Raw genomic sequence first — 72,089 nt, forward strand, 5'->3', positions numbered from 1 at the left:
CGACAGTCGTCGGAGTGTAACTTGTTGAATTCAAAAGGAACACTTATTATCCAAATACACGCCGGAATAACATCTAATCAAACCTCCGAAACATACATGCTGTTATCAACAGGTCGTCGGATCAGTTAATATCATTTCCACTGATCAATTTCCGATGGCAATGCCTGTTTATTGAGCGATTTACCTTTGCACTATGGTATTACAGAAGGCAGTCAATACCCTGTGCTTAAGTTAATGATGTCACCTATCTGCTTATGAATGAGCATACAATTCTCATTGTTGGTTGTGTGGCAAAAAGCACGATGGCTTTTATTTTACGGAATAACTTGCAAATTAATCAAGCTCTGAATTTGCAAATTCGGTAAAGTTATTTGTTTTAGTAATTATAGTGGAGAGTTTGTTTTTTCTGCTTTATAGCTGGATCTTCTGCAGCCGGGAACTAGTGAACGATTTGCTACATTGCTTTCTGAAAAAATATATTTTTGTCTTATTGGACATATCGGCAACGGCGACCATAATGGTCCGGTACTTTACTTTTTTTGTGATATACGGCAATGTTAGAGAAGTACGTAGTTATTCATCATTTTCAGCATATTGAAGCAAAACTGGGATTTATACGGAGATACCATGGTGGATGTAAATCTATTAACGATCAAACAAATTTTAGGAGTTATTATCCTGTGTATGGAACTGTGCTTATCTAAACAGCAAACGACTACATTGGAAATTGGTAAGTAAATTTTGGAATACTGAATAATAATGATAATCGTTCAAATGTCTTGTTTTTCATGAATGAAGGGCAGGTTTATTGTACATTGAAGGTATATAATGAACTCACGTTTAATATGATCTTTCACGATAATGACAGAATATTTATATTTTCACGGATGGAAAGAACAAGTGAAAATTCATATTGTCATACTAGTAACATAAATTTGACATAAAACAGGAAAATACAACATTTTCATTTAATTACATTTTAGAAAGAACAAACAAAGAACATATTCTAACATGTCTTGTTACTTGCTCATGATATTCGCTCTAAAATACCAAATTTGAGAAAAGCAGAGATAACCTATTACAGAAAAATCTGCATATGTCGATATTTTGACAAGAACAAGTCTCACAAATCGGTCATCATGTGTTATATCATCAATGGTGATATTAAAAAGATTCTTCGGCTATGATAACTTTTTACCAGTATTTTTTAACTAGCCAAAAATTATAATCAAAATGCATGCTAATAACTTTCAGCGTATGGTCAGTGTTCTATGGCTTTTAGATAAGGTTACCTTGTCCAGTGTATCTTATGTTAATGTCATTACAATGCAAGATACAATTAGGACAAAATAGACATGGTTATTCTTATTAAGTTTTTAGCCTATACATGGTTACGTTTGGTGTGTTTATTGCTTATTGTCGTGAACCAAGGTTTTTACAGTGGTCAGATCTACGATTAGACGCTAGACTGACAAGAACCCCCCCTCCCCACCCCCAGAAAAAAAACAAAGAAAAAAAAAACTGATATAAAAGTTAACATCACGCATATAATATCACAACCATGAAATGGAAATGCCTTATCAATTGAATTTTTTTCTTTGATATATTTATGTTCTGTTTACAGCTATATCTTGCTCATTAATCGCAAAATCAATGGATGAAGTGGTAATTCATTAAGATATCACCTCATTAAACTTGCATTCCACTTCATTCCCACACATTTTGCTCCAGGCTAGGAAACCAACCTTTAAAGCTGACGATGCACCATTATCATTAAGTACAGAATTGTTCTTTTTGTTTGTGTAGATCAGTGCAGAGTTTATATACTTTTCGGCATTTGACAAACTCTTGTGTCAATAGTCCACCCAGATCGGTAGTGGCAAGTACTTGGGTTTATTTCAACCCAGTGCCTAGCATTTTTTAACAGTAAATGTTTTATTTCAACACGTCCTGTTGGGTAGAGGAGAACGGGTTTTTTTTTTTTTTTAGACTCAATGATCCCCAATATGTGCCAGATTTAGAGATCATATGATACGTGGTACCAATTGAAACAAAACAACGATCTATTCCTTGTAAGTCTCGAGTCTACTTTATAATGGTGGCAGATATTGAACATTAGTTGACATCCGATATACAGCCAAAGTATATTTTAACAGTATGATGTTCTTTATTTGTGTGGCATTTACGAATAGTGAGTGTATAATAGGGTTTTGTCGATATTCGGAAGTACAGGACTATTCTACTCCATTGTGTTGTTCCTCTTCAGCAATATGCATGAGACACTAATACTGACACATTTCAAAAAAAGGAAATTGGAATTTTTTGTTTGACAGTGAGGGAGAAGGTATGCAGAAGCAAAGTTCGTACTCCGTTTTAGCAATATATTTTGTATACAAATATAGCATATTGTTTTCGATTTTAAAGCAAGCATTCGGTTTCGCAATACTGATGTTGTTCAGGCATTCTGTTTAAACAATAACCTGATATCATATACCATATCGTTTGTTTTACAGTACACAAATCATGTTTCAGGACAATGCCTCGGAATTCATCAGTCTAATAACACATTTCATACATTGCCTTGTTGTTTTAAACCCTTTACACTTTACTACTGTTAGATAGTTACTTATTAATTTGTTTCCGGTCCCTCGAGAACGATGGTGTTTGTTTATGGAAATCGAACGAAGGCAAACAAGCTAAAATGGAATCAATAGAAATTACCATAAGCATTTGTGTGGTTTTTTATGTGCAGTATCTGTAGGGTACTTGAAAGTATATTTATGCATCTTTTGATGGGTGTGGAGAAGGGTAATTTAGCAATAGCCAAGGTTATGTATCCATAAAAGTCCATAAGTGTCATATGATCCTCCTGTTTAGATACTATGGAAGAGACTACCGCAAATAATGTTTGCCCGCTTTTCGCAATCGCTGTTTTCGGGTATGAAGGACAGTTTTGCGGTCTGATGGATATATTATGGATACATGATTGTTTCGGGTTAGATGTAATGTATTTAACGGATGTAGCAGATCCCTACAGTAACTATGGCATGTTAAATGCATGTTCCATAACACATTGAACAACAGGCCTTCGGAGGTATAATTCGGTGTGGTAGCACTATAAAATTGGCATCACCTCCGCACTATCGGATAAACCAGGCATATCATGATTGATTGTTCCGACTATAACTTGCAAGATATCTTACACCTTATTCATGAAAAGTGTATTAATTTGATGTATTATCTATTTTTTCATAGGGGATTAATTACAAGATATTGAATCTTTTGCTCTGAACAGAAAATTGACTGGGCAATTGTTTAGTGTCTTGTCAATAAAAGCCAAAATGCTTAATCATATGAAATTAATTTTCAGACCACGGCCACAGCACTCCAATGCAAACGTAATCAAGAACACAATCGATTGCCGATGGTAATCTGAACACTATTGTTAATGTACGAAATTGATTGCTATTGATTATACATATGTACGTATGTTTTGTTAACATCTATCAGCGATATGTCGGATTTCAACTGACAACGGTAACGATAAAATAGTCACAAGAACACTGATACTGAAATCTAGTTATGCTAAGTAGGTTGTTTCTACAGCAGTATGTTTGTTTAGTGATTAACAATCTCGTTTCCGCTATGGGCGCCTCGATGACTTGTACAACTTCTGGTTTGTGCACTCTACCCCTAATGGAATACCACGGGATATTGCTCTATTTTAATTGACGGTTGTCGACCCGCACTAGCCCGACTGACTTTCGTTTTCGTTTTTCACATATGATATACGATAAAACATCCCACTAAGATAACTTTTCATCACAGCTGTAATGCATTATTAAGACATGTATGTAACATAGCCTATACATACCAAATCTCCAAATAAGAGAGTATTCTCCTGTAACCGAGATGCAAATCCCATCTTCCATTGTTGATAAATACCTCTAGAAGACGGTGAATAAAGTACCAGGATGGATTTAACACTACCGTCCTTTCTGTTTCACTAGTATACTATATCCTGAGATCTTTAGGATTCCTGTACAAGCAAACAATTATCTCGAATAGACTGGCTTGTTTTGACGATGGAACACATCACGTCATGTCAATAGAATAGTACGTTTCATTATTATACGCACCTAATATATTTTGACGGGACGTAATGAGATATGGCGTTTACCGTCTGTCCGTAGTAAACTATTATATATCATTGCAGATTTAATAGCAATTTTCCCGAAAAGTATTTTGACTTAAGCATCAAATACAAGAAATGGGGCATCATATAACATTTAAATGCCTTAGGTATGATTTAACATAGCTTGATTCATCAACAGCTAGGGACATCGTAAGAAGGCCTCCAAAGGTATGCCACGTAAATATATGTGTTGAGTACGTGTGATTTAGTACGTGCTCCTGAAACTGCGGAACCTATGACGACTTTATAGTGCTACCACAATGAAATGTACAATCGAAGACGTCAAGCCGGACAAAAAGACTTTGTAGTACGTAGAGTCAAAAGAATTGAAAATACTTCGAAGACGCTGGAACAACGTCTCCATTACCAATGTGAACATTTCAATTTTTTCAACCTGAACTCAAACCATATACAGTCCCAACTTAAGAACCGCCTTCATTCTGTAGTTAGAGCAAATCAAGTACACCACCTCGAATTATACTTGAGCGCAGTAACAAAATTAAACCAAGACAAGATAGACCGTGGATGAAATCACGCAAAATGCTCTAACTGACAATATCTTTGTTTAGAACAGTTGAAATATATTCCAGTACAGGACTGGCATACCCATGGGATCAAACTATGGCCCACTATTGATTGATTTGTCTTTGTTTCTATACGAGGCTTGAGTTAACGGCGAGCTCATAAATATCTTTTCCTAGTCCTCTTTCGCTCAGAAATTAATTGAGGTTGTCTTGCCATTTACAAATAAATTATTGACAACGTCAAACGTACATACATGTGTCTCTGAACACGTCGAACTCTTCAAAATAATTCCTCTCTTACTCGAATTTTTACAACAATGCAACTGTCAGGGGCAGTTTTGTTTTCTCCAAGTTATGTGATCAACGTAATACTCTTGATTTCCTTATCATAAAGACACAAATGAAGATGGAACTTTTATAGCTATTATATTGACCTAATTACAGAATATTTTATACTCCTGTGCAACATGACGTCACATGATCTTGCTATAGCTGGTGGCTTGATCCTCCTAAATTTTACCGTTTGAAACCTAGCATTACTTTCTTGAATTAACCAGGATTTACAGAGTGACTTTTCGTTGAAGCATGAGGTGCCTATTCCTCTGATGTACCTAGCTTGTCTATGCTTAAAGTGTGCTCTAATTATATCGATTTTGTGGTTAGATTAAACAAGATATAGAATATGTGCATATTCTTAGTTAGGTTCGTACCATTCAATGGAGCAATTGAGACAATGGAAGAGTCTTTGAGCGGCCCGATCATTAGTTGATACATGTCTTCCAGCGAATTGTCATTTTTGAGCACCTAGCCCCCTTCCCCACCACCTTAAAGACATCAGTAAAATTGCTCTAATTGCAAAGTGTGCCTTCAATGCATGCGCCAAGCATCCTGACAGGCCAGTTTGTTTTGTTATAAATTAATTTAGATTAGGTCTTCGATGTTACCACTTAGGCAGAAGTTTATAAGTTTCTTCAGGTTATGTTGCAAAGCAACCTTGTATTGCAGACCATTACCCAGACATAGACAAGGTAACAATGTATCTACCAAACCACATCACGGCAAAGTTGTTGCGGTTGCTCCGATTTGTGCTAAGTCACGGATGGTTCGCACATACCATATTCATTGTATACATTATTAATTCAGAAAAAAATGTTGCGGGGGATTTGATTCATTATTCCTTAATTACTGACAATAGAGCAAATTTATGTCTCCAAAGAATACTACTAATTATACAATGCATGAGTAACTAAATTGGTAGTATATATACTCAAACAAACTCTTAAAGTAATGAAATCAATATTAAATTGGTTCAGTAACATTCAAATAGAAATTATTCATTAAGCTATTAACATGAATCGCCAAACCATTCACTTGTGGTTTGACTAATTGATAAATAGTTAGAAAACACTTATGTTTTAATAATTATGTCTGTATAGAACGTCGTTTGAGGATAATAAAAAAGACAGCCTACTGGAAGCCTTTTTAACATTATTACCTTATGACCTTAGAAGTAAGTCAAGGTCATTTGCTTACACATATAGTCCTAGCATACGCCTGGTCTAATATCATGATCATAGGCCTTTCCGATATTAAAGAGAATTCGTTTGCAGTATTTCTTTATATTGGAATCTTGCCACCTTGAAAAACGGGTCATAGTTATTCACTTGAAAAAAATTGGGAATACTTATTATCGACATAAGATATAGAATATGGTACGTGATTTTATCTCAACGCTGATGTCAGGTTTCCACGTCCTTTCAAAAGGTTATAATGGAGATGGTTTCAATGGATAACGTTTCATCAAAGGTCACTTGATAGTGGAATCCCAAAGAAATTGACACCGGGATGATGTTATATTAATATATGTAATCATGTCGCTTCTACCAACAATAGCATCGCAGGGAGTACAATAAACTCATGTCCCATCCCAAACAGAACTGTATATAACTGTATCAAAATGAAAAACGTTCCCATCAAAATGCCACTGAAATATACTAACGGAAAAAAGAAACTGTGCACCGGAGAAACGTTTATAAAATCTATAATTCTTATAATATTAGGTTAAAAGTGTGCATGTTGCTTTATTGATTTCATTACAACAAAATCAATATGGATTTTCAAATTGATTTGAGTAACAATTCATTTCACAGGGGTTCAAATCCTTATGGGGTCAAAACCGAGTTCTCAATGTCAATATCGAGTGTGTCCACCGTTTGCGTCAATGCAAGCTTGGCAACGACGTCTCATGGAGCGAACTAATGTGCCGAAGACGTGCTTGGGAATATTGTTCCACACTCTGATCAAGTCTTGGCCGAGTTGATTTAACGTCATTGGCTGATTAGGCAGCTGACGTGGACGACGTTCCATCTCGTCCCACACATGCTCGATTGGTGCCAAATCTGGCGACACGGCTGGCCATGGAAGAACATTGATGTTCTGTCGGTTTAAGTAGTCGGTAACAACACGAGCAACATGCGGATGGCATTGTCTTCCTGTAACGTCACTTGACGTTGTTGGGCACGTATGAAGGGCACAACATGTTGTCGAATGATAGCATCTCTGTATTGAATCCCGGTCAAATTACCTTGGACTAACACAAGAGGAGTTCTGCGATGGGTAGTGATCCCTCCCCAGACCATAACACTGCCACTACCAAAAGAACGTCGTTCTACGACACAGGCATCTTGGAATCGTTCTCCAACACGGCGATACACTCTGTTACAGCCGTCACTGCTGTCTAAGTGAAATCTCGACTCGTCCGTGAATAAAATACCCGTCCATTCACGTTGGGTGTATCGGATATGCCTACGGCACCACGCTAATCTTGCTTGGCGATGACGTTGCTGCAATACAGGACGTATGGCGGGGCGTCGTGGCCGGATTCCGTGTTCTCTCAATCGGTTACGGACGGTTCTTGGGTGGATATTTCTTAGTCCAGGAATGTTCCTAGACGTTAAACTGGCCGTTTGGAAACGATTCCTTAGATGCGTTAACCGTATGTAATTGTCCTGTTGATGTGACGTCACACGCGGACGTCCTGAACGCGGTCTATCCCGAGTGATTCCATATTGCCGATAACGTCTTGCTAAAGACTGTATGGTATTTCTATGGGCATTGGAACGCTGTGCGATGTCATTTTGGGTCATTCCTGCCTCAAGCATGCCGATTATCCGCAAACGCTCATTTCCCGTCCACCGTGGCATTATCAGAAATCGCTTTTTCTTGAAATTAGGATGTTTTTTGGTTCATATGGTACCCACAGAGGGATATTGACACAAAAATAACGATAGGTATTCACTGACACGTGTACTGCCTTCCAATTAGGTGTTGATCATATTGCCCGGGTAGGTCGCAAAATGCACGTGCGGTAGGTGACCTAATCACGTGATAGCGTGTAGTATGACACGATAAATATGCCCATAAAATTTTATTGAGAAACGTTCGGTAGTTTCCGAGATAATTTTAGTGATGTACAGTTTCTCTTTTCCGTTAGTATAGCTCAGGGTATCCATTTACTAGTTTTCATTGCTATCGGTAATATGACATGTTTCAAATACCTGTCAAAGAGTAAACAATATATAATATTAAATGCAAAATCATTTAAATTTAGGTGTGATAGCTGACGGATGCCTCAAGAACGGGTATAAAGTAAACCAAACGCTGACATCTACCTCAGTCTGGGACGAGCATCTGGAAATCAGGCTGCATTGGTCATATCTGGACAGCAGAGATATATATCATCTCCTAAGAACAGGTGAGTATAACACAACATAACTTAAATGTTTTGTCAACTTATAGACGAAAACATAATCAAGTGTGAAAAATACTGCTGGATGTATAAGATACATATGTATACATTTCTTAAAGCGCCCTTGTTAAATTACGTTCAAGAACATCCCCGTGCTGTTCATTGGATATTTTAGACATAAAGTCTTTAGAATTGTTTATTGATTTTCTAATAAGCAACTGATGGCACCCTTAAATGGCCTTCCTGCGGTAAACGGATTCCGCTGCTTTTCACTATTATTTTGTTTGTTTTCTAGTAATGGAATTCCGAAGTAGCGGCATGGATGCAATTTTACTTGCGGACGACCTGCAATACCTCGGTGGTTTGTCAAACGAACTTATTAAAGGCGATGTTCCGGTTATAGCCTTAGGTAGTGTCAATACAATATCAGCCGCCAATGCGGATATTAACGAGAACTGCCAGTCTTTATTTTTAACTCCAGTAACATCAAAGCAACAAGGAGAATGTTTACCCCCATTCCCTAGTGAAGAACACATGTCGACAATCAATAATAACCACAGCCTGTCATACTTGGATTCAAATATTGTATCTGTGCTTCATCACCTCAAGTGGTCCGATCAAATTATCCTGTATGATAAAGGAATCGGTATGTTTCCATGATCGTATCTTGATAAGATATATGATATATAACCAATGATCTGTTTGAATTTTGTTAGATAAACATTTATCTTTAAATACCTTTCAATGTTCAACTTCATAAGCTGAACGTTCTTGAGAAATCTTGAATGTTTACAACATAAAGGACAGCTAAATATAGCAAAACATCTCTTAATGAGATCTTCACATCTATATCAACCGATAAAAAGATATATTTCATAAGTAAATTGTAGATGTAGTATCTTGAATGCATCGAATAATTTGTCCTGTTTTGAATGGTTTGTTTTTTGTAAATGAAGAACAAACGTTGATATTAAATTTATTTTATTTACTAGATTTATACGTCGATAGAATCATCCAGATATTATCATTCGAGGGTCGTTTTGTGATAACGTACGAGGTGAGCGACATGGATGTAGATCAAATCCATCGATTGCTGCAAACACTGGACGGACCAAACGGTGACGACAAAATTAACATAACCGTGATTGGTTATCAAAAATGTGTCGAAAAAGTCTTGTTCACTGTAAGTATTTGATATACTGATTTTGCCGTACTATACAATTTCGACAGATTTGTTTTATCTAAAAAATAATTATTATAATGACAAGGAAACAACTACCGACATTTCATCACATATTCAACTTGAAATTTATTGAAGAGGTTCTTGTTTCATACTAGTCAGCTATGATCAATGTATGCGAGGTGAGAGCGTGCGTTTGTGAAGGGCTGCAATTTCCGTGTTAGCCTCCGAACAGTATCACCACATTGTACAACTCGGAAAACACTGTTATGTGAACAGAATAATGAACACCAGGGCCACGGTTAACATAATTACCCGTTAGTTTGCCTACCTGTAATAATCCTCAAGACAGGCTGTTAACTAATTACGGTTGCAACTTGCGTTTGTACCATTTGTAAAAATTATTAACGCCAATATCACATTTATATTTATATAAATACTGAATGTCTATGTGCGGCAATGACGGTTATGAGGTTTTATTTCTCATCAAGGGAAAGCTATTGATCAATGACTGACATATACCCGTTGGAAGTGCGTTACTGCTCAAACTGTATTGATTTGAGATTCACTAAGATATAGGGCATCATATTTCACTGTATGATGACATTATCCCCTATTAGTGACACTTAGTAAAACAAACCTTCTTGGACAATAAGTTAACGACGATGTAAATCCAAGCTAAAATACTATCAACACTAATATATATGTCGTAGTATCAAATTAGGGAAAGGAATACTTGTCTTTATGTATATACTGAATATCATATCATGAATCTCAACGGGAAAGATGACCGTCACCTTTGGTCTAGCTTCAGAAATCATGAGAGATTATCGGGAATTAGACAATGAAAATTATCCAATAAAAGAAGCGTTACATGATCATTATTTTAGAAATTGCGATGATCCAAACAGCAGTTCATTAAATAATGATAATGTAATAATGTCAATGTATCACAATCTAAGGTGATATCTCCCTTTTTCCAATAAGGGTATCACGGGGTTTACAATATACACCCAACTAGTACAAAAAAAAAATCGCTATTCCGAAATGAAGAATTCTTCAAAAAGCCACCGAGATCACTTGAGGTATTCCTGTGACTGGTCTAAAGCCCCTGTTATTATCATAATGTACGATATAAGTTATCAACAACACGAGCTTTTAAATTCATTCATCATTTTGTGCTTGGGGCTAGAACATGAGAGAGAGCGACGAAGACTGAATACGGTTTAATAAATTTAGCAGCTATGGTTATTTAAAGACTAGTGAGTTACTTGATTAACAACGTGTTTAATATGTAAAACAATTAATTTCCATTTAAAGTTTCGAGATTATACGAGACTTCTTCTCCGCCTCTGATGACCGGTACTATTTGCTACTTTACTATAAAGTACCCTTCCTACTCATCCAATTGTTTATGATTTTTTCACACCTAAGAAAATGTTCGCTAAAAGAGGGGAAAATATATTATAAATGTGGTCTACTCTTACTAGTCAAAAAATGGGGGATATCATGTACAATTCCTGCGCTCAAAATGTATGGCAAAGTAGATGAAATGTAACTACTGAGGTAGAGAACATGGTAATGCAACCTTAACTCTGCTCATGCTATATACATTACCAAGATATTATGGCACACGTCTACAATTTGTTCTGCTCTTTGATTCTATATTTTGATTTTTATTGAATAAATTGCATGCGGACCTGTTTAAACGATCTGTAAATGTACGTCATTCTGGAAGTTTTCCCCTAGTCCAAATATCAGGCGTCAGACTATTCGGTAGACAGGCGACCTGTGAGTTGCCTGGATTAAACAAAGGCGGATTACCATGCATTACATATTTTGATTATACAGGCAGGTCAATACGTTGCGAACAACAAAAGAAAATCGTCACTAAGTCTACGTTCTCTGTGGATGGTTTTTCTTCTGAAGGACGACCCCAATATGGACAAGATACAAAAATATACAGAGAATATCGACAATGTTGCCGTTCTTCGTTTGCCAACGTTCTTCGTTGGCAATAATAATAATGGGGTAAAGTACACCACCACAAAACTCCTATCGAGAAATAGTGTTGTAGAATGTTGCTTCAAAGCATTAGAAAAACACGAGCAAGTCAATGTTTAACCTGGTAGACCTAGAACTAAATGTGTCCAAATTTAACTACTCTAGTTGTTTACTCTCATATATACATGCTAGCAAGATTCAAAGGCTTCGACGAAAATGTATATCAATAACGTACAAAATCACATCCTTTGTCTCTAATTTTAATACCATTGTGTCTTTTACAGACGACAGATGTACTCCAACTTGTCCGAAAAGCTCTTTTCAACATCGGCTCAAATGCTACTATGACAACAACGAATAAATCAGAGATGAATAACTTAATCATCGACTTTTTGCAGTCGGTAAGTGAACTTTCATTATAAATGCAAACAAAGTACCGGGCCATTCCCTTTGATCTACCATATAAAGTCGCTATTAAAGTGATGTAAACCCCGAACCAACCAATAAGCCACACATAAGTACCGGGCATTAGTCTTACATATAGACAGAGTAATTCAGTTTAAAAATTTAGCAATCTTAATGTATTTTAACTGCCATAATATTACAATTTCCGTTGTGATATGTTCCGAAGATCGAACAAAAAATATTTTGCCTTGTAAATTTCTCCTTAGCAGTCCATCAGTACTTTGTGTTACTTTCCAGTGGTTGTCAGGACTTATGCTGGATGACTTTTCTTATTTCATATTGATAAGAATGAGGCAGAGATCAACATATTAAGAAAACTAATTAATAACCTTTTACCGTTCGTATATGCATGTATATGATTACAATGGATTCTAATTAAATTGTATTTATGGAGTTTTAGAGCTTCCCAGTTATAACAATGGTCAGTAGTGGGTTTGATGATGTAATGATGATGCAGTGTGTAGACTTTCAGAACTTACCAGTTATGATATTGGTCAGTAGTGTGACTTTATGATGAATTTATATAAGTTTTTGGCCATGCGTTTTTGTTATATGTCACTGATCTTAGTGTACTTCATTACTGGCTTCGAATGCCCTTTATTAATTGGTAAATACTTTATATGCATTTCATCATGCAATTGCATTTACTAAAGAGCTTTCACTTAACAGGTGTCTAAATTACACGTAAGGAAATCAAATGAATTTAACAATGGTAATTTTTACATTGAACTTGAAAAAGACGGTTTTTACAGTCATTTTATTTATATCATTTCATTGTCACAAGCAGTGCTAGTCGAAGTCTTTTAGAACTCAAATGCAAGCTTCACAAGATGAAAAGTATTACGTGATGATCATGACTCCAATTCAAATCGATTCCTGATTGAAAAAATGAGGCCATTAAATTCTAGTTGAGTGGTGTGTTACTCATTTTCGACACATTGATATATATTATAGTAGTAAGGTCTGATTAAAATATCACTTGGAATAGTGGCACGGTACACAGTAAACATATACAGTGATTTAAAAATGTTAATGTAAAGTAAACTTCATACTGTTACTTCGTTTGAGTATGCTGCCAAATAAATATAACTAGTCCTCCTATACAGTCACATTATAATGACAACGGGTAAAGTAACACCATGCTGACAGTTAAGCATAGGGTAGTAATTACCATTTGTCTCGGCCAGTGGACAGAATCCAAAGCATTGTTCACAGAAGCAAACAATCTACTAAAGGCCAAAAGTAAGGAAGTTTCAAATGAGGAATTGGAAAAATAAAGTAGTTTTGATAGCAGAGAGAAGGTAGACTCGATCGTCCTACCTGCAATATACCTAAATTCGCTGATATTGCTTGGATATTTTTTTTTATTACTATTTGATATGTGTTCTTTAATCATTTATGACAGGAGTTGCAAAGGTGTCACTGGTCTCCCGTTCAGACTCTTATGTTTACATTGGGAGGGCGTGGCTGGAGTCACGTTGGGTACGTCGACACTATGGGACAAACTGCCTTTTATGCGGAGATATTTCCTAATACGAGGTTTGGATTCAATCGTCGCAAGTTTTCCGTGTCTACTTTAGAGGTACGTTGCGAGATACGAATTAATTGTGAATTGTCATTTATTAGTAACAAATTGCAATTGGATATGAAATCTGTAAACGATGTACAACCTATTCTCAAAGACAATTATTACATTACTTTATTCAATTTTATTAACTGCAGATTGAAGTATATATCATATTTTTAAGGTTAAGACATTTTACTCACCAACCCGAAGGGCTTATATAAAAGGACTAAGTACTAATATTGAGCCTGTTATATGGCGAAATGGAGGTTGTTTTTGAAAAGGTGACGTTAATAGATTTCCCAGGTCACGGGGGTCAAATGATTTACAAGGAACAAACGACTTCCTTTCAATCACCAAATTATCATGGTACAGATATTTGAAATGTAGCAAGCTGTGGTAAAGATTTATAAAGTTTTACTGTTTGTTTTTGTAATGAATGACCTTTAACAATGTCATTTTTACCGACTTTTTCGAAATACCACAGAGGTAAAGGATCATATTATTAGACCTGAATCAAGCTCTTATAATGTATTACTAAGGTGAAATGTGGAAAAAAATCTAACTTCCTCCCAAGAACCAACAGGCCGTTGCCCATGCTATTTGTTTGATAGGATGACAAATGAATGTGTTTTCAAGACTGGACAAGGAAGAGATACAGGCCCATTGGAAATCTTGGTAAAATCTTTGACATGGGGTCTAGTTGCTTTCACACTAAGAGGAATATCAAACGTCTTAATTGTAATTTTTACTTTCGGTACTATCGCATTTTTTTCTGATTTTCGATTAGTAAAGTTTTGGTAAAGGATGTATTTCTAACGTTATTACGTTTTCTTGGTCTGCTTTTTTTTCAAAAGCCCCATTTAATGAAGGCAAATCGAGCGAATTGACTCGGATGACAGTTGTTGTGATGTGGCGCTAATGTTAAAACTGTCAAATTTTATCGTATTGGTATACAGAACATTATCATTAGAAATTCATTTTACAATGTGATACACATTTAACAGCAGTACTCTGGAAAATATTTGAGTGTTTTATGATGGCTTGAAACAAATTTTACTGCAATATGTTGAATGCCTCATCAAAATAGCAGTACTAATGCAATTAACTTGATTATATATCACTTTAGGGAACACTATTGATTTCAGATAGCACAATGTGTTGTCATCAACATTAGCGAACGTAAGATGGCAATAATCAACGAATATTAATATGTATACATATACACATTTACTCGTAACAGTCCATTTACTGATATTTAGGTGCCAAACCACACAAATAAAATGCTTAGGCTCATACAGAAGATTAATTGCGTTACCCAATTCACGCGTGTATATGACTCCGGAAATCATAACCATTACTATAAAATGAGATTTATTGATCGGATCAAGTTACAAGATATCATGTACTGGCAATACCAACGGCTATCATAATCAATGTAAACATATGTTGGGATGTTTAATCAGCGTCGTTTTTACAATGTAATATGACCTTCGCTAGTAATTAATGTTTTATATAAATATTTACGGAATAAGTTAATAAATATTGATGTTTTGAGTCTGTTCTTTCTAAAACGTGTCTGGCAATTAAGAAACAAGTAGGAGCAAACAGCCTGCAGAGAGTCCGCAAAAGATGATAAAAAGCACACAGAGCTGTACCCCTGTATATCAACGATTAAAAAAAATGTCAGCTCAGTAGGTGTACAAGAAATGGTGTAGATATCAAAATTTGCGATGTATGGTAAACTTGTCATCTCCTTAGTAACAGTTCTAGTTGCTTTTGCATCCGTTCCCATAAGAAAAATTGACACCATCTTTAGCATGTGTTGTGTTCCCGTATGTAGGAGTTTTCAGGCACCTGAAATATAAACATAACAAGTATTGTGACTTTTAATTTTTTTCACAAGATTCAATCCCAATCATTCATGTTTATTTTGGCATAATTTGTAATAATTGATAATAAAATTAAGAAACTTGCACACACATATTCTGAAGTCAATTTTCAATTATAAAAAACACATGTAAGTAAATCTAACATACATGTGCATTCCCCTCTAAAGAAAGATTATTTTAATAATGAAGATTTTAAAGGTTGAAAGTTTAATATTCAATTTTGCTTTCTTACTATCTTATTTTAGTAATTGTAAATGGAAAATAACAAAACTTGAAATCTTGTCGGCAGTTCTTATGTGCTTTAAAGGCGAAATGGGAAAACTTAATATTCTTTGAAACAGTTCCATCGGTTTAAAACTTGTTAGTACTGACGCAAAAGTGACCGTATGTTGCGACATTGCTATAACAGTATACGCAGGCAAATTCGAAGGATTAATGCTAAGATGTGTCAACAGCTCCAATTGTGCAGTCATATCTGCGATGTTAGCATTTCATTTATTTTCTATCTGTTTGGCGAGCTAAATAAATTGATTCTAATACAGTGTTCAATATGATATGATAATTGTTTTCTTTATAGTGGGAGCCGTTTGTCATCGCCTCCGAAAACAACACCTACTCAGGACTGTGTTTTGACCTGCTGGATCATTTGGCAACAAGTCTGAATTTCACGTTTGTATCTACATTTTGCAATTTTCGGATCATATTATTAAAACGTGCATTAACACAAAGAAAACGACAATGTGTAAATTGAGCCATAGTTAAAGCATATGGAAATAGGACAAAGAAAAAATGCCCAGCCGTTAAAATGACACTTAAGATCACTTTTTAATATTTTCCATGTTGACACTGCCTCTAAATGTATCATGTTATACAAAATATGACCCCCCCCCCCTTCATCAGTGTACAATACAGACGTTATCTAAATCTAATTGTACGATGAATGAGATGAAAGGGAGATTAACGGCCGTCATATTGATCCCATTAAACAACATCATTTTTCTTTTTGTGATATGAAGTAATTGATACTCATTAGTTTGCTTATTGGTTCCCGTTGTTGTATACCCTGTTCCCATTTGAGAACGTGAAATTACTTACTTGGACTGGCCATGATTTACAAAGCGGGTGTAGGTGATGAAGCAAAAGACGCCTCTGGAACATCTGATCTTATTATCCTTGTTGTTTTTAAGAAGTTTCCATGTAAATTTCTTATTTGCAGTAGTTTTATTGGAGTTTGGAATATGATTGAGTTGATATTTTGGCATTTTTTTTTTTTTTTGTTTTGTTTTAGAAGATACATTTTTCAGTTTCCTTCATCAAATGATGCTTCAGAGCCAATTATTTACGGGTGAAATTTTGAACAAAACAGTTCATGGAAGGACGTCACATCATTACCTTGTGCTATGTTTGCTAATATAATATATTAATCGATTACCTACACCTTAGGTACTTTAGAATTTGTCTTGACGTTTGGCTCAATGACCTTGACTTGACCTTAATTTGATTTCAACCAATTGTTTTCTCTACACGCATATTAAGTGATATTTAACTTTATGAAATTGACACTCATTAAAAACTATATGCTGTAAATTTTGTGTGTCATTTGACGTTAATATTGGCCATGTCCATTTAACAAGTGACAATTTTCACACATCGTTTCAGATTTGAAGTTGATGGTCCACCTGATGGCCAATGGGGAGTTATCAATTCTAACGGAACATGGACAGGCATGGTGGGACAGTTGGCTAAAAGGGTAATGGCGCACGGGAATCACTGAGAAGGGCAAAGCAGTAGTCATTTAGATATTTCGTAAACAATACAAATGATCGAAACAACGATATATAAAATAAGAACCCTGACCCATACAACTCCGAAGAACAAACACTTTCTCACACCATTCCATTTAAGCTGAATTCCAAGCATTAATTACAATTACCATTACAAGGTCAATATCGGTATACCAACTTCATGACAGTTTCTGGTACTGGAAAGGATTGCTGTACAATGCATAAACTTATCATTGAGCATTCAAAATCTGTTCTGCTTAAAACTGATGTGCTTTTATACACTCAAAAAATAATGTTTAACGGCAATTCACAATTCCTTTTTCAACTTGATCGATCTTAAAACATTTACGAAATTTGTGTTTCCTAATGCATCATATTGATTAAACAATTGTTTTAAAGAGATGATGCCTTTTATATGTGTAGTGTGGTAATCGATGCTCTTACAACTTGTACATGCATTTTGCAACCGATTTCTCTTTCAAATTTGGCAGACCATTTTCAGAGCTATATTGATCAGACAATTATTTTTCCGTACTTTTATTCATTTTGATCAAAGGACATATTATTCTTGCGCACGAATGATGTAAGTGTGGCTTGGCATTAAATGGGAAGCTGAAGACATCTTAGCCCATTGTCAGTATAATGTAATAGTAAGAATGCCCAGGTCTTAACAATACATTGTAACAGCACTATAAAAGCTTACAACAGTGACCTTATTGTCCGTAGACATCGTTTACATATGACCCTAGCTATCGAAAGAACTTGAACATTAAATAAAAAAAATATCTACACAATATTGTTCACGTAATGACTGAAAATGGCAGTCTTCGGTATAACTTTATGCAGAATAATAAGACCTTTGTCGGATCTGGAACAGTTTATACTCTCGACTTAACTAACCAAGGTGTTCTTGTGCCTCTTCTTGTATGTCGTATATGTGGGTTTGTTGCATTACGAAAGTCTTCCTATATGGCATGCACTTGTCTTGCATTCGATATAGTTCTGTATCAATGCCAACTTTGGCGGCAAAGGGTTCGACCCCTTCCCCACGTTGTTCAGCCTGCTTCTAATATTAGGATCTTCAAAACAGTTTTACAATGTATGGCAAATTCTGTTTTCTTCAGATTTTTCAGACTATATTCTCTAAAATAAGGTTAATTTTTCGCTGAACTAGAAAAAAAATAATAAGATTAGAATGTATTTATTTCTAAACATATTAATACTTTAGCATCACAGTAGTTAGAAAAAAAGTTCGATTTTTATATATAATCTAGGTTGATAGAACCGTGTGTGCATAGAAAGGTATCCAAAATGTGTTGGGTTAGTCATTTATTGTTATGTGTTTCATAACCTCTAGTCCTGTTGTATCAGACATGGTATCTCCTTACTTACAGGAAATCGACATAGTAGCTGCTCCCCTTTCCACGCAGGCCAAGCGTGAGGAAGTGATGGATTTTACCTATTCATTTTACATAGACTATACCACTATTTTGATGAAGAAAAAGGATCCAAATATCACAAAATGGAGAACATTGATCGATCCATTCAGTGAAGAACTACTTTTATGTGTGTGTATATCACTTCCGGTCGTGTCTCTGCTACTCTTCCTGTTCGAGCGATTCAGCCCATATTACGTTGGGGACGACGAGGGAGAAGGAAAAAGTGGCTTACACACCTACCAGGACGCATTTTGGTATATGTATGGGGCTCTCCTAACACAAGGTGAGAACATGTTATGAGGACAAAACGACAATGGAGATTGAAAATGACAAAATGCGCCTAAAATATTTAACATATTGAAATTAGTTTTTGGTGTCTGGTATTCAGTTTTTAAAACACTTTGCATATCAATAGCAATTGTAAGAACATGGAGGCAAGATATAAATGCTTTAATGATGCTTCCCCTTAGTGATAGATCTGGAAACAAATGTAAACTCTCTTGTTGCAATTTCTAGCAAAGAGTTTTTTTTATAGGGGGAGAACACCTCCCGCGATCACAGACTGGGCGAACCCTGCTGAGTTCATGGTGGTTATTCTGTATAATCATGATGGCAACTTATAGTGGCAACCTTATTGCCTTTCTTACTGTCAGCAAGGACAAGCCCCCGTTTTCTACCGTTGCGGGCATGCTTCAGCAGGAAAATTACCGTTGGGGCACCATCGGGGGAAGTTCATGGATTACGGCTTTTAACGTAATTATAATTAGAAAACGAAAATGATCGATAACTGCCAGGTCATAATACTAACGTAACATAACAATATGCACAGAAAGGTAAATGAAAGAATAGTTGCAGAAGTTCAAGCTTCTTGTTCGATGATATGTGATATTCTTGGTAAGGTTTTCGAAATACTTTATGTAATAGTAACAAAGTGATTTTTAATTATCATAGTGAAATTAACAGGTTTTTCGAAATTACTTTCGTTTTTAAAAGGCTTTTTTGTTGATCATTAAACAAAAGGCAAATTTGTTTTGTGGTCTGATCTAGATTGAAGGCAAACGTCCCTAGGTTTTGCATATTATGGGCTCTACCGTTAGCCTTGTGCCATTCCCTACAAACCGAGTATAATACTACATATTTGATTTGCTATTAGAGTATCTATTTGATATGTAAGACGTGTTGATTAAGATCAACGACGCTCAATCAGATACTGGACCTGTCATTTGTAACAATGTTGACCGGAAGCGACATTTCCGATTTGCCATAAAGACACGATCCTTTGAAAATGTCGCATATTAATGGTCAAATATTGGCATTCTCAATCTTAGTTGCTGTGAAATCAAAAAGACGTAAACACTGGTTATGCATTGTCTATGTAATACCGTTTCTGCATCGTCCAAACAAGACAAGGCAAAGTGATGAAGGATTGACGGACGTAGCCCAAACCTTTAATTCTCCATGTTCCAGGTGGGGGACTAAATTCAGACAGCAGAAACCGGCTATCTACATTAGGAATAGCTGAGTTTAATGAATTAGTATTTCTGTCGATTTGTAAAACAACAGAATTTTTAGAAACGCATTCGATAACCAGTATTTGATCTAAAATAAAATTATTACGTATTCTTTTAAATGACATTGGTATCATTTTTCTAACAGTTACCACTTTTCTCATATCATTTGTATGCCCTATAGACATTTATGTTGTTGCTTGGTCGTTATGAATATGATAATAATAACCTTCTTTATTCACAGGAAACCCGTGCTCCCGATTTGATGAGGGTATGGGCGAAGATGCAGGAGTTCAACGCATCAGATAATAGTATTTTAAGTTCAAAATCCAGTGAACACTTCACGAAGGTGCTTGGCGGAGGATATTCCTACATTGGAGATAAAACACAAATGGAAATCAAAATGGCGGAAGAGTGTTCCCTTCTGATCTCAGATGACGAGTTTATGCCCTTGCAATATGCTTTTGGACTTCCAAACTTTTCACCGTATACAAAGATGTTTTCTGACGAGTAAGTAATTTTTCACGCACTTCTAAGATCATCGCATCGTATCATTACTGTAGAAGTTATTGAAAACCGACTCGTATATCATATATGTAGACGACAGATTGGTTTAATCATTTACCATACAACAAAGTGAATATGTAAAACTACATGATGTTAAGCTTATACTGGCTGTGCTTTGTACTTATATCTGACGTTCAGATTAAGTTCATTTGATCCAATATGCTAAATTAAAACAAAATTTTGCTTTCATCAAATCCTTAATTATTGCATTTTCATTAATCTGCAAATTGAAAAAAAAAAAAAAAAAGCAGTTATCTTTGTTCCATTTAAACATTGTCGTTCAAATTCGTGAGTGTTCTTTAAATGATTTCTATTAGATTGTCTACGGACAGCGTCTCCTATTTTGTTCTAAAATGATTGGTTTGATTTAGTCTGGGAACATATTTACAAAAAAAATGTGTGAATGTTTCTCCTATTTTACCTTGTATGGACGTTTGAAAGTCAACATTTATTATTGCATCATTCTTGTCAGATTACTACACATACACGAGAGCGGATTACTTCACATCTGGAAATCCCGTTTGTGGCCCCAGCGTAATTTCTGTAACGGCGAATTGGTGACCTCAGCAAAGACTATTGCGTTGATAGACGTACAGAGTGCGTTCTACTTGATCGGAATAGGGCTTGCTCTAGCTACTTTAATGATCATAGCAGAAAATGTGGCGTTTTGGTACAAACAAAGTAAGAAATCAAAAGGAGATATAGACAAAGAGTCGACAATAACAGGTGCCAGCGTTCATTGTATTCTTCCAAAACCCCAACATCCGATACCTTAAAGCGTATGTGTGCATGAACAGGTGTGATGATAATTTAAAAGATTGCGAGATTATCTATAAAAATAATGTTTTTAATATGTTTCATTACAATCAAACAATATTGTCTTCATTATTTGAGTGTTAACATTGCTGTTGTCGACTTGCATTTAACATTTTCTGTTTTATATTATCGCTTTATTCAAAATAGAATTCAAAGTATCTTTCGCGCAAATGCATGATGTTATAACACAGCTGAGCAGCAAAATCCAATTACCAGGATACATGGTAACATTGTAATTAATTGAAAATTAATAACGAAATACGTATTGTGACTAAATGAGAAACTATACAATAATCTATGTAGACCGGTGATCGCTAGATAATGATTTATTGGTTACCATGTAAATACCTAGTCTGTTTCTACATTAAATCGTTTGTTCTTATGTGTTTGTACATTATCATTTCTTCCGATAATATGAAAAGTTTTGTATATGTAGTGTTCGAAAACGTCAGACTGTTTATAATGATTATGATACAAGGAATCAAATTTATCCGACAGTGATAAAGACAACAGAAACATGCTGTTAACTTAATGTGTACGTTCTGATATGAAAAGACCAGATCAACATCACTATCAGAAATAATAATTATAAAAATCTTTGTATCATATTTATGTTTTGATAGTGTATGGTTGGACCGTACATCGAATCTTGTTTTTTCCATTTCTTTTCTAAATCCAAATACCTCAATCACAGTTTTCCGGCATACATATTTTGAACGACGCGTATAAATACTTTTTCGCCCCGTAACAGTATACTATGGTCTTATCCGCATAAAATATTTTCTTTTTGCCTAAAATACATATCAACAGGTATCAATGAAAGCTGATTTCAGACATGTGATCTTTATAGCCACCTACAGGTGAAAGGCATGTAGACTATAGTCCGTGCGTCCGTCTGTTCATGCGTATATGAAAGTTTGTCCGTACTCCAACTGTCTCATTCCTTGAGGAATTCCCATTAAACTTCACATACTTCCTAAACATCAAAATATTATCGATTAGCATGACTTTTAGTGCTTTTAGGTCAAGGTCAAGGTTTCTATTTTTAGAAAATCATTTGTCAGACCTCAAGCTGTTTCATTCCTCGAGGGATTCTTATCAAACCGTAGACTTATCCAGCATCAAAATATCTCAAAATCTTGAAGTTGATTTTTTTCTGTTCGCCTAATTCTAATATTACTGAAAGTATAATTGATACAGTGCAATGATAACCGTTTCATAAAACCTTAGTTATGACATACGGATAACTACTATTGGAGTTATGATTAGCTGGAGGTTTTCATTGTGACGTTATAAAGCCAAGGTGTTATAAGAAATGTGTTGAGATGAAAGAGGAATAGAGCGCGAATATTGCCAATCTGGATCCCAATGTAATAAGATCTTATTTTCCTGAATGTCACGAAAAAAGGCAAGTATTGTTATCAACATAATCTTACATTCGGTTTTTCAATTCATACGAGAGTTATGAAACTAGCGAAGTGTTTATTTCAGTCAGTCGGAACCTCGGTAAAAGGGGAAAATTCTCAGAAGCGCTTCATCAAGCTCATATCAATGGACTTAGTATTATAACAAACATTGAAGTTCTGCTTACGTTATCATGGCTTTCAAAAGGCGGTTGAATGTTGAAAAATACTTTAAGTAAAATTTTCACACACATCACAAATAAAAGTGGAAGCAACATGACAAGTTACTTGTGTGATTTATGTTGATGAATATTTATTAAAGAACTGATTTTTTATGATTCACAAATAAAGTAATTATTCAGTTATATAAATTGATATCTTTGACAGTTATGTGACCTAATATTCACAATTCACGTTCTGCTTTATAGAGTATAATCAGATCAACAAACAGCGATAAATTAATCCTGCTCGATTAGTGATCTTTTTTTATGAACTGCTTATCTGTGTTGAACACTAGCATAACGAGCAGGGTTTGACACGAGAGGCACATCCAGTACAGTACTTCCCTCCGGGTTGTGGACTAGGGGAATTACAAGTCCGTATACTTTGTTGTATACCCATACATTCGTCCGTTTCTGATACCCTCTGACAATGCGAATAAGGCTGCCACTGGGACCATTTGCCTTCATCTGGAATAAGGATATAAAGTAGCATGAAGATATACACAAAATGTACAGGACAGGCAACTTCATTTCGATGTAGGGTAAAATGAGACTCAGTATTGCGTGTAATTATAAATTTGGCACCTGTTATACCAAATATTGTTCCATAGTATGAAGAAGCAAAAGCGTTCGTTACAGCGTTAAACTTTTGTAAAGTATGATTTATATAGGTAAGGACATGATGTCATACAACAGGTTAATGGTCTATAAATAGTAACAATGCATTTCGAACCTTGAATTATAAATCATATAGAGTTATTTGCAACAACGAAAGTTTGGATAAATCAGGTTGTAGTTAATGATCGGTTTTGATGGTTGTATCTAACACTGAAGAGTAAACAACATTTTTAAAAAAAAAATCTGATAAAAAAAATAATGGATCCATTTTTAATGAATTGTATTTGCCGCCGTGATTCTATTTCTTTTTTGTCTTTTATCTTCGAATTTCTTAATTTTTGATTTGAAACAGAAACTGAAAAAATAGTAAAGTTAATCAAATATTAATTGAAAGAACTAGAATATAATTATGAGGAAAACCCTTCCATATTTTTCTACCACTCATTGTATTGATGGTTCATAATAAAACGTGTAGGATTTATGAATTGTTCAGTTAATTATTTCCGTTTATGTTGAATGAATAATTTTCGTTTAATTGTTAACTGTTATTCGTTTTCTTTATCCTCAACGGTTTTTTAAATCTGGAGTTTACAGTATCATGTTCGTATTGGGTACGGTTAATTGTATGGTATCGACGGATTTATATGGTGTCAGTGGATTACATAATGCCGATAAATCTTAAATGAATGATTCAAGCTAAGGTAGATTATCTTATGAGTGGGTTTTGATTGGACTTTTCTTCTCAAAGATAAACAGGCAGTTGCAAGAAGTTCAATCTCTGTGTATCCTAAAAAGTTAGCAGGTTTGTTACCAGATATTTAACATTATGTCTTATGTTAATTCAAAATTGTGCATTCAAGTCCTGATCTGTAACAAATATGAGGACATGTTCCCACATTTCTGCTGACACTAATTACATCACAATGCTTGACAAGTAATTGTCTGTTGAATAAGCGCCACTTTCATTTAAGTCATGTGCCACGTCATTGATCGGTTGGTATGGACTGACGTCACACTTTTTTTCATATATTGTTAGAGTTCAAACAGATTTATTTACATAAAATACATATAAACAAACATGAGGGTTACAAAGATCACTGTTACCAAACTACCGTTCACGAACACCCGGAACATTGGCCAAATGCTCAGATTTGACACACAAGTTTGTTGCTTAATAGATTTCACATCTGTATCGTTCGCTGGCTTTGGTCAAAAGAGGACGAACGTACCTCTCCAAGTAATCGAGTCACAATTAGGGGCAGTAACTCTGCCCGATAATCCCAACATTCCTCCCCGTTTTATTAGATCGAACAATAAATAACAAAATAAAGTACCATGGAAAAGAAAGAAGTTGCCTACGCAAAGTTATCATGTTTCAAAGGAAACCACATAAATGAACAGTTAGCTACTTGCAAATATAATTTTAACCATAGTTCTCGAAGTAAAAGGGACCGTCCCAGGACGCGAATATAACTAAATTGCATAGCCGGTCATGTATGAAGCTATTTTCACTCGACGCCCAGATCTAGTCACTCTGGTAGGGCTGTCATCCTTCCCATCAGCATCATACTGGTCAAGGCTGGTGTCCGCGTCACTGTCGGTGGTTTCCATAGCATTCCCCTAAGGACTAGCTGAATTGCCCGCTGAAAGGTAGATGTGGCATTACACAACCCAAATGCCATTTTATTGTGTTTGAATAGGCCATGTTTTGTCACAAAAGCAGCCTTCTTTTTGTCTTCCTATACAATTGGTATTTGGTAGTAGCCCGAAGCCATATATAGTGTACTGAAATATTTGGACCCTGCAAGAGTATCGAGACAATCTGCTATATCAGTGGGCTAGTATCTTTCACAGTTTTCTGGTTCTAACTACGATAATCAACACACCATCGTACAGACCCATCCTTCTTCCTTACCAAGACAGGGGCAGACATTCATTCAAAAGAGGATGGCCGTATGATCCCAGCATCCAGGAGTTAATCTAGATGTTTTTCCTCCTCTTTCTCAAAACCGAATGGTGTTCGACGCATTTTGTGTTTAACAGGGGCTTCTTGTCCTGTATCTATCCGGTTCTCCACTCCTTTCAAACATCCGATGTCTAGATCATGTGTCAAGAAAATGTCACTAAACTCGATAAGAAATTGCTTGAGCTTTTCAGACTCCTCGTCGCTTAAACCAATGCTGGAACGTTGGTAAAGTTCCTGTAGGTGTGTAGGGATATTGAGAGACTTAATATGTACCTGATTAAGTCCAAAGTGAGCATCTAATTTAGATTCCTCCGATTCCGCTTCATTGACTTGCTCTGCTTCTGTGACTTGACCTACCCTTTGTCCAGATTTTATTACAACAGGACAATCAGAGTCATCTATGTAGGTCACTGCAACAGTCTCGCTACTGCCTCCTAGATGTACACCAGAAGACATCAGAAATGTATTCTGCTTGCTCGGCTGAACAACAAACAGTCTACCGGTCATTGGTGATGCTAAAGAAACATTAGTTCTGGTCACGGAATTCGGTGGTAGCACAAACTGCTTTTAGATTGATTATCTCTCCTTATTCCTCCTGTACCCAAATTGTAGGAATTTAGTTTTATGGTCAGGTCTTTCAACACTGACGTCAGTTCTGACAACTCTGTTGTTGGTTTTTTACTCTGTACCTGCTGAACTTTTGGAGGACATTCATCACTGTCAAAACATGCATCCATATCTGCAAAGCTAATTTTTTGAGCTCCATAAGAAGGCCTAGATCCAAATAACAGCTTCCTATTGTGTACAGCTTCTTTAACGTACTGTAGAGCTTTGTAAATCGATTTAGGGTTCTTGTTCATAGCTGTATTTGCAGCTTCCTTATCCCAACAAGCCCTCAGGTATACCTCTACCGCTATCTGATCAATGGTCCTTTTGTCGGCTCCTGGTAGCCCATCCATAGCAAGGAAATGTTCCCTTTGCGAGAGCTCAGCAAGAGATTCAGTCTCTTTCTGTCCCAAGAATTGTAGCTGTCTTCGCCCTGAGGTAGGGGCTTCCTTCTTACTGAACCGCTTTGAGAGTTTTTTTTTTACAAAAGCTGGTCATAACTGTCATGCTTTAGCTCCCTCGCGAATTCAAATGCATTGTCCCTTAGGCAGTCTATCAACTGCTTCCTGTACCACCCGTACCTTTTATCTTGCCTCTCATGCTAATAAAGGAAACAATCCCAATCGCTCTCACCCGTACCAGTAAATGTTTGAGCTCTAGGAGGTACTGGACTCCTCCTCCGTGACCGCTTCGAACTATGCCTACCTCGGTGGTAATCAGAGCTGCTGTCGCTATCAGAATCTGAATCAGATGATGATGATATATATATACTTCTGTGACGACTATATGACCTATATCTGTCTTTACTTTTAGATCTGTGGTTTCGCGCTCTCTTCCTAGACAGGCGTAACTGAGATTTACCCTGCTCAAGGTCTAGCCCCAGTGTCTAGAGTTTTACCAGTTTCCATTAACAAAGTCTGCATAGAGGGCGCTGTTGCAGTCCCAACTGGCTTGTTGAAGTTAGTCATTTTGTCCCTTTCATTTGAAAACCAGTTACTGAAGCTGGTAAAATCTTCTGCTGAAGCCATGGTTCAACCTCCACTACTTCAAATTATGAACTATAAAGTGTTCTATATTAGGGGTATAGGCGATTCTAGTCACCAACCACAACCAAACTATAGTCAATTAAATTCACAAGTTATACGGAAGGGGATGGGGGTCTAGGCAATTTAAGCACCTACCACACCCAATCAAAAGTCATTCACTTAGTTTCCTTTTCCTAGAAGTTTTACAATCCGGTAAGCTATCGAAATTCTCATGAAACCATTGATGTTTCACTTCCGACACAGCAAGGAGACCATCATACAATACATCAAAATGATATGGCAATATATATGTATGGATCCTGCGTCGTCCACGTCGTTTTTTGTGAATCTTGACTGCTGCATCTGCCCAACGTACAGTTTTACAGCCACAAAATGAGTTCAGCTCATAAATTCCACCATTTAGAAAAGAGAGAGTGTTGTTATGTTCTTTTTGAAAATTGTCAAGTTCTGTTTCTGATAAGATTTTCTCTGATTTTTTTATGTCTTGGAATTTTTTTAAAGATGCCAGTGGAATAGTAGCAAACCCGACAACATAATTCATTTATCACAGTGGTGTGTCTTTTTCGGATGGTTTAATAATACTACCAGTTTTATTTCCTTGTAAACAAATAAGGTAATTTATTCCAGCACATATTCTGATTGATAAATTTCTATCCTGTGTTAACACACAATTTAAAATCTGGTGGTTAAACCCGGTGTCTTTTGCAAGTTGACATTTTATTAAAGCAGGCCTTCATATAAGTGTATAGAAACATTGTTTAGGAAGCATGCTGGAGCAAAGGGGTTGTCAACCAACGCACGCGACCAGGTTCTTGAATATTAATTGCTTTTGTGGTCATTTTTGTTCATTAGATTAATTCTAGAATGTTTGTTGAAGCATATATCTATTTTATATAGTGTAACATCCGTGTATCTATACCTCCTTTATAATCAGGGTACAATACGAAATAGAAAAACAACTGCATCGAACGCTTCACTTCTACAGGTAAACACATTCCCCACTCTCCAGAAATAACATCAAAATAATATTGTATTTAAAACAAGAACGATTGGACGTCTTTCGTCCAACAACAATTTGTATATATTTTTAATCCACTGACTGCAGTGGTGTGTCAGATCTTATCAAAATAATTCTGTATAAAAACATTTTTAAAACGATCATCGTTTATAACAGTTTCTTACAATGTACATATCTTTTTGTTAAATAATTACATTCTATTTGATTATTCTCTTGTGTTTAATTCAGAGATTTTATAATTTCGAAATAATATGAAAAACACAGGAGCAACTTTCTTTACAATATCGTATACAATTCGATGAAAATCAGGCAAAATATAAGCAAAAGATTGATATACATGCTGATTTCTGACAAGGTAGCAGGAGATTAAGACCAGGTTTTCTGGGTGAATAAAAAAACTTGGTCAATCCAAGAAAGTGATAACAAGATAATCACTAACGGAGGCACCACGCAAACAAGGGAACATCCTACCTGGTTCTGGACAAGGCTTCATGTTGCAAATCCTCCTTTCTGTCATGTGACCGTTACATTCTGCGTGGGTCTTCAGACATACACGAGATTGCCAACCTTTTCCACAGGACACATTGCACCTTAACCACTTACCCCATATCCTCCCTGTGATAAAAGAATAGATTTGTGCATCATTCACGTTTCCTTAATTACAAGTATGTCATGTTTTTACGGCACCTCTTTGAATTTTGAGCTAACATCGTGTGTAAGTTAACGGTTCTATATCAACCGAATTTATCTTTCTCCCCTCTATGACCGACCACTACAATATCCACGTTGTGTTATGTAACGCCACTCTAATCCGTATAAGAGAACACCAGTTTCGGCGAACGACCAGAATTTTGAATTATACTTAGATATCTACAAAATATCTCGGTGAACTGAAAGAAGACAACAAGTGCATTTCCAATTACGATACCAACGTAAGGTCTCGAAATGTATATATGCACACATAAATGCAAAATGATAACAAACAATAATATAATAAAAACGGCGTGATTTCTTTTTTACTTTCATGCAGCTGCCGTACTCTGATGGCGTTTATGAATGAAACCATCCAAGGACTATTTTAAAGTGTTATCCTTCTGGATTATCTAATAAAAAAACAAAGTGGATGGTAAACATATGCTGACATTCCAGCTGAGAGCATAGTTGACATATATCAATGTTTTTACTTTCTTATGCAGGCAAGTTTAAAAAATGTTTATGTGTAAGCAATGTTTTAGAAAGAAAACAGTTATTCTAGAAGAAAAAACAGAAAAATGAAAAAAATTACCAGACCTGACGTGAAATTGTCAACCAAAATTTCATACAAACCGAATCAGTACGGTCGATCGCACATGAAATAATTTCAAATCATACAGAATCCATGACTTTTTTTGTTGTTGTTTATTTTGTTCATTAAGAAACATCAAGATATTATTTATTTGTTTAAAATCTGAATATTTCTGGCCGTATACGAACATTACACGACAAAACCCCGAAGTTTTCATTAATTCAGGACACGAAATCGTAATATATGTTAACATTAAAATTTGAGAAGAAATGCTGAAAAGGTTCACACATATACTATAAAACTATGTTATTTTTGTGATAAAGAGTACAAACCTGATTTGCGAGCCTGCTTTGGTGTATCCTTTCCTTGGATCCCCAGAGTAAAGTTGATAAGCAATAACGTCACTCCTACCAAACGTAAGTTCATCGTTCTATTTGTTTGGTCCTTCACGCACAAAATATTTTGAAGCAAGTTTTTTCCCCCTAGATTTTTGATGTATTACATGTGACAGTCAGTCTTAAATAACAATAAATCAGGCACGGTTTTTATTTTTGTTTTATTTTGAATCGATCTTCTCGTAATAATTATAAGATCATTAACTATTGTGTTGTCATGTTCGACCGGAATATGTCCGTTGATACCACATGGTATTGACAGTCAGCAAAATTAATCATAATGCACAATTTATTTTCTATTTGAAAAGACTTCCCTGGAGCAAAGGTTGCTAAATACTATCATTAACAACCTAATGTTACTAGGTTCTCTTTGTCCACATTTAGATATACTAAAACATGCAGTAGCAGTCATGCGATCCATGAAACGTAAATATTCAGATATATGTATCACCTTATGTATAAGATTAATGGAAATCTGCCGTCACGATCGAATCGTAAGAAACCGCTGGCGTACGTGTTACATTATTCACTGTATATTGCATTAAACGAGAGTGAAAACAAACCATTTGTCATTTGTGTTTATTTAGTTGAGTTATCACTATGAAACATATGGATTTAAATGAATTACTGTGACATGTGAAAGCCACTGGCAAATTGAGGTATCATTTATAAAGCACGACACGTTTTTATCACTCACGATACTGTAATCGAGCTTCAGGGTTTTTCGATTTGTTGTCTTTAAGGGTCCAAAGCGCTCGCCACAGCCTGTATGATCAATGATAGATGTCCTCTGGGTTTGGTGATACATTTTGAACGTCCTTTCAAAAGCTATGGTCATCTAAACACAATGGACAACTCCCTATTAATGAGAGGTCAGTGTTTGATTAAGTGCGTGTTTGTAGAAGGCTCCAATATGCTCGTAAATGTTCATGCTATAGTTAGTAAATGGAATCGACCTTCTAGTTCCAAGCAGGACACTCCATTCGACCATATCATACTGACAACGGGCGAACATTGTACTACCCTAATGCTGAGACAGCCATCAGTTAGCGGTAATTACTGTTTTAATGGGCATAATCCCAAACCTTCATCAAAGGCGAACGTTCCACTGAAGACCAAAAACGACAATAGGATGGATTTGCGTGCAACGTGACCTGCTGGAAAGAGAAGCAAATATTTTAATGGAATGGGGCATGAGTATATATAATAGCTTTAACACAAAATATATATATAAGTCTTTTTCCCACTTAATGTGTAAAAAGTATGTTTGTATGTGAAACCAGCGTAAGAGCGATATTTACATCAATTTTATCTTCATTGAAACAAGCATTTTATGAGAACACAACAAAATAAGAACAAAAGAAAATATTTACATGATATTTACAATATTGAAGACAACCGTCACGTTAACTATGGCCAGTCTTAAATAAGTTACGTAACGTGAAACATTGAGAGAAATGAGAACGGAACCATACGGTAAAGCAATGAGCATTAAATGTATCCAGCTTCCTATCGCACAAAGGAATAGAACATTTCTTGATGAGAGCATTATGACTACTGTAGAACACTTCTAATCTTCAGATTTCGGACCATTTTGTAGTTTTATTTAAGTTGACGATGTCTTGCAAAAAATTCGTCGTGATTTTTGGAACAGGTCCTAGAACAACTAATCAGCTGTGACATGTAAACACTAAAGGTCAGGAAGGCAGGGACATGCTACATATACCCATACGGATTCACAAAAGGGAACTTGAAATCACATGCTTACCATACAGCTAGGCGAATAACTGTCCATACAAGTTTACTTGTTGGAAAATATCGAGATAAGCAGCTGATGTAGATTAGTCTGGCATGTCCCATTCTGATGGGTAGATACGAAAGGCATTATCAACTATATCGCTTTAGACACAAAACCAAACAAAAACTCCAATAAGTAATTTTACAATGCTCATTTCTTATGAACTTTCTCATTCCATATTCTATGTGTGTCTCATATAATAAATTACTTATCTTTAATCTTATTAATCATTACTCGTTTACAAAATACACAGTAGAAATCAAAGTTTTCTCTCTGTCATGGTTGACTTATGCCACTTATATATATAACATATTATTATGAAATAAAAATTAGAAGACGCACTGTTCTATTGATCAATACAAAAGATGGATAAATTTACAAAAGATTGTCTTTAAGGTTTAACAGATTGATAATTTATAAAGTTACAGCTTCATACCAAACTTAAAAGAAAAGGAAAACAACATGAAAATAACTGAAAATTGGAACAAAAGAAAAATTAGTGCCATGCAAATATGGTCACCAGCACACCAAGATTAATTTTTAAATACAAACAAACCTTGTTGATATAGACACTGATAACACGAAGACTTTGTTTATCTGTGCCCATCTGTTGGCTGAGCTGTTTTTGTTTTCATTTGAGGCATTATTGATAAGAATAGGTCACAAAGTCATTTAATCTTACTGTCAGATATAGTGATAGCGTCTTGTCTTCAAATAACAACCTTTTCCTACAACGAAACTAACATAAACAGCTTCCAACCAACCTGGAGGATAAATTAAAAAACCTAGCAGTGAATCAAAATATAAGGAAATATATGTTATATGCCTGTGTGCATGAATACCAATGCACAGAAAAGCGCGGAAATTAATTTTCGTAAACTAGCTCACAAAGGAACAATCGCGAAATATAAATCCCGCGAACTATACGATAAATTGACGGTTCTATCAAAGTATTTGTCAATAGGGAAAACCACATACGTACCAATACCTCACATTCCGATCGCATCGACCCCCATACCAGCAATTGTGCATTGTACGAACTTTGCTCAACAGATGGAAAACTATTGTCACAAAAAAAGAGAAGAAGAAAGAACAAAATTATATCCATAGCACCATGAAATCATGTGGATATCCTGATTGGTCTATGCCAGAGAATTAACAAGGTATTTGTGAAAAAGCTAAGAAAATACCAAGAGACGATAAACCAAGAAAAAGAACAATATGACAAGCAGTCATCCTTTACATCAAAAGCCTGTCATAAACCATTAAAGGTTTCCGTGGTCATGGTATTACAACAGCTATAAAAACCTACCAAGACTTATCAAACCTAAGGATAAAACATCCTAAGTGAACAAAGGAGATTGTGTATACATGCACATATAGGAACCGGGACACATAGCTTATCAGAGATAGGAGATTCGGTGTCCAGCCTAATGCATACCAGAAATACTTGGAATCTCAAGAACAGAAAAAATCATCATGTTAGGGCGAAAGCAATCTTAGTTCTAGATCAACTAATCTGCACTTACAGATCATCCCACAGAAAAAATCAAATAATTGATTGGGAAAATTAAGTATGCCCTTTAATTAGAAGATAGCATAATGTTCGTCAGACATTGATGAAGATAACAGTGTAGTTATCGAAACGTCATGAAAAATGTTCTCACTAGCTGTGAGTTCGAGATTCAGCTAAGACAATCAGGTGAACATTCATGTCACGACAGCGTGATTTTGTGTGTATAACTATATGATGTATGGTTAACTTTGACGGAGTCGGTAACATTTATCCCAAGGCGCTATGTCAGCTAGACCAGTTGTACCCAATATTCTTGGTTCGCTGTTTTTGTTATGGAAAATACTTAATTGTTACTTTCAGCTAATCAAACTTTAATCAGACGATTTTATGTTTATTTTTAGACGTGTTAGATAAGTTTATAAATGAGGGGGATGATTAAGCATATATTAGGAATAACTTATGACTGAATGCACACACAGTGTAACGATATGTCTAGTCTCAGAAGGCCACAAATACAGTATTCTACAACACATATTGTTAATGAATGGAGTTAACACTTTTGGATATAGTGTGTTGAATTCTTAGGTATTGGTTTTATATTTACATGTTTTGGTTTTTGAATTTGCATGGATTGGTTTTACATATGAATAGCAAATGGCAGTATGATCAAAGCTAAAACTCCGGTGTGTGATAAAGTAGTCAAAATCATGTCAAGCTGACTGAAATTCATGGTTTATGATTTTCTTTGATGGAAAGGTCTTAAGGTGTATGAACGAAAACGTTTTACTTCACTGAGGATAAGAAATATTTACTATTGTGTCTTAGAATCTTTGTTGATATTATGTTTAACTTCTATTTCAGATAATACGAATTAGTTAAACTGGGTTGAGTGTCAGTTCCAAAAGAGGTCAAATTAGCTGACATTAATGGATGGAATTTCTTTCCAGTTGCGCGGATGCAGTGATCAAATACTCTTCATTTCGTAATGAATGTATTTGATATTTGATTCTTGCAAAACTTCAAATCTTATACTTTATAGATTTAAGATTTGAAATCTAGATCTTCGGTGCTTTCGAAGGCGTTTTAGAATATTGAACATTTTCTCCTTCGAATAGCACTTATGTCACATTATTTCCTGTGCAATTCGCGTTTCAGGAGTTTCATTACCCGTTCTGCGGAGAGTTTTGAGGAGATTATCCAGATTTACAAACGTTAAGAGTTTTGCACAGTAACGATGCAAATATTATGATTAAATAAAAAAAATAAACCAAATTCCAACATTTAAAAGTTGCGTCCCCTGTGTTTGCATTATTATTATTTAAAAACTATGTTGTATAGCAGTGTATTTTATTTTGTACAATGGTGTTGTTATGTGTGGGAGAGTACTAACTAGGTTCTACCTGACTGCTCATTCCCTTTGTCATGTATGCAATTAAATGCCAATAACAACATTTTAAATAACGAAGGCGTATCTAATCGATATATGTTTTGCAAAGCATAGCATAGCCTATTCTGATATCCTAGGGTTGCCTCCCTTCGGACATCACTTAACATCGCCAGTCTGTACTAGAGATTGGTGTTTCGAGAGTCGACGGTTGGGGTATGTTATATGGTCTCCTTAATGATGTTTAGAAATGTGTCAAAGGGAGCTAATCGAAAATTTTGTTGTTAACAGTCAAGTTCTCTTTTCAGAACGTATCTTGACAAGTAATATTCGATATAGAAGTAATTTAAGCCACTTACAGTTCTTCATATACACGACCGTACTCGAGGTATTCTTTAGACAATCTTCTTACATACATCTTTAATTTCTAAATGTTCATCGTCGTTTTATTAGTTAAAGGCGACCTGACAATTGGTGGTATTTTTGTACGTTTGATTGTCCCTTTATTACGAAGGTTTTTTTATTATTAAGAGTTAAGAAATCATCACACCTGGTGAACTCATAGTGACAAGAACCACGTGTACGATATATTTTTCACTCATTTACGGAAGTTGTCGAAGATTCCCGAGCGGAAATGTTATAATCAGGAAATCAGTTGCTTTATTATCTTAATTGGTTGTTTTTCATTTTAAGGTGATCTGAAAGACTTTTAGAATGATTTGGTTACTACACGGAAACTTGGAATGATAGTTTGTAAGTCACGATATTTTTAACCGGTCAATGATTTGGAAGCTTCAGTCCATGCTGCCATCCTGCGATCCAACGGTTCGAAGTGGATGGTTTATGAAGATCGTTTGTTTTGTTTTATTTGCCACGTTGAATTTCCACACGCATTACCTTTAAGTACGTACCTATAATCTCTTTTCATATATACTGTTTTAGATTTGTGTTTCGTATATATGATATATTTGTTTCTGATAGGACTACTCGATATGATTTCTTCCAAGCAATAATCACTGGATTCATTCTGTCTTCAGACCCAATGGACACAATATAATTAAACGTCGTTTTTTCGTTTAATAAACCATACCAATAATATAAAAAAACCAGGGTGATAAAATTAAAAATTCATTTGGGAAATCAAACTCTGTGAAATTATTTCTAAAAAGATAAAATCTGATAATAAAATGCATGACTTGAACTGTTAGAATATGTTTTATTGTGATATAACATGAATGACAAGACACAGAAATTATATGTATGAGTCTTTTATCGCTTCATCTTATTTTATCATTGGTATTACCTATCCACTGTGGCAGCATTCAGCGATTCAGAGACTGTAGTAAACGACCTGGGTTTTACATACATATCAAAAACGGTTACAGTCGAATGCAGCAAACACACACTTATAAACATAATGTGAATTATTTATTATCAACCGACTACTATTGCGCGAGATCTGTCTGTTGAATTTTAGTGTTCACTGCGACGTCGCTGACTCCAAGACTTGTCATCAGAAGTCGCTACAGGTGAGTACAATTCATTCTTAAATTTATTTGATTATCTCCAACAGACAGACAGATATAGATATTAAATCTCTATGTTACTATGACAACACTTAGTTAAAACATGAGCATTAGAAATGTTTAAAACCACATATTACATCTCCAAATATACCAAGGTTCGTGCTGGCAAGTCCACTTAACTAAGTGCTTGTAGCTCAGATGTGGTGTAGTTTGTTCCTTTTAATATGATAGAGGTTGGTTGGGTAGGGAGTTTTAAAAAAAAAACATTTTTTTTAAAAATTTATTTGTTTGTTTCTTTCTTTATGTGTGTTTTCTGTTGGCAACGATGTTTCTTGTCTTGTCTTGATTCTGATGTGTAATAACTATTTATGCTATATATAAGGGTAGAGGACTGTTAGCGTATGTTGAAGACATCTACTAATGCCAATATGAATATTTATAAGTTGCTAGCGAGTTATCGAATACCGTGTTTTAAGCACAATGAAATAGTAATAAAACAGTCAGCGAACACTTGAGAATTCTAGGTAATATTATATTTTTATGTAAAGCCTTTTCGATGCAGGATGAGTTGTGATTAAGTTTTAATGATACATTATGAAGAATACAAAATCGAACCTGAAACATGGAGTTTGAGGAATATATTTCATTAAAAGATATTAATTATTTGATATGTGATCTTAATACAGATGTGCATCGTTTTGATAGAAACAATAAATGTATCAAAAATCAATTTGCATACATATTAGAAAATGAAATCGATTTCAGCTAGAGCGATCTGATCGAAGTGATAACACAACATCCAGCTGCACTTTGAGTTGAGTTAGATATGTACTCTACACCCGAAATTAATCAATTCTCATTTCCGACGAAAATTATTCATATGCCTGAATGCTATTCTGAAATAAAAGAAAATACTGATCTTTTTAAGGACTTTGACCTGGCAAGAACTCGTTAACTCGTAAATAAAAATGCGATCATTGATAGCGAGTTTGTTAATATTTATAAAATTTTATGTCAAAAAAAAATAAATAAACAGAAAAAATCTTTACTGAGAATTGTAAAGTATGAAAAAATAAGAGAATACTAACATGGCATTACAAAGTCATAAAACAAAATTTACTTTCAACAAAACTAGGACAAAAAATTAACAAAAGACAGATAGACACGGTGATTCCCGAAAAAAAAAAAAAAAAAAAAAAAAAGGAGTATAAGACCAGGTGTCCGAAAAAGTATTTTAAAATAAACAAATTTTCAAACGAGAATATCTATATCAAATACAATTCCGTTATGGAAAGAACTTTCTGGTGAACACCTAAAACCTCCTTGGAATTAAAGGGGTTATAAAGCACTGTATTGTGTTGTAAATGGAATTATTAACCTTATTGCTTTTTTAATGTACTCAAAAGGCGGTATTACATCCAACAGATATCTGGAGGTGTTTGGTACATAATGTCATTTAAAGGTACTTTCTGATGATTGTCATATTAACGATCTACGTTTTCGTTCAAAGAATTCAAGTATCGCCGTATTGATAAAGAGTGATGTTAGCAGTTATGGAGACAAACAACTTAGATTATACGGGACCTAGTGAATGAACAAATATCGTATTCATGTACAATGTGCATAGTAATATAACAGAGTCACCTAAGACTTGATAATGTATTCAATGCCCTGTTTTTGTGTAGAGTCTTTCCGATGCAAGATGAGTTTAATAATGCATTATAAAACTTACTAAACCGAAGCTGAATCATGTAGCTTGAGAAATATGTTACATAGAAAGATATGAATTATTTTGTATGTTGTCTGAATAAAGGTTTTCCCCCTTTTTTAGGATATAAACAGAAAATGAATTTTTAAAACCAATTTGTATTCATGTTCAGATGAAACTTTTCCCTACAAAACGTGATCTGAATTATACGCGGATGTTATAAGTCTCAAAATGGTTGGCACACAACTTGGTAGATTCAGGTCATCTGACCTGAGAGAAAATGGTAACACAAAATTGTAAGACCCCTATGCGGAGCAAATATGGGAAAATCGGATCTGTTCCCAACCCTGGTGACCTGTTGGATAGTAGGTAAACTTTACTACTTACGTGAGTGTATACAAAGAGTGCATACTTCTGATGTATTATATAAAATTGTCAGATTGTTAAAGTCGCATGTCTGAAGGAAGACGTGCATAGCGGCCCGTGAACGTCTTGTTTTAAGTTATAAATTAATCATAATATCTTTTGACCCTAATTTAAGTGATTTAAACTATAAGGAGTCTTTGTACTGTTTAAACCTATATATATGTTAAATTAATTATGTTAAATGGGAGAACGCGGTCATTGTAAGCTATGCTCAATGCAACATTTAAGACATCTAATCTGCACAAAAACACTCGAATGAGCTGGCTAAAGGATATTTCAGCTCATATAGAAATTAACTGTAAAATCCTGTATTTTTCTGAGTCCCAAATTTCGGACTTTTCTCTCTGTTTTTTAAAGAATTTCATGTATCGCTTTTAGATGTTGTAAGTACAATATAACTTCAGATCCAACTGTACTAAAATTCCAAATAATCAGCTGTAATTTTTTTTGTGAACAGTACTAATTTGGTATCTTAACTGAAACGAAAATCGTATCATCTTTTGATATATGACGAAATTAGCTTCATCTTGCTTCGAAAGAAAACATAATCTTAGTCTTTAGATCTGTTTTAGGATGGCATATAAATTTTCCAGAAATATCCAACTTATCTGTCTAGTGAATTTTAATTCGGAATATCATTTACCCTAAACGTCAATGTTTGTTTCTTATTTCTGAAATCGAAATATCAGGAACAATTAAAGGTTTTCAATGTTTTCGTCATTTTTATTCTTTCTTTCACCCAAATGATTTAAGTTTTTCTTTAGTGCGATCGACAGCAAGTGATTCATTCTTATTTCACAGTAAATACCTTAATTGCACTAGAATGATCTGTTCCTTGAGCATGAGAGATAAGACATAAAGAAATGTATATGTATAAGTCGGCCATAATTTGGAGAAAAACAATACTGCCGTTTCATCATGGTATCCATATCAGCTATTACATATTCTTTACAAAATCCCCAAATCTTGCTTTTTATAGATACGTCCTATATTGTTTAGGACTGTGAGCTCTATATATAGAGGAAAGTCACCATTTACGAATTTGATATTTTGATTTCAGCTTCAAACATAAGTAACCGATAAAAACGAAACCACGAAAGTAGGAAGTACTCTGTAGACACACTGAAAATAACATTATGAAAATATGACGGTTTTGAAAAAAAAACAGATCTCAAAAGTAAGCAGTCAAAAACTTAATGTAGAAAGGTCTTTTCATGATTTGATATCTTTTTGTTCAACTGCAAACATAAATTCGGTTAGATAATGGGTTTAGCTGTCATCATGAAAATTGGTAATACATTGTCTATGTATATGGTAGTGTAACTTATATTAGATTAACAAAATTATTCATGTTTTCATGAAATAATTCTTAACAGTTTAAGAACTTTGATGTTGATGTTTGTTCGATGTTCTGTAATTTTTAACGATAGAATTTAATGGGTTTTTTTCATTTGTTTTGTATAATTCTATGATCTTGTTTACTAACACTATTAGAGAATATTGAATAATTCTAGATAAAACAAAAATCAATTTTTACAATATAAAATATTAATTCTACATCCTGAAAAATACCGTTAAACTGCATTACGAGATAATTTATCTGTCTACAAATGCTTTCGTGAACCACGCAATCGAGCTCGCTCCAAATGAAAGATGACGATATTTACAAATTGATAGATTTATATCAATTGAATAATGATGAAACATTACTGATTGAAGTATTTGGTAAGCATACATAATTGATATATTACCAATCCATTAGACAATTCTTGTGACCATTTGCTTCATATCAGGCATTACCAATAACGAAGTCACCAGTCCATGATTGAGTTGGTTTAGCTACATGTAATGTAATATATGTAAATGAAGGAAAGCTTATCAATGTGTTACTAAAGTAGTTATATATACAAAATAAATACTTGATATGAACAACACATCAAATATCACAAAAAGATAATCTAGGATAGGAAAACACGGGAGATAACTAATAAAAAATTGAAAACCAAAAATAAATGAGCCAATGACGAGTCCACAAACATTTTTATTCTGAACAAGAATGAATTTGAATGAGTTGTAAGACTCCTGAGGCTAAAACTAATAAACTCTGATTAATTATGTTTGTGATGATCCATTTTGCTGTTTTTCCATTATGAAACTGAATTAACCTTTTACTATGTTGATAAGTGATGCAATCATGAGTGATTGGAATAAAGTGAATATAATATACGTAATTATATGCCGTAAAAAGGTCCTTTAGGGCCATAAGATGGCTTGTGTGTGTTCAACCATAATTAGCTAGGCATTTGGAACTTGCGGACCATGGTAGATATATGTACACATCTCATGTCATACAACATAGAACGTACTTCATCAATATTCAATAAGTAAAACCAAGAGTCAGTCTTTTGTCAATCCTTCTAATTGTGACAATCTATAAGCGAAGACAAACCAAGGTGCAATCTCTTGTCAATCCGTGTATTTGTGACAATCTATGGACGAAGACCAACCAATAGTCAGTCTCTTGTTAATCCATCTAATTGTGACAATCCATGGGCGAAGGCCAACCAAAAGGCATGGGAATATGGATGTAGATGTGACGATGTATGTATACTGCGGTGTAGATGTGACGATGCTAGGGTATATGGGTGTGTTAGTGACCACGCATAAAAATCAAGTTGGGATGTGACAATTTATGGGTACAGAGTTGACGATGTGACGGTGTATGGGTACATGGGTGTAGATGTGACGGTGTATGGACACATGGGTGTGAATGTGACGGTGTATGGGTACATGGGTGTAGATGTGACGGTGTATGGACACATGGGTGTGATGTGACGGTGTATGGACACATGGGTGTGGATGTGACTGTGTATGAATACAAGGGCATGGACGTGACTGTGTATGAATACATGGGTGTTGATGTGACTGTGTATGAATACATGGGCGTGGATGTGACTATGTATGGGTACATAGTTGTTGAGTTGGCTGTTTTAGAGAATATGAATGTCGATACAACTGTGTATGATGATAAACACATTATATGTCATTTTATGGAACAAAATACATCAGGGTAATGAATATATCTTCAAAGCATAGCAATATGTACGGCATTATGATGAAAAACATAGTTTCATCGTTTATAAGTTAAAATCTTTTTACCTTCCTTAAAAGAACATTGCCTCATTTTGTATAGTAATTGTATGACAGTTTATTGAAAGGCAGTGCTAGATATCTCAGAGAATTTACACTCCCCATTGTACTTTTCGATTGAGTTAGCTAGTTCCTTTCAACATGAAACATTTACGAAATTGACGTATACATAATCTAGTGGGGATGTGACAATTTATGGCTACAGGGTTGTAGATTTGATTGTTTATGGGAACAGAGGTGTGGTAATGACGTTGTAAAGGTTTATGGGTGTGGATGTGATGGTGTATAGGTACACGGTGTGGATGTGACTGTGTATAGGTACATGGGTGTACATGTGATGATTAATGGATACATAGGTGTGGATTTGGTGATATATGGATACAATGATGTGGATGTGACGGTGCATAGGTACATGGGTTCAGCTGTGATGGTGTATGGGTGCCTGGGTGTGGATGTTGCGGTGCATAGGTACATGGATTTAGCTGTGATGGTGTATAGATGCCTGGGTGTGGATGTTGCGGTGCATAGGTACATGGGTTCAGCTGTGATGGTGTATGGGTGTCTGGGTGTGGATGTTGCGGTGCATAGGTACATGGGTTTAGCTGTGATAGTGTATGGGTACATGGTTGTGGATGTAATGGTGCATATTGGTTGGGTTCAGCTGTGATGGTGTATGGGTACATGGGTGTGGATAAAAGGATGTATGGGTACATGGGTGTAGATGTGAAGGTGTATGGATACATGGGTTTGGATGTAACGATGTATGGGTACATGAGTGTGGATGTGATGGTGTTTGGTTACATGAGTGTGGATGTGGTGGTGTATGGATATATGGATGTGGATGTGGTGGTGTATGGATATATGGATGTGGATGTGGTGGTGTATGAGAACATGATTGTTGATGTTGCGGTGCATGGGTACATGGGTTCAAATGTGATGATGTATGGATACATGGATATGGATGTGGTGGTGTATGAGAACATGATTGTTGATGTTGCGGTGCATGGGTACATGGGTTCAACTGTGACGATGTATGGGTACATGGGTGTGGATGTGACGATGTATGGGTACATGGGTGTGGATGTGATGGTTTTTGGTTACTTGAGTGTGGATGTGGTGGTGCATGAGAACATGTTTGTGGATGTTGCGGTGCATGGGTACATGGGTTCAGCTGTGACGATGTATGGATACATGGGTGTAGATGTGAAGGTGCATGGATACATGGGTTTGGATGTAACGATGTATGAGTACATGGGTGTGGATGTGACGATGTATGGGTACATGGGTGTGGATGTGATGGTGTTTGGTTACTTGAGTTTGGATGTGGTGGTGCATGAGAACATGTTTGTGGATGTTGCGGTGCATGGGTACATGGGTTCAGCTGTGATGATGTATGGATACATGGATATGGATGTGGTGGTGTATGAGAACATGTTTGTGGATGTTGCGGTGCATGGGTACATGGGTTCAGCTGTGACGATGTATGGATACATGGGTGTAGATGTGAAGGTGTATGGATACATGGGTTTGGATGGATGTATGGGTACATGGGTGTGGATGTGATGTATGGGTACATGGGTGTGGATGTGATGGTGTTTGGTTACTTGAGTGTGGATGTGGTGGTGCATGAGAACATGTTTGTGGATGTTGCGGTGCATGGGTACATGGGTTCAGCTGTGATGATGTATGGATACATGGATATGGATGTGGTGGTGTATGAGAACATGTTTGTGGATGTTGCGGTGCATGGGTACATGGGTTCAGCTGTGACGATGTATGGATACATGGGTGTAGATGTGAAGGTGTATGGATACATGGGTTTGGATGTAACGATGTATGGGTACATGGGTGTGGATGTGACGATGTATTGATACATGGATATGGATGTGGTGGTGTATGAGAACATGTTTGTGGATGTTGCGGTGCATGGGTACATGGGTTCAGCTGTGATGATGTATGGATACATGGATATGGATGTGGTGGTGTATGAGAACATGTTTGTGGATGTTGCGGTGCATGGGTACATGGGTTCAGCTGTGACGATGTATGGGTACATGGTTGATGATTAAATGTATAAGAGTACATGCATGTTAGTGTGACTGTGTATGGTGATAAACACATTGTATATTGTATGTCATTTTATGGATCAAAATGCACCAGGGTAATATGTACGGCATTATGAACAAAGACATGAGTAAATTATACATCTTTTGACCTTCCTTACAAGTACTGTTTTTTATGTTTGTAGGACAGTTTATTGAATGGCAGTACCACATATCCCAGATAAATTTTACACTTCCCCACTTTTAGTAACATAGATTTACGAATCAGTGAATTAGTTACATTCATATTTAACATGAAGCACTTTGTTTAAAAAACTCCATGCAATATTTTCTGATGATACTTCGCAAAATTCCATTTTACCGTCCCAAAGAAATCAGTTTGCGATAACATTATGTCAATATACCGTCGCAAATATTAAACCCAATAGGATCATTCCTTATCATAAACATGGTCATGGTTTGGCATGATACGCATCTTTGAATTTTGTTTGTTAATTTTAACCCATTCTTTAGCCTTCCAAAAAATAAAAACGATGTTCTGTAACCTTTGAAGAATACCATTGCAATTGATTAATCAATTTTACAACATTTTTTCCAGATCGAATGCAGTTTGTATTTGAGAATCAACCTGCCTGGTCATCATGTCGGGCGGCGACGCCGACACCCTTAAAGGGATTCTGAAAGATTTGGGAGAAAACACATCAGTTCATGGTATTCCAAAAATTCTGACATCCAAGAACAAGATCTTCAAGATATTCTGGCTTCTCGTTTTCATGGTAACATTCGGATATCTTTGTTTTCAAATGTATGCACTATTCGCCGATTACTACTCGTACCCAGTAGAAACGACGGTATCCCTCGATTTCAGCGCCATACAGTATCCAGCTGTAACATTTTGTAATATGAATCCGTTGAAGAAATCGATGCTGAATGAAACACCCCTACTACTTCAAAATGCACTTAATCCTAGAAAGGTATGGTTTTGATTTTTTTAGTTTTTTTTCCCCAATAAACAATACATTTTTAAGTTTAAAAACTGGAGCATATTGTAACCTGATAATTGGGTGTTATTTATTTCAGTTCAAATGAAATATCAGTTTTGTGCTTTTAAACATTTCTTACCTTTGCTATTTCAGGCTACTTAATTAATTAGCGAGCTACAATTTAAACTTTTCAAATATTCTTTTTTTATCATTTCACTTGACTTTATTCTTTTCGTCATTTCTACAACTTGACACTTAATGAATACATTATTAAGTGGTTCTTTTTTATTTATCATTTTCTGCTCCATTACTCTATAACTTGGTATTTGGTCTGCTTGACATCACTCAAATTTGATTTCATTGGTCTCCGTAAGGACAGTATTTTGCCATAGAAACGATGCTTTAAATTGAGAATGGTATGACATGACAGATGTTTCCAAATATTTTTTTTTCGCGAAGACATAAGCTTCTGAAGACTATATGTCTTGATTCTTACTTAGAAATGAGAGTCTATTCAACCCGAGACTATTTGCTTTGATACGCACTTGTCTCGCCTCAATGTCCTAGTTTTAGGGATAATTTCCACGCGTGACCATTCCTCTAATTTTGGGTCTGACTTGAAAATGAGATGTGAAATTAGTACGCGTCTTACCTCCAAGTTCCACACTAGTTATGTTGTCTTGCAGAAGATTTGTTCCGAAAGTGAACCCAATGTGTTTCCTCTACGTCGTTTGAATTCGACCGAACACTTTGTGACGGACCGTTTCCTTATGACTTACATCCCCGCCTTCCCAATGTCACAAGCTACTATGTGACAAGCGCCTCATGGTCTCAATCCTTTTTATTCTTAGGCTCCCTGACGGAACCACATTTCTGAACATTTGCATTATTTGATCGAGACTTTCTGACGGGTGCCTCCAATTGTTGTTTCCGCATTCACTTTTCACCATAAATCCTTTTTGCTTTAGTGCCTGTTTTGTGAAATTGTTGTGAACGTTGTACACAAATTATTTCCCCTTAATTACCACGGTCTTTATTGGTCTGGGTTTGTGTAATTCAATGTGTTTTAGTGATATCACCATCGCGTTTCTTTATTGATCCTAAAAAGGGTAAATGTGGCTGACTTTGTCTATTGATAGCATGCACGTAAACGTGTGCACGATCATGCTACATTATCAGAATATTTTCTGTCATTTGCGATATGTTTATATATTCAAGACTGGATTCTCACAAGGTGACAACACTGCAGATGCTGATGACCAAGACGACTACTACAACTATGACTACTACTATCAGGATGAAGAGTACCAGGACGAAATTAACGAATACTTCGCTAACCCGAATCCCTTACTGGAGGAATATCTAAGATTACAAAGTCCGGACGTTCCAAAAGACAAATGGGTTGAGCGCATTGACAAATTCAAGGTGGAATACAGAAAACTATCTAAGTAAGTAAACAGTTAATTATTGTTAAATGTAAATCAGTATTTATTATTATTAGATCGATATTTCAAAAGTAAACATACATTTACTTTGGTCTTAATTTATCTTCGTTTTAATAGGAAAAGGACTGACATATCTATACATTAATATATCATCTAATCACGAGTTTGATTCGTTATGAGTCTAAAGTGATTTTCCAGTTTGCTGTCGTTTTGTTTGTGGTTGACGTAAAATGTTTGATGTTTTTATGAAAATTTTAAAATATCGAACTCAGAAAGATGTTATATGGACGAAGAAACGTTTGAAATGCAGAGACCAGAAAGATGCGCAGATAATTTTGTCATTAATAAACACCCAACAGAAGCCGAAACACTGATGTCACCATGCTTTGGCTCTTAGTTTCATTACGTTATAGGAAATGAATCAGCCACCATAGCTATTAATCGATGCTTTACACTGCCAGATATGGGATTAAATTGAAATGTTATAGCAAAAGTCACTCAATTTTGACTGCAATAACCGCTCGGCAAACTGAGACAGCTTTTCAAAAAGCTGTATAGTAGCTTAACCAGTCAGAACAACCCACTACACCCAAGCCCATTCCTTGCTGTGAATTTGCCGTTGTTAATGTTATATGCTATATCCCATTCTCAACAATTCCGTGATCGAAGGCTTGCGGATAACGACTATTGGGGAGATTTTTGGTTGCCATTATGATTAGGATATATTATAGCTGTATGAAAACATAACGTTATCTTATGTATGTTGCATATTTTACTCAAAGGATGGCGTCAGCGAAGCAGAAGATGCTTGCCGTTTTTCAACATTTTAAAGTAGTACTTTGATACTTTTTAATGTCACCTTTGTCAGTAGTTCCCCTTTTTCAAAGATTTCGGTACAATTTTGTTTTTTGTTTTTGTTTTTTGTTTTGTTTTAATTTTTGCCATGTTTATATTATATATTTTTATTTATTTTACCAGCGATCAACGAGAAATATATGGTCATCAGCTAAGTGATATGATGGTATCGTGTTCGTTCAACAAACGTCGGTGCAACTCGAGGTAAATATCTTTTTTTCCTGATAATTTGTTTCACAGCCATTATATTTCTTAAAATGTTCTTCTGATCTGATTCCTCATCACAATTTATACATCCGTTATTGTCTCGGATTATGAAAAATATCAGACATCGAGACATTAACCTATTAGTTATAAACAGTTTTTTATCAGGCAAAAATTAATTAAGTAATTTGATTAAATAATCATATCTTTAGTACAGTGATCATGTAAGATATCTTATATCATCACTGTTCATGTTACAACTTTTTCAATTTTGACCAACCAGAATTTAAATTTCTTGTCACTGCATTTATTTTCGCCAATTTTCCTGTTTGGACGCAAATGTCAGCGGAAGTAGGAAACGTTGGTTTTCCATCAAAATATTAACATGTGCATTTATGGTTTAGATAGAATTATCGGAAAGCAGCCTATTCAAAATGTTGTCGTCTTGCCAAGCATAGCGTTCAACTATTTATTTAAATTTGGACATGTATTCCCTTACAAAATCTAATCGGGTTCCTTTATATATCATATACAGAAAACTCTTTATGATAGAAATAAAATATATTTCTCGATCTTGCTTCACACTCTTGAAAAAATATAGGTAGTCTCTCATACTCGTAAACGGGTACGATACTCGGCGGATGCCATTAAATATCCTCTTTGTAAATTGTGTAACCATTATTTCGAAACAACAGCAAAATAAAAAGTCATCTTTATACTGTAAACATCATTCTTACGATATGTAAAAGTTTCGCGCTTATACCAAAATCTTGAGGCAAAAACGTGCACTTTTCACAGAAGTCATGAAATGTGCTATATGTTTAAGTCTCACTCCGTAAAAAAGGAGACCTCGAAAAATAATATCATGTACGGTTTACCGACCTTTTAAAATGAATTTAATTTTCCAGTTATTTCCACCACACTGTCAATGTTGATTATGGAAACTGTTACACACTGGAGTCGAACAACTTAGTGGCACGCAAAGCTGGTCACCTGTACGGTATGACAATCTGACGAAATACTCGTTTTCAAATCCATCACATGATTTAAATCAATATTTAAGTGATATCTCCCGACGGCATGTTGTAATAATCATTTTCCAATATCAGAATATATAGCAATAAAGATGAGGTCCTGATGATTATGCATAAATCTGATTAAATGACGAAAGGTCTTTTTACATATATTTACTTTAAGAAAACCTTTTGGCTGTGTTTTTCTTTCAATTATGTACATTTAATGACTGTGAGATAATCGTTCTCTAAATGAACTATGAAAGCTCATTTCCGATTTGGATCATTTTAGGATATCAAGAACTCAATGAATTTTGTACCTTATGTCGGCAAAATAGCTTATGCCAAGACTTTTAACATTTGCGTCTTTACCATATTTTCAGCTATTTCGTTCAAACGTTTATCAGCCTTGAAAACAATACTCGCACCTGATACCATAGTACTGTAATTACCATTGGTAACAATAATATGAACACATCACAGTATCAGAATTCTCAATAGGTGTTTGTCTTCTTATCAATGCCATTATACCTGATTGCCCTATGACAATAGATTTTCTCCTAAAAACTACAGGTATACATTCAATCGTTGCCTTTTACTAACACTTTACTCGTAGTTAAAGTTTATGATATACACATGTACTGGGCGCAGTTCTAAAATGATCTGACCTAAAGAAAAAAACAAAATTTATTTGATTATGGGTTGCTGCACCTTCCTGTCTAAATTTTTACTTTTTCTTTCTTTCGATTATTTTGGATTTTCCTGCGTCACCCCTTAAGCTTTAAAATGTGAATGTGACAGTATAATGCCTTAATTTGTAGTGCAATATGGTATTCACGTTTGTGCCTTTTGTACAATCTTTGAGATAGCAAGTGTTAGACACTGCTGGTGGACTGTTAGTCTTCAAGGTTTGCATAATTTGCATGCCAAGTTAACGTTAGCTAACTCTTAAGTTGTATTAAATATTTTTATTCACTTATATGTCTTTTGTACAATAATACGCACAGTGATATATCATCAATACTTGCCAAACGCTTTTGATAAAATGTTTCTACTTCCTTTAACAGGGCTACAATTGATTTTAAATCTGGAGGTGTCAGAATATATCACGTCTTTAACCTCGGCATACGGGATCAAACTGGTTGTTCACCAACCCATGACTGTGCCCTATCCATCTGTAGAAGGAATAACACTCAGCTCCCGACAAGAAACTACTATGTCCCTAAAAACGGTAACTCTATTTGTCATAGTCGTTTGCTTATTCCTTTATGTATATTTTAATTCTCTTCAGACAGTCTCACGTTTGTCAAACGTGTGATTCTGATTAGGAAATACGACAATATTTCTTCGATGAAAATAATCTTTCTTTTGTGTTAGTTTACTCGATTTTAATTTTGAATGACCACTTTGCGTCTAATGTAACATAACACATGTTATTTTGTTGTGTATACGTGTAATTTGTTCAATAGATACGCTACAAATTGCACAAATTAAAATGCAAATTTTAATAAAAACATTTCATTCGTAGAAATATTTGATGGCTGTTTCAAAACGTAATTGTTTCCTAACAGGCATGACACTTTTTTTCTGAGTTCATAGAAATACTTATTTAATGGTTTAAAATGAGATAAGCCATTAAATAACATGGGAGACATAGAATTTAGATAAACAATATGAATGTCATGTTTAATTCTAATTCTTAAGCATGTGTCCAATGCTACCAGTGGAGACAATAGTTTTTAAGGCAGCAACAGTTTTGATATATATTGACTTTCTACATTAAAATTTTCTCTTCAAATTTTCAACCATCTTTTATTTTCGCCTTCTTTACATAAAGACAAAACGAGTGAGCGTTCGACTTTGGGGATAGAACGATATTTTTTCGCTATAATGTCGACAATTGTTTTTGGATGTTCAGCACAAAAATATGAAAATCGTCTGCGCTGAAAATATGTCAAGGTTCATAAGAATCAACCGTTTGTTCCAGGTTTCAGGTCATTTCTCCCCTCCTACGTCTTATTTATTGACATTGTTCGGTAATTTGTGTGCTTTGTTCATCCAGATCGAGGTCCATCGTCTCGGTGGTAACTATGGCAGTTGCAAGAATTCATTTGTCCAGGACAACGGCCAATTATATTCACAAACGGTATGTGTTCAGGGTGCCAATTTAGATAATATCGCCTTGGCAACATCAGATTGCGGATTAAAGGAAATGTAAGCCGGTGTGATGTACGTGTATATGTAGCATATGGGGGTATTTTTCACGACTGTTTTGATATTTGATATCGGAGAACGTTATTTCAAGATCATGCTTCATCATCTAGTGAACTAAGTCGTGATTTCAATGATAGGTTGACAGACTTGGTGTCAGATATCTTCCGAAATATCGTGAATTCAAGGCAATGTGTTGCTATTCGTAGACTGCAATCTTGATTTCGACCGTTAGCATAGTGAGTTGGTGACAGAAGTCGTGATTTTGAATACGTGAATTTGTACTTGAAATTCTGTAATTCTGAAGGATTTCGTGATTTCGTAACAAAAATCGTTATTTCTAGGATTGACTGCAGGAATTTGTCCTATTATAAACATTTGACTTCAAACATTTTTTCTAAAACTCACCAGAACCTCCCATGAATAAGTATAAACCCACTTTTTAGGTCTTAATTTCTTTAGTTTAAAAGTGGTTAGGAAAGGCATGGAAGATCGTTAATGTTGTGAACGGTTTACATTTGCATGACGTGTACAATATAGTTCATGTTGTCTAACGTTGTTCACAGGATTTTTATGGTATTGATTACACAAACAACAACAGAATTTATAAACCTCAGATGCCCGTTAAGGCCATTTGGAATCTTGTATTAGATACAGTTTATCTGACATTGAAAAACAATTTGAATAAGTTGTAACGAGTTGCTAATTGAATATTTTCCTGAATTTTAAAGCTGCAAATACTGTTCAATACGGTTCCATGGTCATGCAATGCACATACGTCAGACATAAATAGCATAAAACCATTTAGGCCCTCGTTCGTAATCAACCATAACGAGGTTATTAACATATCATGCATATAAACCTGTTTTGACATTATTTGACATCTTTTTGATAAAAGATAATGATATTTGTTTGAATCCATTATTTTGATGTATGGGTTGGTCGTTTGATGAAGAGTGTTGGATTTATATCACACTCAACAAATATATCTCCTTTTGTCATTTCAGTCGTGCTTGAATTTGTGCCTCCAACAGAACGTGATAAGGAAGTGTAAATGTTTGCCATCCGCCATAGAAGGTTCTACATACAGACCTGAATACCGACAATTGAGCTATTGTGAATTTGAAGATTTCAAAAGTACGAAGATCTTTTTGATAAAGTGTTGTTTTCAAGCAGCACAACTTTGCTGTTGCATGTTTTGCTTTTGCCTGTATTCTGCCAAACACGAATCGTACAAACGATGTGTAATGTGACAATGAGACTTTGACACAACAGTATGTTAATATAAAGAGAATAATACATGTTATCTTAAAACGGTATTTATTAAACATATACAATCATTTGATACGTTATACATCTTTAGCTATCACATAACTTGCCTGTTGTGTTATTTCATGTAACCTTGTCACAAATATTGTAAAACAAGTGCAATTATATTTCGTCAAGTCTTGATGAAATCAATTTGAGAGTTTTCCTTTTTTTTAATAAGAAACACGAGTTATATGATAAATATAAATTAACTCTCGTGCCGATGTAATATGGAATTTATTAAAACATTAATACGTTACTTGCCTTAGGACCTGTGATACCTCAAATAATTGAACTGGGTGAAAGTTAATATTTCAAATACACTCATCAAATCCGCTATGTTTACAATTATAGAAATGGTTTGTCAGTTCGAAATGGAAAAGCAACAGTTAGAAGGAAGCTTGAACTGTGATTGTCCTACCCTTTGCAAGTAAGTATCATTGTCCCAAATTTCACTTTGAAACATTAATTAGATTTATTATTATTAACTCTTTTCAAGTGGCATTGCAAGTGACAAACTTAATTGAAAAAAAAAACCAATGCTGATAATCGTCAGTGATTATGAATTGAATTTATGTACAAAACGATTATTAGAAATCATTTATGTTGCTACTTGTAAATATATATGAATGTATTTGTTAATGTGTTTGAGGTTGTCTTTTTCTGGAATTTCCTTTCGCTAACATTTTACTCTTTTACTACTCAGTGAAATTGTCTACACAAAAACACTGTCTTCAAGGACATGGCCTCATGACGAGTATTTGGTAAGTTTATTTCTTTGTTACAATATTGGAAGAAAAATAATTCCTGTTTGCTTTTTACACCAATTCAAAACTTGTCTTAATATCACTGATTTGAAAGGGGAAAAACAAGAAAACTATAATGATCGTAAATTTATTTGAGAACGAGACATTACTTACTTAAAATTGACCAAGACTTATATGGCTGATGTCGTCGATGAAGCAGAAGACGCTTACTATTCCGGAACACCTGGCTTATTTCCCTTGTACGTTTTCATGAGTCTCTGTGTCAATCTTTCTGTTGTTCATATTTTGGCCTAGTTTTGTGGAATTTGAGTTTGGATTATGATTATGTTTACATGTTGGTATTTTCCTGATGTTGTTCCATATTTGACCAATGCGATGATTTTTGTGAACGTATGTCATTTGATGTAGCTAGGAACAGTGAACTTTCAATGAGTGATATTTTTAATGAACCAATATACCGCCGTATGATGCTATCACATAGTTGCAATGAACACTTAGGCTCTGTTTGAAGTTTGTCAAGTCCATGTTTAATTTTGTCCTATAAGGAAACGTTATCGAAGCCACAGATAGTGGCAGTACAATAGATAAGCCTGATCTACTAAAGAAACCTAAAGGAGACTTTGCAGAAATCAGGCTTCTAACGTGTTCGAATTGCGTTTTACTGCTGCATTCACTTCCTCACTCGCTACGAAAATTCGATTGGACTCATCTACAGTTGCTCTGATAACCTCTGGAATCTAACTCGGAGACTTAAATTTTTGTTTCATCCAATTCTGCATTTTCCTTATTTTTTTTTTCATCGTATCTTAACTAATGATACATTCCTTATCCATATGTCGTTTTGATCACCGTTGTCATTAATGTTCCAGCGCCAATTTCTCATGGCGAAAGTGTGCGCGAAGAATCTGACGTCGGCTTCGAGTGCATGTGAAAAGTATAAGGAAAATCCGAATAACTTTAGTGCATCAAGGTAAAATACTTGATATTTCATAAAAAAAAGAAATACAAAATATTTATATTATTATTAATTAACAAAAATTTATGAATATAGAATGCAAAAAATTATATAACAACGATTTAATAAATAGACGATTTTTTTATTAACTTGGGTTGTAATTAATGCCCATGGTGGTATTTCGTGGTATGACTTTAGATACGATACAAAATACCTGTTAGATCCTAAAGAACCAGCTCGTAACATGGTTACATAACAAGACTTCACTAAAAAGACTATTTAAAACTATACATCACTCATTAAGAGTTGAGGATTTTTTTCTTCAGCGTCGTCGATAATTTCCTGGCTGTCAACATCTTTTTCGAGGATGTGAACTATGAGGTCATCACAGAGTCTGCCAAGTATGACGTAAGTTATGATTACATGCTATAACAGTGCACATTCCAAAGACATTCCTTCAAAACATATGTTATCAATTTCACAACCTAATCACAAACTTAAAATTGGTATAGAATTTAGATATCACTGAATAAGCATCCTACAGTTCAGATGTGGTTGGCGATGTAGTGCAATTTGCGTGTCAAAAACCACAAACATATCTCGATATTACTACAATACATATCTACTTAAAAAAAAAAACTCGGTCCTTTTAAATGCGAATTATTCACGAACGACATCAGTTCTTTTTTCCTGTGTCATTAATGTGTTGGTGTCCGGTTTTAGGAGTTCGAGGTTTTGGCTAGTGTCGGTGGAACTCTTGGGCTCTTCGTCGGAGCGTCTGTTCTGAGTTTTGTGGAGATCATTCAAGTCATGTTGGAAGTAGGACAATATCTATTCAAACGTAACAGAAAAGGAAAAACGGTTCCGGAACAGCATATCGATGACAACAATAAGACATCCGAAGTGGTTTAAACCTGGTACAACAATAAGACATCTGAAGTGGCTTAAACCTGGCTACAACAATAAGGCATCTGAAGTGGCTTAAACCTGGTACATCAACATGGCATCCAAAGTGGCTTAAACCTGGTATAACAATAAGGCATCCAAAGTGGCTTAAACCTGGCTACAACAATGACAACCAAAGTGACTTAAACCTAGATACAACAATATGGCATCCGAAGTGGCTTAAACCTGGCTACAGCAGTGACATCCAAAGTGACTTAAACCTAGATACAACAATAAAGAATCCAAAGTGGCTTAAACCTAGATACAACAATATGGCATCCGAAGTGGCTTAAACCTGGCTACAATAATAAGGCATCCGAAGTGGCTTAAACCTGGAAACCATGTAAACCTAACGTTTTCTTCATCATTACTCTAATGTTTATAACTTTCAATTCGTGTGTCTTTTAGTAATGCGTTGCAAAAAAACTGAACACCGTGAATATCGATTTCGATTTGGCTGACTGGTAATTATTAGGTGTTGGAATTGTTTTCATTATTTTACATTTTCGTTTATTGTCGCTTTCATTATTATTTTGGCGATGGATTTGAAAATGAAAACTATGTGAGTATTTCATTTTAAATGTGAACTTAGTTACCAATATTCTATTTTTGGTTTGGAAAGGACATTTTTATGTTTTAAACAAATATCTTTCAAATAAGCAACTTAATTCTGTCTTCGATATAACATTTCTATTTTTTCACATTTAAGGGTTTCTCAATGATTGCTCAATGTTGTGCAATACTACGCTAATTAACAACAGTCCCCATATTCAAAGCCCTATTACAACATATTACTAGCACCCCATTTTATCACCATTCCATAATGTTAAATTTCTAGCATCCCATTGCGGTCACAACTGACTTTTACCATTTAGTCATATAACTTGTAGCACAAGTTCCCCACCCCAAAAGCATTCTCACATTATCACCAAACCATGACAACCAACATTTCATTTTGTTAATAGTAACCTATTTTTTAACATTTCACAATTAGCCTCCAATGCAATTTTTACTCTCTTCCTTGTATCATGTACCCCCATTCCAAACATTATTCAAATGAACACATTGATACCACCTAATTTCAACTCCCATCCCATAGTTGCAAAACCCATGAGATTCTACCCTTGGCGTTTGAGCCTCACGGGCCATAAGAGACTACAAAACTCGTGCTTCCAAACATAAGCTTATTTGGCGATTTCGACCAATCAGAATTGCTAATGGGACTCAGATGGAGCAGGGTCTCGTGGGTTTCCGGCGATGCTTCCGTCCATAAAACCATTTTGTCTCTTATTTCATCCTTAATTCCATTGAAAAAAATGTACACACACATACATGTTGTAGTATTTGTTCTTCTGCGTCGTTTTCATATCTTGGAATAAACCTGCTTATACTTCAATTTTGTTGTTGTTGTTGATGATGTTGCAGTCCTAATTCTATTTTGTACTGTCTATAGGCATCTTAAGAGTATACAAACTTTCTGGACTCTAGTTTCTATGGAAACAACCATGAGTGGAACTGTGCATGTTGTGTTAGCAGGTGAAATAAATGTTGACAGTTGACAACAATCATCCTTTCATGGATTTTGGTAATCAAGTGTACTTCATTTATGCAATAGATACACCGACAATAAACGTAAGCGCGTATTTATTTATTTGTCTTTTTTTCTTGATCTTTTTCCACACAATGGAATCGTGCTGTAGTGATGCCAAAGTTCATGAAGGGAGATAAGTTAGATATCTCCACTGAAAGACCAATTGCATTACTTCGAGCCATTTGTTTTTGATTTTTTTTAAAAATTATTGTTAGATATTTATGTTTTATACAAGTGGGGCCTGATGACTATCAGACAGTCTTCCACCAACCAGTTCCTCTAACTGTTTATCAGCTTATTGAAATATATCATAAAATATATGACTATCTGGAAAAATCCTACCTGTACATATCTAGCGCTTTTTATAATGGGAACTGGAACTAGTTATGAGATATAAGGCAAGTTATTGGTTTGGTTAATGCATTATGTGTGTATGTAAGAAGATATGTCTCTCCCTCTCCGATACCCATTGTAACACTCAACTGAATTTGTCGATTAAACAAAAATGTCATCTTATGTAAATTTATATTGTGTTACTTTATTATAGGCTTTAAATAAATTTGACTACTTGTACCGAAACTCTTTTGTATAAAACACCAATGCAAGCGAAACGTGTTTAAATCCAGATCAATTCCGAAGCGTCAACATCGGGCAAAATAACTAAATGTAAATACATACAACTTAATTCGACATTTAAGGCCAGTTTTTGATGTCGAGATCAATATACTAGTTATTTATACGTTCGTTCTAAGGACAAGAATGAGCCGTTGAGTCGACAATCGATCCCCTCAAAACAGAATAGAATTCATTTGACTGCAGTATTTTGGAATATCATGGGGAATTATCAAATTGTTGTTCAGACAGCTCTCATTATTCATGTTCCACAAAATAACAATAGACAAAGCCAACAATTACTCTTTATACATTTATATCGAATCGGCCGCTTTGAATAATTTAAGAGAGACAAACAGAACAAAAAATTAGGGAAACTTATAAATTGAAGTCAGCGCAAAATATCCAGAGTGATTAGGGTAAAGTGCATCTAGTTCAGGATCACAACCCTACAATACAAACTGATCATTATTCAATTTGTACCATTGTGATTGTGATCTTGGACTTGTCACTTTACCTTAATTGATCTGTATTGCACGCTACGTGTTTCCCGTATGTTGTTCAGTGAGGTAGTCACCAAACACTGCAAGGTGACCTCACAAGTACAAGTAGATATTAAAAGAAAGATAATGACTTTGATCTAAATGATTCGGCAATCCATCTCTCCACATCCTCAATGCTTCGTCCTATCTCTTTGAAATGTTGACAGAAGCATTATACAGCAAAAACTACCAACACCCGAGATGTTGTTAGTGACCAGGATCTGCTACATTCTTCTTCAAGCTAACCAGTATGACGTAATCAATAGATCAGTGTTGCAATATATCAACATATAACGCTCATGGTCAGCTGCAGTAGCAACTATAACAAATAACATTGGTCACTACTGGTGGCAAAGTTCTGATGTAAATGAACAACACAACAAGAAATCAGTACATCTTTTTATAGGACTACAAAGGCCAAGATGCATCAACCAATATAACAAGTAAGAAAACAATTAATATGTGCCCCGATCGCACAAACCAATGACGTCACTATCCTACGATCTCCTCTCCTTCACAGATGGTGTAATGGATCTGCAACGAAAATAAAACTTCTATAAAAACAGCACATGAACCAGTTTTATAATACACTGTACACTGCATACCTTTCTGCAGTTTAAATGTAATTTTTTGCAATTATTTTGCCATAAATGATCAACGTAACTACCTAGCGAGGAACTGGGTACCAATAGTTGATCTGGCGCTGGATACAAAGAGGAAACAGAACCATGTGCTTCTCTTCAAACTGGTGACAGAATTTCCTCCGCCAGTAGAGGTCATCCCGGGGCAGCTCCTTGGTCAACACCACGGATAACTCAAGTCCATAGTTGAACAATTCCATTGCTTTTGCCCGTTCGGCGAAATTGCCTTTGTCCTTCTTCCGAGATCCGGAGGGCTTCCACAAAGATCTTCGTTTGATCTGACATGGAACAGTTCCGCAGTGAGGACAACGTGAAGGACCTAGAGAAATAATGTATATGTTCAGTCCATTTTTGTAAAACAAGGGTTCCATTATCTATCGGATTAGTCAGTCTTGTTTGAAGATTATCAAAGACCTGCTCAATGATCAAAGCCGATAAGTGATGTTAATGCATTTGCTTAGTCGCCACAAGATTGGTTCTTATTTTTAATCCAATTGTCACGCCTTTAACTAAACCATAAAATGACTCTGCAGCTTTCACACTAGCTGATTCCATATTTTCTTTCCGTATAATTATTAGCTAAACTGGAAATAAACAAGATATTTTCGTACGGAGATACATATAGGACATATCTAACCACAAAAGACTCATTGCTCTTATTGACATTTTAGATTTTACCTCAAAACATTTAAAAACAATCATCTATTTCGCCTAACAGGCTCCATCCCTTTGACCCAGGTGGTAAGATCCATCGTTTATACAAAATTGAGCCCTTTTCACCCCAGGATGCTTCATACCAATTTTTTTCAAACACCTTTACTCCAACTGAAGAATGATTTCAAAGTGAATTCGCTATATTCTTACCAGCTACATGTTTGTAAGCCCCTCTCCTCTCGCCCACAAAAGCCAGACCAACAATGTATACTGAATTTATTTTTCTTCCTACATAGATGGCCAGTAGCAGTTCTAATGAAAAAAGTTAAAGTAAGGTGGACGTCGTTCCATGGTATAACCTAACTGGTCATTCGGACCATTCTATATATAACAACTAAATTTGGTTAATCGAAATTACTTACGAGTTCTCCATTCCTTGAACTTTGAAAGTATGGCCGACAAGGCCTGTTTGGCTTTGTTTCCTAGTGACGGCACATATCCCAAAAACAGGGTCAGAAACACACACATCAGTGTATAGAACACCTCGTGTCCAATTCGCTGAAATAAATAAAACGTGATCAGTTCATGGCAACAGTTTTTTTCGTAGAATAGTCCGCGAATTTACACACTTTTTCTACCCTCTTAAACATCAAACCCAATGATTGGTGAAATGTGAAATAGGTGTTGAAACGAAACGCATAAGCAATGTGTACATGTAAACAAAATATGCAAACATGATAAAATAGGGGGCTCCAAGTTGATACTTTAAGGCGGTTATCTCAGAGGGTTTTGCTTTATTATGTTTCAGGGGTTTTTTTTTTAACCTGATTTACTTTTTATGACTATGGGGAAGGGATGGATGTGAGGGTGTGTGTGTGTGTGAGGGTGTGTGTGTGTTATTTCAAGTATTTAAGAGAATTCTTGAGTACAAAATTAATAGGGAAGAATGTATTTCCTAATTTCCTAACAGCAATTTCTCGTCAAACTTTTGGTAAGACCTCGAATATTTGAAACATCGAAAACTAATTTTGCAGTAATAGCATATTTTCTAAATTACAGTTGTGTCGACATGTTCAGTAAATGATAATGGTATGGAATCTTTACCAAGAATATATCAACTGGCGCTGAGCATTCCTTCTTGATTCCATTGGCTGTGACGTAATGATAAAATCTTTTCATATATCCAGGGTCGGGCTCCACGCTACAAAAATTTAAAAAAATATATAGTTACAATGTGACGATGAAGCATATACTCGGATGTAAGGAACAAAAAATGGTTTGCTCGAAAGGGCTATTTGCTGTAATAATTGCTATTTTCTAGGTGTTTTATTCGTCTTAACCCCGAGGATGGAATAGAATCACGACGACGACAACGACGAAGAAGAAGACATCAATAGAGGATTGATAGTTTGTTAATTAATTCCGCGATAAAAACGCATCTTTCTTTTTATCTCAATGTAACAACTCCAAAATTTGAATCATAGAAATTTACAACCTTCACAGAAACTGACGCAAAGTAGTATACTCAGTGTCATTAATAATCATCAGATTAAAGGTCCAAACTTACCACATGAGGTCCCGATAAGCAGCAGGACCTTGGTGGACTGTGCTCAGCATAACCATAAATAGCAGTAATAACTTGATATCCATTGTGGTAAGCCAAGTTTTACAACATAAGATAAAAATCAGGGCAGAGACTCATTATCTCTGCCATTGCCAATTGCTAAGCAGCATAGCAACTAAGATATGACGTCACAAATGGTTCACACTATCAAACTCTTGGTGACGTCATGCCTTTGTCTTTGTAACACAACAAAAGCGGTCGCAAGCTTTTAACGTGACTAGTTTCTCCTTTTTCTGGGTGAGGATGGGAGACTTTAAGTGAAAGTTTTCCATACGCGAGCCCTACGCAGGACTAGACTATGGGATATGCCGTGTCTTTGGGAGAGTCTCTTTCAATACAAATACAGTTAGTAGAATCCTCGAAAATAGAAATAGTTTCAATTTTTATATTATTCATTTATTGGTGATGTTGGTAAATTATCAATTTTCTTAGCGTTAGTCTCTGTCTGTCCGTCCGTATGCCCGCCCGCCTGCCTGTTGTTATTGTTGTTGTAATTGTTGTTGATGTAGTTGTTGTAATTGTTGTTGTTGTTGTTGTTGTTGTTGTTGTTGTTGTTGCAATATGTGAGTCACAGAATGTACTAATTTTCCCCTCGAAAAAAGGACAAAAACTGTGAGTCAATAGCTCCTATATGTGAAATCAAACTACCTTTGATTATATTTGAAAATCATGTATAAATCAACAAAATGAAAGCATGAAACAGTGCGTTCAAAATAACATGAACAATGTATGAACAATACCGGTACATATTTATATCATGCACTTCAGTAACGACATCTCAGTCATATTTACCGTTTTATTGATAAACACGTGCGCTCAAAATGTTTAACCAGCACGCAGAAAGAAGGCCATGACCACTTTTGTTAAATTAAACAAATATTTGGGAATCGCTGGACGGGAAACGAAATCGTAAATCATTGAAAATCTGTATCAATTTGGGTAACAAATAGCGTCACATTAGATAGGTCCGTGTCTAATATATAAAAAAAATGAACATACTCTTGATTAATTGGCGGTTGAATGCAGTAGTCTATTGAAAATTACTTGTTATTTTAATATGGAATTCGCAGATTGTTTGTCAATGTGTTTTAGAAGTGTGAAATTTGAAACTACTCGTCACCTTGATACGGAAGACATGTGGCCATGGATCGGGTTTGGGCTGGCGTACAATTTTTTTATCACGTTGTGGAACTCTTTTATGCTGGAGGAAAGAAACGTGTAAAAAATATAAACAAGGTAAAGTGTTGTGGGACATGAAACGTGTGACCAGATGAAACATTTATATTGCACGGGGTCTGATAAAAACCGATGCTATGATGAAGTAGCTAAATCAAAGCAATGTCGAACCACTCGCATTCGTGCTCGGGTCACTTTGCAACTCCGTCCGTACACCAGACTCTTGACGAGTTGGATTTCAGAAGAGGGATATGGACGTCAGCACTAGATGGAGATGTTGACGAGGTCGAGAAACATTTATCGAAAGGAGTGTCTCCAAATCTTACTGATAATTCTGGTTATACAGCTCTGGTGAGTGCATGTGTATGTTATTCACATTGTCTTGGCTTAACAACCAGACTTTCACATGGGCTGATACTGTCTGTTGAGTACATGTACTATTGACACAGATGAATGTATTTGGGTATATTCGAGTGTTTTTGAGTAACAAGTCAAGCCAGAAGCTCAGAACATATATTGATGTGTCATCAAAACCGGCACTTCGAATGACCCAAATCTTATAAAAATATACCTAAATATATCAAATACAACCAAATATTTCCAAATGGGAACAATGTTTACCAAATTATATCCAAATTCATTTCATATTTAAACAAGCCCCCATGTATTGGTTATTTAATCATGATTGGTAAATTATAAAATATAATGTTTTGTTGCATATGTGTAGTACTCTACATTTGTAATTGTAATGCCAGTACACATGATTTGTCTTTGTGATTACATCATTTAGTTACATTTTACATAAATGTTTTTATCACATAACAGACCCGTTTTCCCATGTCATACGCCCATGTCATAATAATGGTAATACACGTATTCATACGCCCGCGCGCTATACTACTTTTATTTACTACGACAACAAACTGTAGTAAAATATGGCTGACCAGATCAATATTGGCGACACAGTTTTTATCGATAAGAAGGGGACTGGTGTGGTGAAGGAGATAATCCCACGGGTGTTTGCTGTATTTTATAATGTTGAATTGTGTGGGATTGACTTTCAAATTGAGCTTGAGCGCGATCGTATTGAAAAGGTGGTAGATCCCTCCCAACAGCAGACGACCGCTCTGGATGGCGGTCCTGTTGCCCCTGAACCAAGTCGTTTCGTTTCAGTCAGAGATGAGGTGGGAAGTTTATACAGGATCAATCAAACAAGAATACATTGAGCAAAACTTTGTATGACATGAAACTTTTGTATAATTTTTTTGAGTTACCAGAAATAAATGAAAAGCTATCAATGAAAGTGACAGTGATTCGCAGTAACTGGAGCAGTTAGGCCGAACCTGATGACCCGTGATGACGAGGCGAGTGACGTCATGTTACCAATATTAAGTGAATTTCCAGAAGATTTTTTGTGTGAATTTTAAAAGTTATTTTGGCATTAAACAGAATTTAAATGCTTTACTTTGTCGATATTATTTTGGAACATAACAATCTCTTATTCAATCATTGAAAAAAGGTACTATTTGCAACACGGATGGATAAAAGTATGATTGCTGTGCATTGGCTTTGACCTATATAGAAACAGCTGATTGCATAGTGGAAGTAAATCGTAGTTTTCTGGTGATTTTTCCATTTTAGTTGGTTATGTGGTAAATAGAATCAGCTCGTGGCATATTAAATTATTGAACTCGTTTAATAAATTCCATAATACATTGACACTCATGTAAGATCCTATATATCTGGAATACATTCACAGGAGTATAGATATATTCACAATCACAAGATAATATAATGACGTCATTTTGGCCCTTGTTAATGGACATTTTGTTGGTTCTTGCAGATAAAACACATTGTAATTTTACAAGTCTTTTTGACGATTACATGTACAACGAAGAAGTTACTTGACACAAAACTTCACATGTTTGATCCTTAAGTTACAAATAACTTTATAAAGATGAATACCAGTAAAAGAACAAGAGGACATGATGTGTGTATATTGAAATAACAAAATAAACTGGACATACAAAAATCAGCATTTTTCATGTGCACAAAGAGTTGTCAGCATCTGGAGCTACCTACCTATAAGGTGACTGTGGTGAATGCACCAGCCTTAGAAACTTTCAAAAATAGGTTAGATAGACATTGGTCTGATGCTGCAAAGTCAGCTATGGAGAATGGGTGAGATCTGAATAAAGAGGTCTAAGGACCTATGTCTAGTATAAATCAGTATATCTATTACATCTACATATTTTTGAAAAATCATATTTTAAATACAAAGTTAACCTTTGAGCAAGTTTCTGTGTAAACAGGTATTAATGTCTGGCTGAATGCAGTCTTTTTAATAGTTAAATAACCATGAGATCCTAGCAGCCATTTTGAGGCCATTTGTAGGTCACCTGGGACAATGTCTGTTGTTGTGCATCAGTAAACTTTTAACATTTTCAACTTTTTCTCAAAAAGCCTTGAACCGATTTCAATGTAATTTGCAAAAATTTTCCCTGGCTTAAGATGAACTAAGATAGTGAATTATATGGTCCCCAAACAAAAGGGGCCTGTAAGGTCGAGGCCAAAAGGGGTCAAATTGGCTCAAATTTCAAAAATCTTCTTCTGATCAATGCTCATATATGGTAGGATAAAGTGTTGTTCAACGCTGGAAGGGTGGTAAGGAACTGGTGAAAAATTGTGAAATTCATGACCTCAGGGTCTTATACTTCCCTCTGGGGAGGTGGTAAAGTTTATTGTGGTTTATATAGGGAAAGTACATTTTCAGCATAGTTTGTTCAATTCTCATTGGAAATATTTCAGATTTGGTTAGAATTATTAACAAACAATAACTTAATGATGGCAAGTTTTGATACAGGATGACCCCCAGGGGCTGATAGGCAGGGTTAAAAGGGGCCAAGTGGACTCAATTTCAAAAGTTTTCTTCACAGTAGAATCCAACGCTCTTCATGATTGGAGGGTAATCAGATGCTTTTCAAAAACTGTGAATTTTGTGATTCCAGGGTCTAACATTTGGAGAGGGGGTAAAATTTACTTTAGTTTTTATAGAAAACTTGAATTTTTGAGGATAACTTTGTTTGTTGTCCAATCAAAACACCTTGGTAAGAATTATAAGTATAGGATTATGGTTTGGATTATAAGCATTTATTGACACTCAAAAGCTACTTACCCAGTAATCTTTGTTTCCAATATTGCTTACCTCAGGTGACCATCAAGGTCTATAGGCATTTTATCTATATATCTGTCACCTATTTTGCATCCAATTGATAAATGTGCAATCGATTTAAAGATTAAGTATAAAATACATCACATGCAATGTTGTTAAATCTTACCATAATTTTGATGTAATGAATTGCTGTTGTTAGAAATATTTTCTTTATCAAAAAATCAAATGTTAAAAATATTGTGTTTTTGTAATTAAATTAAACTTTTGCTATTTTTCAGTGTATATAATCATTATTGGTTTATTTTTGGATAATTCATTTATTTATTTATTTTTTTTTTGTTTTTTCTATAACTTATGTTTTAATTGGTATATGTCTATTTACATTTATTAAGTGTTGTCCATTTTTTTGAAGCATTATGCATGCAGACATGGGAGGAAATCAGTATGTGAATTGCTTCTGAGACACGGTGCTAATGCCAACTCCATGACTAAATCTGGAAGAGTTACTCCCCTTCATCGAGCTGCATACTGTGGACATGAGGAGATTGTCTCCCTTCTGTTAAAAAATAAGGCAGATCCATTGATTCAGGATGTTGATGGCAAGACAGCATTACACAAGGTTAGCATGTAAATGTGAAACCATATAAAAATGAACTTTTGGTCAGCGTTGACAGAGTGTCAAAAACTTATGTAATTGATTATTAATATTTTTTATATACAATGTATATCTAATTTTCTGATACACTATAGTTTAAGTTATCAAATTACCTTCTATACATCAAACAATACATATTTACAAAGAAAAATTATATAAGATATTTTCAACTACCTACATTAATATATCTTCAATATAACTTGTACTGAATTTTTCACACAGTCTTTAATTGTATGCTCTTGAAAGAATCTTTCAAAGTCACACATCATTCAATGTGCCATTTTAATACTTTAAAATTTTTAATATGTAATACATACTTGCTTGAAATACCTCTATTCATTAATGTAGTATGGTTTGTACTATGGGGTTCTGGTTTTCTAAACTAAAACCATAACTCTTTTATTAAAATCTTTCATTTAAATTTTGAAAAAAATGTTTTGAATGTTATAATTAATATTATTTTTTGGCAAATTTTGAAAACAATGCTGTAATTTTTACAACTGGCCCATTTCGTCATTGACTGTGGAAAGTGATGATTGATATAAATTTATGCATAAAGGAAATATATAAAAACTGACCTGTTGTGACATGTAATGAAGAAACATATATTATTCTGCTTTAATAGGCTGTCGAAGAGGGGAAAACTGGTGTGATGAAACTGATAGTGACACACTGTCCTAGTTGTACCACTGTTCTGGATTGTAAAAACAAGAAACCTGCAGATTACATATCTACAGAGAAACAAGAAAACATTGCATTTCTTAATGAAGCTGAAAACAAGAGCAAAATGGAGAGAAATACATGAGAGTGCGATATTCTTGTTTAAGGGACAGCAGTAAAAAGTACACATGTTATGGAACACTCCTGTCGCACACATGTGGGATATACTCTAGTGCTTGAGCAATTACCAAAATAAAATATTCTGCATGCATTATTTGGTTTGATGCTCCCACCACCCAACAGACTATTGAATGTATTTAATTATATATTCAACTATCACAGAATGAATTATGTTGCGGAAAGTTTTTTAAAGCCAGATGTTGTTAAAAACAAATTTGTATAAATAAAAGTGATATTTTTCAGATGAGTTGAATGTAATTTCTCGAAATTCAAGCTGTATATCTTCAGTGTTAAACATTATACAATTTGTATACCATGCTAGTTTTGTAAAATGTTATATGTAAAAGCAAAGTCATTTATCAAGCTTTAATAGAAATATTACTTATAATTTTCAGCAAAAATGGTGACACAAACAAAATAAAGTGGTATTAAACATCAGCAGTGCCAGCCCTACTGCCATATTATAGGTCATAGCTTCAAATATTAGTGTGAGACATATTTCCAGCATGACTTTATCCAAGATACATTCACTTACAAACAGTAATATGATATGATGTCACAGCGGCAATGCTAATAGCCAGGTCCTAATATTAATACTTGACTTTCTCTTTCAGGTCCTGGCACATCAATATTGTATAACAAAAGCATTATCGTTATGTTGTAAGATACAACAATGCAGTTACTTAGGATTATGATTCTGCACATATAATAGTTATTGGTTCTATTATTATTTAGAGAACAATAAAGAAAATACGAAAAGAAAAAATGATGTAATGATATTAAAGGTAAAATAATATATATATATGTATGTCTCAGACATTTTATTTGTTATTATGGCGACCTGCAAAACTACACGTAAAGTCCTCCGTGAGTTAGCCTATATGAATAATTCATAATTTGCACAGCAAAACACACTGAAGGTTATTGAAAACTCCAGATTTTTTTTACATCTGATCCTTAAATCTGAATGTAAGTGCATGCAAACAGGTCTGTAGTAAACATTTTAAAAACGAATAGACAGTAAATCAGTTGCGTTTGAGCACTGTATGTGCTCTAATCCTAATCCAGATTTATCAAAAGCAAATTTAATTACCTCAAAAAATTGTAACCACTTTTAGGATGATCTCTAAACAGATAATCATCTACATGTACATGTGTGAAGATCGTTTTTGACCCAGCACAAATCCTGTGTCAGTATTGAAACAAGTTTCTACACTATCGATGTAGCAGTATACAACATCAGGTGTTCAAACTCTCTTGTCTAACAACCAAGAAATCCACTTCTGTATATTATTTAGTTAGCAATGCTTTTTAAATTATTTTTTTAATCTTTAGATACACACAATGTATACACTATTTGGTGAGACGATCAGTCGTGCCATTACCGATCTCGAGTTTGGCTGAATTATTTTATGTAACAGAAGGGACTATTAAACGTCAGAAGCGAAACCTGTACAACTGGATGTTCGCACGACAAAAACACTCTTTACCAATGATTAAGGTGTACGCCTGAAATAGGTATTATATAAGGTGAACTTGTCAGTTAAATAAGGTTTTATACTCAATAAACTGGAATGTTTGGTGTGAAAAGCATTCCCATGTTCACGAGTTTCTATGGATTTAAGGACAATACCATAAATTGTTAATTTACGGGATATCTTACTAAGGCTCGAGGCATGAAGGATTTATTAGACTCCAAACCATGAACTTTAGTATGCACGAAAAATTTCATGTCATACAGTTTTAAAAATAAGTTACTTTTGATTTGTCCAAAGTCAGCATGGTTTCTAATCCGCCCATTTCGTTGTTATTGTGAGGACGTATTTACACCTTTTATTGTATACTGGAGGCGGACGAAATTTCCATTAGGTGTATCCACCATTACTCTGATCAGACAGCCCAGACTGAAATACACCATAGTTCTGGTCACCGTCTACTTGGTTGAGCGGGTTTTGAAGGTTCTCTATTTTCTTCTCAAGAAATATTGCTTGATATACGTAGGAAAATATCGGAAATGAGTTCCTGTATGGACAAAAGAAAACAGTGCCTTATATATCGCAAGCAAGCATGGGCACTTTTCTTATGTCTTTTTGTCATTAATCTTAAATCCTTCATCTTGGACAGCTTACACGAATTCTAAAGTAATGAGTCAAAACTGAGAAGAAACAAAATTGGGTTGCTAGCTACTTCATTTAGAGACAAATGTATTTGTATTCGTGTTTATCCCGTTCTGTGTCATGGTAACTGAATGAATTGTTTTAAGTGGTTGTATATGATAGAAATGATAATGCGTTATTAACTCATATACGCAGAGGTAAATGACGACTGTAGAGAAGTATTTGCGAGTCAGCTACCAAAGAAAATAAAGCTAAATGTGATGATGAAATTCATTTATCTTTATTTGGTTTTCTGCATGCGTAAACACGCTATCAAAAACTTTCCTGAAGTGACGTGTGAAAATATGATTAGATATACGCCTTTAATCTGCCATTTATAAATTGATAGACGATTAATTTAGAAAATATTTCAAAATAATAAGAAATTGACAGATAATGCCAGCATCCATTGTCCAAATGAGATAATGTCTGCACCAAGTTGTGTAGTGTTATACATATAAATACTTTCACCATTGAATTAAAAATAAAAAAAAGATTAAACCTGAGTAATTTGTTTGAAATAAAACCGAGAAATCATTGAATGCAAGTCTGATCATTTTAAGGAAATATTATCAGCCATCCATTTTCCAATGGTTGATGTAGGATTTTAACACAAACTAATTAAAATCTACATAATCTAGATTGTAAAGAAGTTATTTTTATTTATTTCCGGTGTATTCAAGCATTACTGATTTTTATTGTGCTTCACAAACGTATACACCTCACAGTATGTAACTTGCATACCCCTTTTTACAGACGATATCAAAATTCATAAAATTGTCGAGGGTTCTGAAACTTTGTGTTACATAATAGTGACAGTGTGTAACTAGACACGAACGGGATTGAAATTATGAACCAAATGACAGGAAAAACGTAGCTTGATCTTTTATGAGTCTAAAGCTAAATATATCGTCATTAAATCATCTTTCTATAACACGAAGATTGCTTCTTTTGTATGTGTGTGTATAACTCAACATGATAATTACTGTTGCAAAAGATTGCTTCTTTTGTGTGTGTGTATAATTTAACACAATACTAGTAATTACTGTTGCAAAAGATTGCTTCTTTTGTGTGTGTGTGTATAATTCAACTTAATGATTACGGTTACAAAAGTGTTATCACTGATGCACTTTATATACACATGTAGAAGCATTTTGAGTAAATGAGCAAATTCCTGTCTTCAGGATTCTATAGCGAAGGAACATTCGAAGAACTGATATTAGCTTTACAGCACAATTTCAAATTCAGTGTAAACATTGATATAGTACACAAAAATAATCCCATTTGCAGCTGTAAAGGTTGCTTTCATTCATTAAAAAGCTGTATTTCTAAAACTCAGCACTTCAGAGATGTTGGTGATATGAAATCTATTGAAGATTAAACATCAATATAAGATGTACAAATTTATTCAATAGATAAAGACACTTGATATAATAGGCCAGACTACTACACAAGTGCCTGTAGGAATGTTTATCAAATACAAACATGACTCTACAATCGTTATCGCCCAACTTTTAAAGGAAGCGACCGACTCAAAAACTTTTCGAAATATTCGGAAACCTGTTTCCAAAACAATCAAAGTACCTCTATAACGACAGACTCCTAATTCATACTCAAAGTCAATCAAAGTATGCAAAATATGAGGGGAATAAAAGAATTCACAGGGACCCTTACAAACGTCCAACAGAACAAGATCAAATCCCGTATTCATAAAACCGTTCTCATACTAAAATAAAGATTTTGTGGCCGGGTGCAAATGATTTTTACTGATAAATGTGATAGTTTCTAGTGAGTTTAGAAATTTTGCAAAGATATCTAAGTGAAATGTCCTTATCAACGCATAATTTTTCATACTATTTCATGATCTGAGCAAATTCAAAGAAAGAGTGGAACATAGAAAACATGCTGGAGCATGTAAATTGATTCATTAATACGGGCCCAGGTATTCCAGAAAGATAAGCGTCTTCTACTCCATCGACAAAACTTATCCCGAATATTTTGGTCAATCCAAGTAAGTAATGTCATGTTCACAAATGAGAATAATGTAGACAACAACAGAAGGACCAGGCATACTAACGATCATCAGACACTTCACATCCAACACTAATATCTATTCTTCTCATTACGAGGATCAAAAAATGTCCTTATAATCTTCATCAACCTGCGTCTCTCATAAACCTGTGCAACCCTTTATTGTCTTATTTTCTAACAGAACAGCCTTATGTTGTCAATAGGTTTCCAAATAAATGTTATACCTACATCATTACAGAGTATTAGATATGCTGTGTAGATAAGCTATTACAGTAATTTGACCACGTCGCGTCATTTTCCCGCTTGTGTCGTTATTGGCATCCACACATTTTATAGTTGATACATTGTCATTAGTAATCAAGCTGTTGTTGCTGACAAATCCATAACACTCTTGCCTTTACCGATGACCAGAAACGCATACTATGTTAGAATTTATAACAGAAATGTCTCAATATTTTCAGCAGCAATACCAATGACTGGTAACAATCTTAGCTGTTCAGAAAAATACATATCCCGTGTGATGGTAAAGCTCATAAAGTTATATTGACATACATATATGTTCATCGGTGTACATTTGATAAGCCATCACCATATTGTATTTGGCCTATTTCTAGATCAGTTTTAGATGATGTTACTGAATTGTTAAAGATAAAGGTTATTAGCGAAACGGATCTATCATGCTGTTCTTTAATTATGACAATATGAAATAACAATAATTGATGATATGAAAAAATGTTGTTCAATTTGGCTGGATAATTATCTACATCATCATGCTGATGTACTGTATCATGGACTAATCTGCCTATGTCATCACATGTGATTTACGTGGTATTAGACAGGTGACCTATAGATATAATACTTTATCAATATAATAATGTACATATTTGTTTATGTAGCAACTTGTATATAATAAAGGATAATATATATATATATATATATATAAATATATGCCCATCGAAATCAGTTCACCACGTTTGTCATGTTAATATCAAAACTACATTTATGTAAATTGATGCATGCGTGTATAAAACGATGAAAGGTGTATGGGAGAGTCATCGGTGATCGTATAGAGCCTTTTAAACTGAATAAATCTAGCAACAGTGTTGTGGTTATCATGTAAAAAGGGAGACCGATGTTTCTGAAACTACAGACATGGGTGGAAAGTTAAAATGTTTGGATATACATGTGCATCACACAGGTGTAAACATATACCCTTATTAGTAGAGAAAATGAGCGTCATTTGTTTTTATACTGTATGTAGTGTATCTCGGTGTCATTTGAAGTTAACCAGCAGTATTTTATCATTTACCCAGGTGTATATCAAAGGTAAATTTGTCATTTGTAATCCACGAACAAAAGTTAATCTATGACTAAAATCTTACAATGTCAAGGTTTCTCTAATTGTAAGACGAATTTATTCATCTTTTACAAATCCTTCTACTGCGAATCACAAGACAATTGCTTAATACACACTTCTTAAATTATAATTGATACGTGATTGATTGATGGTATATTACCAAACTCCGAAGTTGTACAGTAGTAAAACTTGTTGACATATATGTTAATAGAACACTCTTCCGTTCAGACATTAGCGGTTTGACGTAGGTGAACAAAGGTATATTACCCCGTACACAGGGAGCACGTGACTAGAGTCATGTATACAACACCAGAAGCAGTATTTGCATCGTATATCATTCGTAGGTAAAATGTTATGGTATGGTGAATAACAAAATAAGCACGAACCAGTATTTAAACGAAGCATAACATCATGGACGTTGTGCCATACAAGTCAGGTTTCTCTTTAAGTTATATGATAGGTAATGTTCAGGGTGTAAAACAATTGATGCCATTATTTGCTGTACACTAATAATGATAAACATAACTAAATTGTTTG

General features: G+C 35.0%; 5 protein-coding genes across 5 annotated transcripts; 3 read left to right on the forward strand and 2 right to left on the reverse strand.

Annotated features, from left to right (window-relative positions):
- The first annotated feature begins 627 nt into the window (after positions 1–627).
- Positions 628–21,646, forward strand: LOC132548899 (glutamate receptor ionotropic, kainate 2-like). Its single transcript, XM_060212798.1, has 13 exons — positions 628–730; positions 8,330–8,473; positions 8,763–9,113; positions 9,460–9,650; positions 11,499–11,678; positions 11,936–12,052; positions 13,522–13,698; positions 16,150–16,241; positions 17,232–17,322; positions 18,751–19,078; positions 19,331–19,548; positions 20,548–20,813; positions 21,343–21,646. Exons 1-13 carry the CDS (start codon positions 628–630, stop codon positions 21,644–21,646), a joined length of 2,562 nt encoding a protein of 853 aa, XP_060068781.1.
- A 1,956-nt stretch (positions 21,647–23,602) lies between these two features.
- On the reverse strand, positions 23,603–30,275 carry LOC132548900 (thrombospondin-2-like). Its single transcript, XM_060212799.1, has 3 exons — positions 30,182–30,275; positions 29,036–29,179; positions 23,603–23,778 (listed from the first exon to the last, which is right to left on the reverse strand). The coding sequence occupies exons 1-3, from the start codon at positions 30,273–30,275 to the stop codon at positions 23,603–23,605; spliced, it is 414 nt and encodes a 137-aa protein (XP_060068782.1).
- A 14,181-nt stretch (positions 30,276–44,456) lies between these two features.
- Positions 44,457–54,468, forward strand: LOC132548901 (amiloride-sensitive sodium channel subunit alpha-like). The gene is made up of 12 exons (XM_060212800.1): positions 44,457–44,789; positions 46,017–46,246; positions 47,222–47,302; positions 48,211–48,302; positions 49,383–49,546; positions 50,378–50,461; positions 51,534–51,663; positions 52,189–52,264; positions 52,541–52,598; positions 53,471–53,571; positions 53,883–53,964; positions 54,280–54,468. The coding sequence occupies exons 1-12, from the start codon at positions 44,457–44,459 to the stop codon at positions 54,466–54,468; spliced, it is 1,620 nt and encodes a 539-aa protein (XP_060068783.1).
- Positions 54,469–57,913: 3,445 nt separating this feature from the next.
- LOC132548890 (uncharacterized) lies at positions 57,914–60,191 on the reverse strand. Its single transcript, XM_060212789.1, has 4 exons — positions 60,109–60,191; positions 59,646–59,742; positions 58,964–59,099; positions 57,914–58,206 (listed from the first exon to the last, which is right to left on the reverse strand). The coding sequence occupies exons 1-4, from the start codon at positions 60,189–60,191 to the stop codon at positions 57,914–57,916; spliced, it is 609 nt and encodes a 202-aa protein (XP_060068772.1).
- Positions 60,192–61,418: 1,227 nt separating this feature from the next.
- Positions 61,419–67,601, forward strand: LOC132548886 (ankyrin repeat domain-containing protein 39-like). The gene is made up of 3 exons (XM_060212784.1): positions 61,419–61,692; positions 64,926–65,132; positions 65,794–67,601. The coding sequence occupies exons 1-3, from the start codon at positions 61,504–61,506 to the stop codon at positions 65,971–65,973; spliced, it is 576 nt and encodes a 191-aa protein (XP_060068767.1). The 5' UTR covers positions 61,419–61,503; the 3' UTR covers positions 65,974–67,601.
- Positions 67,602–72,089: the final 4,488 nt, after the last annotated feature.

This window comes from Ylistrum balloti, unplaced genomic scaffold (genome assembly GCF_031769215.1).
Source record: "Ylistrum balloti isolate Yb309-2 unplaced genomic scaffold, AGI_CSIRO_Ybal_v1 Utg370032, whole genome shotgun sequence".
NCBI lineage: Eukaryota > Metazoa > Mollusca > Bivalvia > Pectinida > Pectinidae > Ylistrum > Ylistrum balloti.

Coding starts and splice junctions, on each gene's coding strand:
- LOC132548899 (XM_060212798.1), top strand. CDS start 628: ATGGTGGATGTAAATCTATTAACGATCAAACAAATTTTAGGAGTTATT. Junction 8,474..8,762: donor ATATCATCTCCTAAGAACAG/GTGAGTATAACA, acceptor TTTGTTTTCTAG/TAATGGAATTCCGAAGTAGC. Junction 19,549..20,547: donor CATGGATTACGGCTTTTAAC/GTAATTATAATT, acceptor CTTTATTCACAG/GAAACCCGTGCTCCCGATTT.
- LOC132548900 (XM_060212799.1), bottom strand. CDS start 30,275: ATGAACTTACGTTTGGTAGGAGTGACGTTATTGCTTATCAACTTTACT. Junction 29,180..30,181: donor AAAGCAGGCTCGCAAATCAG/GTTTGTACTCTT, acceptor CTTTTATCACAG/GGAGGATATGGGGTAAGTGG. Junction 23,779..29,035: donor GAAGCCTTGTCCAGAACCAG/GTAGGATGTTCC, acceptor TCCTTATTCCAG/ATGAAGGCAAATGGTCCCAG.
- LOC132548901 (XM_060212800.1), top strand. CDS start 44,457: ATGTCGGGCGGCGACGCCGACACCCTTAAAGGGATTCTGAAAGATTTG. Junction 50,462..51,533: donor GCCAATTATATTCACAAACG/GTATGTGTTCAG, acceptor TTGTCATTTCAG/TCGTGCTTGAATTTGTGCCT. Junction 53,965..54,279: donor CAGAGTCTGCCAAGTATGAC/GTAAGTTATGAT, acceptor GTCCGGTTTTAG/GAGTTCGAGGTTTTGGCTAG.
- LOC132548890 (XM_060212789.1), bottom strand. CDS start 60,191: ATGGATATCAAGTTATTACTGCTATTTATGGTTATGCTGAGCACAGTC. Junction 59,743..60,108: donor GCTTATCGGGACCTCATGTG/GTAAGTTTGGAC, acceptor AAATTTTTGTAG/CGTGGAGCCCGACCCTGGAT. Junction 58,207..58,963: donor GTTCAAGGAATGGAGAACTC/GTAAGTAATTTC, acceptor TTATTTCTCTAG/GTCCTTCACGTTGTCCTCAC.
- LOC132548886 (XM_060212784.1), top strand. CDS start 61,504: ATGTCGAACCACTCGCATTCGTGCTCGGGTCACTTTGCAACTCCGTCC. Junction 61,693..64,925: donor ATTCTGGTTATACAGCTCTG/GTGAGTGCATGT, acceptor ATTTTTTTGAAG/CATTATGCATGCAGACATGG. Junction 65,133..65,793: donor GCAAGACAGCATTACACAAG/GTTAGCATGTAA, acceptor CTGCTTTAATAG/GCTGTCGAAGAGGGGAAAAC.